Here is a 60,948-nt window from a genome sequence, read left to right as displayed (position 1 = left end):
GGCTCTTGCTAGGGTTCGTGTTTGCAACGTCATCAGGTTTGAGCCCCGTGAGCTCACCTACTAAAGTTAGGGTTACGCTGAAATAGCCACTAGGGCTATCAGCTTAGGCAGGAAAAAAAAAAAAAAAAAGCTGTATACTCATCTAAATTCCAAGGTAATATAATGAAGTCTTAAAATTACAAAACGTGGCAGTCACGTGTCAACATTGCATTGCCTAGGCTTCCGTAGGTTAAAAAAAAACAACACAATTTTAGTAAAAAGTTTTTATTCACAGCCTATATAATATATTTTTCTTTTTAAGTTGCAATGAAAATAAATACGTCCTTATTAAGTAATCGGTTTAAATAAGTGTGATTATAGCTAAATTGTTTTACATCCTATCCCTATGCGAACTTAAGGATAAATTTTGTTGGAGTTATCGACAGTGCGACGACCGCACGATAAGTCGGACACGAAGTTAGTAGCATTTAGATACGTCACGAGTTTATTGCTTTAATTAAACACGTTTTCAATCATTGACGCATAGAGTAAGATTATATATAACCTAACATTATATAACATAGCACCGCTTCGTAAATCGATATAAGTGTCGTGCCGAAGTATACTTTATGTTGATTTTATTTAAACCTACCCGCTCCGTGTAAATAAATATTAAGGATTTTTTAGTTCATCATATCGACAGGTGAAAGCTTGTATTGTTTAAGCGACATTTTTGCAACTTCAAAGGAACATTTAAAGTTTAAAATTTTGAAAATAATATCGTAGCAAAAAAGTTCTCCACGTATTTGAGTGGGGTAAACTTAATTGAAGTTCAATTATGAACGAATTGTTAATGCTAATCTATACATATAAATAAAATTGGAGTGTCTGTTTGTAATATTGAAATAACAGCTTTTTACTACATGCATATTATTATGAATATATTTATATATACCGTACATACACCAAAATAATTTTTTTTACAATTTTGGTCCGTCTGTTTGTTCCGGCTAATCTTTGGAACGGATGGACCGATTTTGACGAGATTTTCACTGATAGGTAGCTGATGATATAAGGAGTAACTTTTTTTAGACTGGCTTTGCCCCGTGGCGTCACCCGCGGTACGACAATAACCGCGGGTAACATCGCGGGACTCAGCTATCAGTAATAAAATTTAATGTTTCCGAAGCGAAGCGAGGGGGTCGCTAGTATATAAATAAAACTAATCTATAATTACAAAGATAAATGTCGCTTATTAAGCGAAATGTCGCTTAAACCAAATAGCTTTTCAGCTTATTTATTATCTATGTATTTATTAATAGTATTAAAAACTAAATAAATGCGAATAGAGGTTTCTGTGTACACAATGTCGTTGTCGAGCCTAGCTAACCGACAATCACTAGGTCTAGTCCGAATCAATCTTATACTATAGTGTAATCTTTTTAAAATCGTTATCGCTAGTAAGTTGCGCGCTGATCGTCAGTTTGTATTAAGCTAATCGTAACTACGGTGCATAGAGGGAAAATGTCACCAACTTTTTTATTTTTTATTTTTCTTATTTTTATTTTCTCGTGAATCTTAAGCATGAAATTAATATTACTTTTACACTAATTTACGTAAATGATCCGAAATGTCGAAAAATAAATACAATGACAAAAAAAAATACGAGATTAATCCTTACAAGTAGTTTTTAATTACCTATATTCTTTGATATTATCAAAGCCCGCTTTAAAAAGCTTGACAGTTGAAACACGTTATTATATATAAATAGATAAATTAAATGTTAAATCTATTTATTTGTGTGTTTATTGGCTACTTTTAGGATTAGTTACTGAAGCTCTTAAATACTTCAAAATGAATAATACCGCCCTTTTTGAGTCATTACGAAAATTCAATCATATTATATTATTATGTATTTATAGGTTGTCCTACCTATGATGTTCGGTAGACATAAGGATGATCGTAACCATCCGTGTGACAGGAAAAAATAGGTAGAAATAGCAAAGAAAGTTCCACTAGCAAGGACTTCAACACTAGCGAAATGTTACCAACATCCAAGTATTTTACACTTAGTCTCTTAATGTTCAATAACTATAAATAGATTAATATAAATACTACAGTCTTAAAATCTTTAAGTAAATCCATTAATTTTTGTTCAATTTCAATTAATTGGAGCCGTAATTTTGTCTTTTTAAATGTCTAGAATTACTATTACTATTAAGGTAGTATTCTCTTCTTTCTATGCTTTGGGGTGAATTAAAATTATTTGTTGGCAACACAAAGTTTTGTGGTGGCAACACTATCGTTGGCACCGGCCCTTCCACACCGGAGGGCACATCTAAATCTTTTTCGCTGTCAATTACATGGAATTGCGATAAATTCGGATTGTCAACCGAAGTTGCCATGTCACTTCCAATATCACTGTCAATATTACTTTCCTTTACTGTATATTTTGTGTTATTATTTTTCTTGATATGAGTATCAAAATGTTCAATGCTCCTATTTAACATGGATATACCTTTAATCAACTCTGAAGCGGCCAATTTGTGATCTACAAACGTTTTACTGTCATTAAAACTACCGCTACAATTAATTTTGAAATTATCTATTTTACTACTATTCGGTACGGACTCGAAATTACTGGCAACACTGTCGCTTACGTCATCAGTTCTCTTGACGAGGTTCTCGTAGACGTAGAGCGGGTCATCGAGCGGTATCCCGTCGGGGATGTCCTCGAAGCTGTACTCGTCGGTGATGAGGATCTCGCTCCCCGGAGACTTGGCCTTGGTGAACAGGTTGTCCGAATTGTGGTAGTCGTTCGTCTCCGGGGAGACCGGCGGCGGACAGTCTTCGGGTATTGTGAACATCTACAGAACGAACTTGGTTTAAAACGTGTTTTTGTTAAGTTAAATAAAGCAAAATATTATTCAAAATTTAGAGAGAGATAGATAGAAAGTGAGACACACACAAGAGAGAGGGAGAGACAGATATAGAGAGGCCACCGATCGGAGATCATCGCACCACCTTTTTTTTTATATTTATTCCTGAGGTGGCTGTACGAGCTCAAAGCCCATATGGTATTAAGTGGTTACTGGAGTCCATAGATATCCACAACGTAAATGCGCCACCCACCTTGAGATATAAGTTCTAAGGCCTCAAGTATAGTTACAACGGCTGCCCCACCCTTCAAGCAGAAACGCATTACTGCTTCACGGCAGAAACAGGCGGGGTGGTATACCTACCCGCGCGGACTCACAAGAGGTCCTACCACCAGTAATACAAGAGGTACCACCAGTTAGTTACCTGGGTGTCGTTGACGGCGGGCCGGTAGTAGTCCCGCAGGCGCGCGTGTCCGGGCCGGGTCCGGGCGGCGGGCCCCACCGCGTGCAGCCGGTAGCAGCGGCGCGGCGCCCCCCCGGCCCCCCACCCGCCCGCCGCGCCCAGGTACAGCGTCGCCCGCCCGCCGCCCGCAGACACCTCTATGCGGCGGAGTACTGGGGGAACACGCGAACTTACAAATGTGTCTGATCTAAACGTATTACAACTTGTATTTAGATATATATTTTATTGCGTAGATGAGGTCTATAGGCCTCATACCGTGAATGTCGAGACAAGTCGAAGTCGCAATCGTATAAAGGCTGGGTCACCCTCCTAACTGGAACAAAAGGCTGGTTCATGCTAGAAATAGAATCTGGTACTTTACACTATGTACCCACGATGGTTTATCATGTCACCACCAATGTGTGCCAGTTGGCGAATATACTGATATTACACTCACCAACACCAACACACACACTCACTCACACGCACGCACGCAAGCACGCACATGCGCACGCACAGCACTCTGCTGCTCGATCTTCTTGAAATCCTTTAGTCGCCTTCAAAGCCACCCACTGGAAAGGCATGGTAGTGCTATTTTAGACTGACACCAAACACCACAGCATCAAGTAACTTACACGTCTCAGACTTGTGAAGCTGCGAATACAGTCGTGCAGCGTCCGCTCCGAACCCTGAGGGTAGGCTGACCTCCAGCAGCGCCATCTCGGGGAAGTCACCGCTCCACAGCACACAGACCTGGAAAGAAGTAGTTTATGGTTTCCTAAGTCGGACAAACGGACACACGCTCCTGTATGGAGACCACGGGCCGTTAACCTAAGTGAAGACATTACAAGGACGAAATTCCGTGTGAATTAAAAGAATGGGTTTCGTATCTTTTAATTCTGTATTTAAAACAATTATCCTCTCGTATCGTCGTGGACCACTTGCGAGTCCGCACGAGTAGGTACCGCCACCCTGCCTATTCCTGCCGTGAAGCAGTAACGCGTTTCGGTTTGAAGGGTGAGGCAGCCGTTGTAACTATACTAAGACCTTAGGGCTCCAGTAACCACTTAACACTAGGTGGGCTGTGAGCTCGTCTACCCATCTAAGTAAACCTACCACCAGTAAAAAAATCTCATAGATGGCGCTGTATTAAACTGTCCCTATGGACTTATTTTTTCGTTTCATCGAGTCTGAAATCACAACGTTTCTAAATTTCCATCAAATTCAATAGGCGACCTCTACGACGGCGGCGCAGAAGCAGAAGGTGGTGTTGGCGTCGCAGTCGAAGGGTCCGTCGGTGCGCACGGACACCTGCACGAGCAGCCGCTTGTCGTGCAGCTCGTCCGACTGCAGCGTGCTGTGGGAGCGCGTCGCCTGCACCAGCGCGCACCCCGACCCTGTGTGCACGGAGCTTTACTTAACGCACTTACTTACTCAACGACTGGTACTTTAATACGCTTTATATTAGCTTCAGACGTATGTATGTTTGTAACTGACTCCTTTAGACGAGATTTTGACCCACTTTAAACGGTCAGATTTCATTCAGACCTTGTAGATTTATCGAGGACAGATGACAACTCAATATTAAAAAAAATATGAAAGAAAAAATGGAAAAATTTAAATTCAACTAAAAAATGAAAGAAAAATAATCATAGTTTAAAAAATAAACACGCTTTATATAACATTCAACTAAAAAATTGAAAATAAGTTTTAATAAAAGACAATGGCCATTTTCTTAGGGCGTTTGGGCCCTTAAAAAAGTTGTCGGGTCATGATGGTTTTAACTTAATTTGATAGACAAAGAAATATCGTTTCATATTAAGAAAACGATTTTTATATTCTCTCCCAGGTTTAAGAGAAATCTGTTTTTTCTGCAGATAAAATTAAGTTGTTAATTGTTTTCTTCGAAATCAATTATCGCTCTCATCATTATTTACAGTATTAAATAAGTTAATTGTGGTTAATGTTGAGAAATAAGCCCTTACGTACATTTTATTATTATTATATCCTCATAATAATAATAAAATGAAATGAAAATCCGGAAGCCGGCAACGATATTGTTGTTGTTGTTTTTAAATTCGCCAATAAGCAGGCAAAGAGCGTAGCCTATACAGACTAGTCTGTCGTATTTTTTTTTTTGTTTCAATTAAAAGCTGGTGTATCTATTTTTATTGCTTTTTGGGAGTTTTGACGTCAACTCGACACGCTCACTCAATAGCACATTGAGTGAGCGTGAATTTCCGCAGAACTTTTATCTTGAAAAAAAAAACAGTCACTGCTATGTTAGCTTTATTCTAATGCCTCAATAATCGTGAACAACGATTTTATAAACTTATATATTTTTTTTTATATTTTATAAAATTTTATAAGTTTTAACTTTATATATAGCCCCCATGAAAAAGCTTGTTTATTTAAATATTTTTTTTCAGTTTTACCCCCCAAAATTTCATTTTACCCCATTTGGGGTAATCTACCCCGGTTCCCCGACCGCTGCATTATATGTATATATGCGAGACTCAACATATCTGACCTTCAACGATAACGCTGAGCTTGTCGGCCGGACCCAGCTTCATGAGGTCTGGTACCCTGGAGCCAGGCGTCAGCCTCGTGCTCGCACTCATCTTGTTGGTTTGTGCCACTATCGTCAAGTTTGTTTGCGTCTTCGGCAAGAGAGAGGACCAGGCTATCAGAGCTTCCAGCGCCACTAAAGTGTCCTGCAAGATCAATTAGGGGCTGAATTGTAACAAGATTTTCACTAGTAAGCTTGAAGTCCTAGCGGCCTAAAGGATAAGACGCCCTGTGCACTCGTATGGAGTGGTGCGACCGTGCCAGGGTTCGAATCCCACAGACAGGTACCAATTTTTCGGATGAAATATGAAAACACACATCCACAAATGATTTCAACGATGTAGGCATAGCATTGTGTAAATAAAATGGGGCCCGACAAATTATTTGGGAAATTTCTGAGGTTATGGCGTATTGTGAGCCTGGATGGGTAGGTGTTACTACCCTGTCATACTTGGGTGAGAAACGATCTGTAGATCCCAGTTTCAAGAGTGGAATGATGAATAAAGAGCCTGGGACAGATTACACTCTGTCATCTGGTTCCAAGCTAGAAGTCCCTAGAAGATCCCAATTTTTTTATTGCTTAGATGGATGGACGATCTCATCGCCTGGTGTTAAATGGTTATCGGAGCCCATAGACATCTACAACAGTAATGCCGCCACCTCAAAGTGGGTGCCGCATTTACGTTGTGGATGTCTATGGGCTCCAGTAGCCACTTAACATCAGGTGGGCTGTGAGCTCGTCCACACATCTAGGCAATAAAAAAAAAACCCACCTTGAGATATGAGTTCTAAGGTCTCAGTATATACATAGTTACAACGGCTGCCTCACCCTTCAAACCGAAATGCATTACTGCTTCACGGCAGAAATAGGCGGGGCGGTGGTACCTACCCGTGCGGACTCACAAGAGGTCCTACCACCAGTAATCTTATCTTCGGTACAAAATATAAAATCTGTACTTTTCCCTCTTCCAATACCGTCTTTACCATAAGGGCACACGGGGCCCGTGCCCAGGGCCCCCATTCTCAGGGGGCCCCCAAGGACCGACAATTTCTCTCACACATTTATTCGGTTTCCGTTACCGTGATCGTAACCAAAAAACCAGCAGCATTCTAATATCATTAATGACATATTATATCATACCGTATTTGATTACCTATAATAAATGGTCATACTCAGTAAAAAAATGTTATTATAATTAGCTTTTTTTACTTTCCAAAAGGGCCTCAAATTCTTGTGTGCCCAAGGGCCCCAGCCTAATTTAAGACGTCCCTGCCCTCCTACCTCCTTTTCTAGCACCTGGAGGATCATCCGACATGTACAGTAGGCACGCGAGTTCATGTCCATCCTAAGGAATGCGGTAGTGCTGTGACCTCGTTAAGTATGGTAATGTCGATAATAACTACCGATTTAGTCAACAGCTGTCAATTTGGTTTAATGTAATTTAAGGTATTTTTGCTACACATGAAATAAAATAAATGTGATGAGTAATTACTTGTTTATTTCGAATAGAGAAAAATATTTTTTAAATTCCAATTCAATCACTATCAAATGAAAAGACAACCGACAGATCAGTATGTATCTTTTTTCAGTAGTTTTTTTTCTATCTGAACTTGTTGGAAGAGGAGTAGTCATGGTTAGATAACACAATAGCGTTAGCGTAAATTTTCGATATCGATAAGCGCGCGTCACAACCGTCAAGGACAACATTCGACGTCAGACAAATGCGGGGCGGTGGGCGAAGGCGGGGCGAGCTGTCCCCCGCGCGTCGCCTCTGGCCCCGATGGACATGAACTCGCGCGCATACAGTATACATGCACGTCATAGTCAAATAGTAGCCCACCGAGTTTCTCGCCGGATCTTCTCAGTGGGTCCCGTTTCCGATCCGGTGGTAGATTGTGCGAAGCACGTCTCTTGCTAGGGTGTTCATGTTAGCAACGTCGTCAGGTTTGAGCCCGGTGAGCTCACCTACTAGTTAAGGTTACGCTGATATAGCCTCTCAAGGCTCTTAGCTTAGGTAGAAAAAGAAAAAAAGTAGGTCAAATAGTCAAAAGCAGTCTGACCTGCGTGGAGACGAATCCCCCGGTGGTGGAGCGCTGCGCGGCGAGCCAGGCCAGCGCGGGGCGGCCCCGCTCCCGCACCGCCGGCGGACTGTCCCGCAGCGCCAGCAGCGCGTACCCCGTCGCCTCCACCGTGCTGGACAGGCTGGCTGCGGACACACCGCGCACTCAGACCCTCCCCCCCAACCCCCCTTACACGTGGGGCTGGAGATCCAATCGAATCTCATGGTTACCTTGCGGCAGAAATATGCAAGACGGTAGGGCACATGCCCGTATGGTATCACAACGAAAACAAAATCTTATTGAAGTTGCAATTTATACCGAACATTTTCTCTAGTTCTATGGATGCATTTCAAAAGAGAGAGAGAGAGAGAGAGAGAGGGAGTTGAAATTTATAGCGAACATAAGTTTCTCTCGTTCAGTGGATGCATTAATAATCCAAGAGAAAAAGAGAGAGAGGGAGAGTTGAACAAAATTTAATATAAAATATATGAATATTAATAATAACAGGAGATTGTTCTCCCATATTTTGAGATCAATTAAAAGAACCAGTGACTGTCCTAGATATCTTCAAGTCTACCGATTTCTAAGTCCATTGCAAACAATAACATTGCTAGCATTAATCACGACAGTACAGAGACCGTCAGCAATACTTACTGGTCTCCCACCACATAAACTCTCCACTTCTCTTGGCCATCTTCAATAACTCCAACACCTCCCTCAACTCTTCATCTTCCATCAGCCCCTCAGCTTTCCTTCCATCCCAAGTCCACGCCTCATTGGTTTGCCTCAAGTCCTCTTCATATCGCTTCAGCCTCATATAGGCGTAGGACAGCAAAGCGTGGGCATATATCTTGTTGGGGCTCTTGGATTTGTGCGGGGGGAGAGCTCGGAGACAGGAGAGGGAGTTTCGGAGGAGTTTGAAGGAGAGAGGGGAATTGATTTCCACTAGAGACGTGACGACATAAGCCGTTAACGCTATGTTGGCTATTTCTCCTTCTACGTTCAGACCTCCCTGGAGTCAAAAACATTTGGGTCTTACATTTTTGGTCTACAGTACTTGAGGATTCATCATCCGGAGTAGTGTTCCTTGAATAGTATACTAACATACTGGGATTACGGTCCATACCAGATTTGATTGACAGTAAAGAGCATTGTGAGCCCGCACGGACCGGTACCACCGCCCTGCACATTGGCTCGTGATGCCATTTACTAACGTAACTATACTGAGACGTTAGAACTCATATCTCAAGATGGGTGGCGGCATTTACGTTGTAGATGTCTATGGGCTTCGATAACCACTTAACACCAGGTGGGCTGTGAGCTCGACAATATATCTATGCAATATACATAAAAAACTTTTTTTTATTAGTGGTAGAACCTCTTGTGAGTCCGCACGGGTAGGTACCACAGCCCTGCCTGTTTCTGCAGTAAAGCAGTAATGCGTTTCGGTTTGAAGGGTGTGGCAGCCGTTGTAACTATACTTGAGACCTTAGAACTTATATCTCAAGGTGGGTGACGCATTTACGTTGTGGATGTCTATGGGCTCCAGTAACCACTTAACACCACCCATCTGGTGGGCTGCGAGCTCATCCACCCATCTAAGAAATAAAATAAAAAAAACTTCTGGTCGTAAATAGAGCTGGTGTATTTTTAGTTTACCTTGAGTTCCCTGTGGAAGACCTGACCTTCGTTCCGGAAGCAGCCGTTCTCCATCTGCTGGTGAGTGAGCCACTGCTCGGCTCGGTCCAGCGCGGGGGGAGGCGGCAGGTTCGGCCACAGCACCTACGAGTGGGATTAGGCGGTCATTTCATTAATTAAATAAATTAATGGCCCAACGAAATCCTGACAACTTGGAAAAATTAATAGTTGTAGGTCACGTGGAAGGAAAGGGAAGTCGAGGAAGATTGTCAACCAGGTGGACGGACATTATCAAGGAGGCCACAAACACCAGCGTCCCGGGCGCCATTAAGCAGGCCGAATGCAGGCAACATTGGAGGAAGCTGGTGCAAAAAGTAGACCAAGGTGGTCACGACCCTCAGTAATGAGGAAGCGACGAAGAAGAAGACTGATGCTCTAGACGGGCTAATTTTTAGGGTCGCTATTTTAAAATTCATTCATCCACAATATCATTTATAACAGAAAAATACTGAAGGATTGGTAATAGACTGCTGATACCATGGCCAAAATGAGGCGTGCGAGAGAGACATCTAGATATTACTATCGCACTCTTACATGTTTGAAATATTATTAGATGTCTCGTCATAATTTCAGAAAAGAACTTAAGCCTCAAGAGATATTGAAAAAGAAAACAGACGGAAGATTAGGCGATGAAGAAATTTCATATATAGGTATAAAGGTGTAGGTATAAAAACGTCAACTTAAGACTGCTTAAGATAAATCTAGATAGGTAGGTCTATTGTTAGTACACAAATCAAATCTTCTTCGAACGAGGCTTGTGGAGAGTATTGAGCGGTAGGCAGGGGCTGGGCTCTGCCCCTGGCATTGCTGAAGTCCATGGGTGACGGTACCCACTCACCATCAGGTGGGCTGTATGCTCGTCTGCCTACAAGGGCATTAAAAAAATGTATGTTGAATAGACTGAGTTGTGCAGAGTGTACAAGATTACCAACTGACTTTGTGAGCTTTCTTCATGTATCTCAAGGCGAAGGCCGTGAGCCACGTCGAAGACGTTGAATCAGAAGCTCCGAAAGCACTAAACCCTCCACTGGGATGGATATACTGCAGTTGGCGATTGAATCCTGAAAAGTTTTTGGTGAATCACGGCCCTCCACGGACCCCACCCCCCCGTCCCATGCGGCAGACCGTTGATGGAACACACATCACAACGTGAACACTGCTGCATATCTTGGGACGTGGGTCTACTGAGCTGGGTACTCACCTAGCCGTGTAGCACGTAACGTAACAGATACAGTATCCAGTGAGTACGTAGGCACGAGCCCGCTGCGAGCCGCTCGCGGAAGGAGCGCAGCAAGCTCGCAGTGACCCGCTGAGTGGCGGTATCACTGCGAACACAAAGGCGGTTCGCAGTGTGCTCGTGGCAGCTCGTAGCTAGATACGCTGTGGACCGTGGACAAGTCGTACCCACTTGCAGGTTGATACAGTATCTGTTTCATTACGTGCTACACAGCTAGATGAGTACCCAGCTCTGGAGGTGGGGCGCGATGTGGGCATGCCATACCCATGCAGCATTAAGCCTCCTCGAGCCATCGGCCGCGGAGTAGTTATTCTTCAAAGGTGGAACAGAAGTTATAGTATAGAATTAACACTTCGATCTCGAGGTGGGTGGCGACGTTCATACTGTGGTGGGCTTCGACACGCAACACTAGGTGCTGGATTCATTCTCCAGGAGTCTGAAGGGATCATTGCACAGACGTGAATATCGAAAACATTAGATCACCTCTGAGGACGTGTTCCCGGGCTGCCGTGGCCGCCCCGGACCTGGGGTCCAGCTGCTCCAGAGCCAGAAGGTTAGTGGCCAGTCTGGCCATGTTCTGCTCTCCACATCCCCGGGGTAGCTGCACTAATGCATCAGCATCCTGAATCCGACAGTAACAAGGGTTAGTGCGTTTTGTTGGCCTGCAGGGAGTCAGTACATATATAATGCGTTGTGAGCTTTTACGATTCGATACGAAAAGCTTTTTAATGTCCTTGTAGGCAGACGAGCTTATGGGCCACCTGATGGTGAGTGGTTACCGTCGCCCATGGACTTCAGCAATGCTAGGAGCAGAGCCAAGCCGCGGCCTTTTACTTAACACTCTCCACAAGCTGCGTTTGAAGAAGGTTATGTCAAAGCGCTCAGCAAACACCGTAAAGGGGAGCTCATTCCAAAGCCGGATGGTACGTTCTTTATTGGTGGTAGGACCTCTTGTGAGTCCGCGCGGGTAGGTACCATCACCCTGCCTATTTCTGCCGTGAAGCAGTAACGCGTTTCGGTTTGAAGGGTGCGGCAGCCGTTGTAACTCTACTGAGACCTTAGAACTTAACACCAGGTGGGTTGTTAGTTCGTCGACACATCTAAAAAAAAAAGTGGAAAAAATGATCTCTGGAAACGCACTGTGGATGAACGCAGTGGCTCCAGGTAGTATGGATGAACACTACTCCGGTGGCGGGCGGTGCGATGGTAAAAGCGAAATGATACATTCTGAATACTGTTTCAAAATCGTGACTTACAGCCAATAAAGGTCCGGTGGGATCAGCAGTCGCCCACACTGTCACCTGTTCGGTTCCGGGCACGGCACGCACTTTGGGCCACAGCCACGTGATTAACGGCTTTCCTGAATCTCGGCTGTCTGTTTTAACATAAATGACATCAACATGGAACAAGGACGTTCTATGTGAGGTTCTATGAACCGGTTCGACATGTTAAATTGTTTGTAAATGTCTATATTACATTCATTACTAGCCAAACCAGACGTTTCCCATTCAGGTCCCACTGTAAGTGTTTAATGGCCACTGGTGTCCATAGACATCACAACATGGCTACTTACTCCGGGACATGAGTCTAAGTTTCAATTTATTGCTTAGATGGCTCGACGAGCTCACGGCCCACCTGAAGTTCAGTGGTTACCGGAGTCCATAGACATCTATAACTTCAATGCCACCACCCACCTTGAGAGATGAGTTGTAAGGTCTTTACAGTACAACGGCTGCCCCACCTTTTAAACCGAAACGTACTACTGCTTCACGGCAGAAATAGGCAGGGTGGTGGCACCAACAAGGGCGGACTCACAAGACGTCCTATCAACAGTAATGTTAGTCAGTTGTTACATACTTCCAACCGGAGCGCATGATTGCGTCGCGACAGATATGGACAGGACGGCGGGGTCCACCTGTGCGGGCGACGCCATTTCATTTAAGATGCATTGTGGGCCTACTCCCAGTCACTGGGCTTGGTGCAACATGTTTTATTCTTCCATACTCCTCTATCATATACCATTTCTTTATACACTTCCCTCTTACACACATCGTCTTTCACGCAATCCATCCATTTCTTCTTAGGTCTACAAATCAAATCAAATCAAATCAAATCCGGCCCACCGACACTACAGTGGAAATAGTAATAATGATCAAGATATTCACCGCTCCCGCAGAGCAGGGCCGACTTGTAGTCCTGCACGGGCGCCCCCTCGGGGTCCACCGATATCTGTATCTGCACCGCGTCGCTGTAACGAGACGTGTCACACATTCATCAATGTTCACATTCAACACCGTCGACGTCAGAGCTGTCTACCGGAGCAATGAGAAACTAATCGAAGAGAAGCCGTCTAGTGCCGTTAAAATTTTAGTTGAGTGCTTGAGTTACTCATCTATAACCAATTTATGTGTATTATCTATGCTCAGGAAGTCCCGACGGGCACGCACGACTTTTTGGCGAGAGCGCGAGGAGTGAAGTTGTGTGATTTGTTTTATTTTGTCTATTTAGTATTTCTTCAGGTTTAATTGTGTAATAACGGTGATTTATTAACTGTTTAGTATCTGTGAAAGTGCACAAATGTGGGGAAATCAAACAAATCCACTGGAAAAGTGTCAGTAAAAGACCACAATTTTACTGAGATTCATAAATTGCATTTCACTTCATATTTATTCATAAAATTAAGAGTATAAATTATAATAAGACTTGACCTAAAGGTCTTAGTTACCAGGTCATAAAATCCTTTAAAAAAAAGCGGGCACGTACCTGGCGGTGACGGCGGCGCGCCCGCAGTTCGGGTCGGGTCGCACGTTGGCGCGCACTTGCAGGCGCGAGGTCCCCGCGAGGCGAGCTTTAAGCTCCGCCCTCCCGGCGAACGACGAGCGTGCCGCGACGCAGGCCGTCTCCGTTTTCGGAGACACCTCGATATTGAGGTCTGCTGTTATGGCTATTTCAATCTGTTTGGGGTCAATATGTGGTCGGTTCAATGCACGATAACTGTGCCAGTAGTTTATGGTCCATCGGCAGTGGACTTCAAAAGACCGCTGGTTATTGCGATAAAAAAAGTTATAAAATATATCAATACAATATTAAATAAACCCATTGAGAATTGGTTCAAAATTAACCTATATGTTTTATTTCTTTGCCTGTTTCTGCGCATCCTATACTAACCTATAGTCATATTAATTAGTATTTCAATGAACTCGAGTCCAATTTGTTCTTGTCAATCGATTATTTTTGATTTTTTCTTCATGAACACCAAAGAAAAATGATATACTATATGTCATTCAATTTTAACAAATCTAATGACACCTCATAACATGAGTCATATTATGGCTCACTTCATTATGATGAATCCTTCATTAAATTTTAGATTGTAGACCGACTCAAAGAATTAGACATACGAACGGTTCAAAAACATTAGTTTTCTTTACTAATACATAATATATACTATACATATTATTATTATTTATTTTTTTTACTTCATACATGCAGTGGGGAATTTAAAACGCATTCTCAGTGGTTGTTAAGAAAATATCGTAGCAGCAGTGCTCGTGGATAAACGCAGAACAAGTCTGTTCGTTAAACCTCGACCTCATCTCTCATGTTGTCAGAATTTGGTGTTGATGATTATGATCCTCTGGTATCTGCCTTTGAAGCCGCCTACTCAATTATTTAATCACCTTCTTCTGGCTCTGCCGTCAACCGACCGACAAACGGCCGTCTGGTGTAGTGGTAAGTGACATGGCCACTACACAAGGGGGTCGCGGGTTCGAATCCCGCCAAGGGAAGATATTTGTGTATAATAAATATAAAATGTCTTTTCCAGGGTTATGGATGTATATTAAATATATTATGTATGTGTATAATAAAAACTCTTACATTTATTTCCGTTATCTGGTACCTGTAACACAAGTTCCTTACGAACTTAGCTCGGGACCAGTTAACGTGGCGTGATTGTTAGTAAATATTTATTTATTTACTCCACCACCAAATCCTGGGCTGATTTCAGTCTGGAGCGTTTGTCATAGACCCGAACATGAATAGTACTGGTGGGTTCTAAGTTAGTAGTACTTACACTGATTTGTTCGTACAAGTAGTTGAATATCCGGTATCTCATGAAGGTGACGTCACCGCGCCGCAGCCGCCGCGGGCAGTCCGCGTGGATGAACAGCTCTCGGAACACCTGGCGACGGCGCGACCGGCCGGGTCAGAACGTTCTAGAAGGGGCGACGTGTTCGCGACCAACGCTTGGCTCGTTTTTGGATGAAGACATAATGTCCAAGTTTTTTTTATAGCTTAGATGGGTGGATCCACGTCTAACTAACGTGAAACTAACATAGAGATAGGTGTTTAACCTCTTCAGGGACATCGGCACATACGTGTATGCTTTTTTTTAATAATTAAAATTTAAGTATTTAATTCTGCGCTAAATGGTCACATTTTTTAAAATGAATACTATTGCTATGTTCGTTAATAATCTATTTTCCTATTTAATTATTTTAAATATAAAATGAACAACTCGCTTTTTTATTTTATTGCTTAGATGGGTGGACGAGCTCAAAACTCACTTGGTGTTAAGTGGTTACTGGAGCCGATAGACATTTACAACGTAAATGCGCCACCCACCTTGAGATATAAGTTCTAAGATCTCAGTACAGTTACAACGGCTGTCCCAACCTTCAAACCGAAACGCATTACTGCTTCGCGGTAGAAATAGGCAGGGTGGTGGTACCTACCCGCGCGGACTCACAAGAGGTCCTACCACCAGTAAACCAAGTCTTAAATATCTATTCTTGCCTGGTTTTTTTCCCTACATAAGCTGGTAGCTTTGAGAGGCTATGCCAGCGTTACCTAACGAGTAGTTGAACTCTCGGGACTCTAACCTGGAGACGTTGCTAACACTGGCCCTAGCAAGAGCAGTGCTTCGCAGAATCTACCACCGGATCTGAACCGCGACCCACTGAGAAGATCCGGCGAGAAACTCAACAGGCTGTGTCTATGGGTTAGGTCCAAGCTTTTGTCTATCTATTTCGCATCGGAACTCGTGGTCGTCATCCGGTACTTAATACATCCTACAATCGGCTTACGATCGGGGTTTGCTGATTCACGAACCAAAGAAGACTGATGTCTGTTCTTTGGTAAGTCTCTGAGTTGCCCCTCCAATACTCAAGGGAAGAGCAATCGATGTATCAAAATATGACTTCCTAATTAAATGTGTTTATTTATGCCCAAAGTACAATAGCGGGACTTAATGCCTAAGGCGTTCTTTACCAGTCAACCAAAGGTAGTGTAGAGATTCGTTTGGTGGGTGTATTCCTTTTTGAGAAACTAAATGTTTATAGAAAACAAGTTAGTAATTACACATTTCATTGTTGAAATCTAATATTTTATTAAGCAGCTTGGTTTTTCTTCTTCGACGACCCCTCATGGAACTAGTCCATAGGAAATAATATAAACAGATATATTATATTTTAGAGAAAGCCTACTAATATTTTGTGTCTGCTGATTAAATATTTACGCAAAAACACCGAATCTAGAGCAAAAAGAATGAATAATGGAACTTAAAAACAATAGTATTTTATAATAATACGGACGATTCTCACCTGCAACACGGCGGGCGGAGATATGGCGACTCCAGTTTTGGAGACGCAGAACGCGCTGGCTTCGAACCTGGTAATGGAGTCTGGTGCTCGGGCGTTCGCTGTCGCTGTGCCGTTGGGACCGACCGACAATAGACGCCACAGCCAAGCCTGAAGATTTCAAAATGTCCCCAACGCTACCTCACTGGATCCCCGACTACTCCTTACGAGCCACGGTACTACCCAAAGAACAACTAGTCACATATGACGTGTATGCCCTGATGTTGGTGATTGGAATCCACGTCTAACTAGGCAGCGGCTTGGCTCTGCCCCTGGCATTGCTGAAGTCCATGGGCAACGGTAACCACTCACCATCAGGTGGGCCGTGTGCTCGTCTACCTACAAGGGCTACCTAAAGTAATAAATGTGAACTATATTCTATGTCGTGCTTTACGAAGGCAATAAGCAATACCTCGATCAAAAAAAAATTGCACCCTGTATGTAATTATTAAGGCCGTATAAAGCTCGTTTTGGTCTTTGTAATTTGAAAGACGAACATTAGCGTCGTATGACGACAGAGCCAAGCCGCTGCCTACCGCTTAATAATCTCCACAAGCCTTTTTTGAAGAAGGACATGTTAATACAGCTAAAGTTACTTCAGAGAAGTCGCTTCTGAGTTTGGTCCCGTCGTCCATGTTGGTGAGGGGCAGGGGGGCGGGCGCGCAGTGGCGGGTCGCGGGGAGGGCGCCCCCCACCACCCTCACCCCGGCCCCCGCCAGCCACGCGGCCGCCAGCTCCGCGCTGGAGGTCGGGAGGTCGGGTGTGTCCACGTCTTGGAGTTACAAAAGGAATTGATTAATTTAGAAATTTTGAGAATTGCACAAATTGGCATACGATTGTGTTCATAATTCAACTTCACTGAGCGGTGGTATTCACGTTGTGATGTTCATGGGCTCTAGTTACTTGTTCACTTATTTATGACAGCAAAAACTAGTGCATCTGATATTAGAATTTCTCTTAAATAATAAATACACATATATATCACTTTACGGTATTCCTATTAAAGGCTTATTGGTTTTAAGTTATTAAATTGATAATTACGAAGCGAAGTAAATTGTCCCTTCGTAATAAGGTCACACCCTACAATACTTGCATACGCCCCGTCATGACGTATGCAAGTGTAGTGTTCGCTCACGCGGCCCGCACTAACTTGAAACACCATCAAGTCATTCAATCTCGTTTTTGCAGGATAGCCATCGGAGCACCATGGTTCCTAAGGAACGTAGAACTCCATGAGCTTGATTCAGTCAGTAAGTATCTACAGTCGGCATCATTGCGCCACTTTGAGCGGCACGACATGAAAACCTTCTTGTCGTGGCCGCCAATAATTACACACCCGATCCTGTGGACCGAATGATAAATAGCTCGGGTCAACACCAAATTTGACTTTGGTTGCAAAGCATAAAATTTCGATATTTTAGATCGTAATTAGACGAAAAAAAAATACATGGCATGAAACAGTTTGCTTTTGAACTTTAATAAATTGACCACATATGAAACAAAATGTATCAGCATCGTATTTACACTTTCGTGACATTTTAAGTTTTTCTGGGCTTGTACAAAACACCTGATCGTTGTTTATGATTCGAGTGCCATCTAGTGGCACTGTGTAAACGTAAATACCCCACTCTCATAGCGCGGTTTTTTAGAAAGTATTAAAATTAATAAAAATTTATAAAAAAATTGAAAAATGAGTATTATTACTACTATAACTATCACAAAAGCAAACTTTATACCAAAAAAGGTATTTTATTTTCATTTTTGTGAATAATTAACCGAAAAAACCTAGTATAAACGTTAGGACAAAGAACGATTTTTTTTTTGTAGAGTTGTGTAGTCGACGTCGCCCTAAACACGTCATTACGGACCCTCCCGGTCCATTAACGGTGCTTTTAGGCACCACAAGCACCGGTCACTGTCCTCGCCGAACCCGTCCCTTGCAACGAAGGGCTCTACGAGTAAATAAGCCCATAGACACAGCCCACTGAGTTTCTCGCTGGATATTCTCAGTGGGTCGCGTTTCCGATTCGGTGGTAGATTCTGCGAAGCACTGCTCTTGCTAGGGCCAGTGTTAGCAACACTCCCTGTTCAGGCCCCGCGAGCCCAACTACTAGTTCGATGAATCTAGAATAATCCCTCGAGGTTACTAGAATAGGTAGAAAAAACAAAAGACAAATTTTTTTTTGCTTAGATGGGTGTACGAGCTCATAGCCCACCTGGTGCTACATGGTTACTGGAGCCCATAGACATCTACAACGTAAATGCGCCACCCACCTTAAGATATAAGTTCTAAGGTCTCAAGTATAGTAACAACGGCGGCCCCACCCTTCAAACCGAAACGCATTACTGCTTCACGGCAGAAATAAGCAGGGCGGTGGTACCTCCCGCGCGGACTCATAAGAGGTCCTACTACCAGCGTTCATTTCGTCCATTCGAACTATAAAGTTAATACTTACTTAAAAAGCAGTCTCCGGACGCGTCGTACTCCGTCAGGTTCCGATGGCCGTTGATTAGTGTGGTCAGCTCCGAGACGAGAACGTCCCTCACGGAGGGCGCGGGTGTGGGGCCCTTGGCGGCCGCGTCGAGGACCGAGAGGGCGCAGAGAGCCGGGCCGGGCGTTTCCACCCGCAGCGACGCAGTGGAGCCGGGCAAGACTTGCCGCGTCAACCACGTTGCTTCGGCCTGGCCCAAATCAAACAATGTATTTTTTTCAAGAATTTATTGTCCTTTTAGGTAGACTAGCCCACCTGATGGCGAGTGGTTACGTCGCCCATGTACGTCAGTAACGCCAGGGGCATCGCGGGAACGCTAGTAGACGTGAAACATTGATATTATTAAAGTGAAACTTCTTTAGAATCGTTGTGATTTCAAACTCGATGAAACGAAAAAATAAGTCCGTAGTGTTTTTTTAATACAGCGCCATCTATGAGATTTTTTAATACTAACGTGTATATGAAACCTCTTGTAGTGAATTTTAATTTAGGATTATACGTGAAGTTAAAATATCAATTCACAGAGGGCGTTACCTCTCATACTATAAAAGATGATTTACAATTATTTACTAATTTTAAAACGAACAACAAAATTTTACTTAGACATTTAGGATAATTGTATTTTAATTTTTGAAGGTTTCACTTCTACCACGTGTGAATTGCACACATGTACTTTTTTGTACAGGTATAGATGCTTAAAATAATTTACGACAGGAAATACATGTGGCGTAATGAAAAAGTAAAATATTCATATTTTTACGCCGGTAAGAGCAACGCCATCGGTCGTTGAATAGCAGAAACGAGTATCAAAAGAACCAGTGAAATCTAGAACGCTCGAGTGGTACAACGCCATCTATTATCAAATGGCGGAAACGCATATCGAAAATACTCGACAAGTGAGGAATGTTCTCAGTATTTCTAGGGATGTCGTATCGACTATAAAAGCATTGCAGGAATTTCACGAAGGCAGAAACAGCGAACAGATCACCTGAAGCGAAGCGGAAGAAGCGATTTACGAATTGTAAAGTGTTCTGTGAGTGTTATAAGTGTTTAATACAGCATCAATCTGTACTTCGGTAGAAATTTATCCCGACCCCCAGCGCGTAACAATATTAAGAAACAGTTGCGCATGCGCATGGCGACGCGTCGCCACACCATACACACTACTACATGTAGACTGTAAATATTCGTTTATACTATCATACAGCGCGGGGACGCGTCGCCACGGCAGCAACCGATTTTACCTGAAGCTATATAAATAAAAGATGTTTCTTATGTAAAAAAAAAAACGGGATATTCAACAATAGAATTAGTTTTAATCATGTATGCGGTTCGCGGATTGCGAAGATAATCCCAACCCGAGACGATTATATACATACATACATCATCAGCCTATAGCAGTCCACTGCTGGACATATGTCTGTCCAATTGCTCGCCACTGGGCACGACCCTCGGCTTCTCTCATCCAGTTCCCGCCAGCCACCCTGCACAGATCATCACTCCAGCGAGCCTGAAGGCGTCCTGCACTGCGTTTTCCAATTCGCGCTCTCCATCCAAGAATGCGTTTACCCCAACGGTTATCGGTTGTCCGGCTAATATGGCCAGCCCATTGCCACTTCAGCTTACTAATTCGCTGTGCCAAGTCTATAGCTTTGGTTCTCTGTCGGATCACCTCGTTCCGGATTCGATCTTTCAGAGAAACTCCAAGCATAGCTTTCTCCATAGACGATTATCTAGAACAAATGAGTGACTCAAAGAAGTAGCCATATGACTTTCGCTTACTTTGTTCCCGAAGCACTCCTCCATCTCGAAGTGCTTGCTGGCGCTGACCAGCTCCCCGTTGTAGTAGAAGTAAGCTACCAGATGGCTGTCCGGGCACATTTGGTGACTTATTTTGATCGGAAGCATGATCCTGAGCAGGTGTCGATCCAGGAGCGCGTCCGACACGTCCTGAGTTAGTGAGTCATTACGAGTTGACGCGCTACGTTGAGGACTGAATGAGTTACTTTGAGTGCTTTGTGAGTTACTTTGAGTGCTGTGTGAGTTACGTTGAGAACTGAATTGGGTGTTTAGAGTGTTGTATAAGTTACGAAGTGTGCGACTGTAATTCTCTCGAGTTAGATAGTTAGGGCATTGTGTGTTTCTGGAAGCGGTTTGTATTTGATCTATCGAGTTCGATACGGGACATTGGGTGGTGGCGCCCCATCGGTATATTATCCCTCCTCTTGTGATTACCTGGAACAGATAAGTTTGTGATGAACGCAGAGAGTGCTGAGTTCAAAATCACCCATCAATGGCACTTATGTTTAAGATATCCGTCCTACTTAAGTCCAGTAAGCTCACGAGGACGGCACAGCCACGATGCTATATGTTTTTTTTTTATTGCTTAGATGGGTGGACGAGCTGACAGCCCACCTGGTGGTTAAGTGGTTACTGGAGCCCATAGACATTTACAACGCAAATGCGCCACCCACCTTGAGATATAAGTTTTAAGGTCTCAGTATAGTTACAACGGCTGCCCCACCCTTCAAACCGAAATGCTTCACTGCAGAAATAGGCAGGGCGGTGGTACCTACCCGCGCGGACTCACAAGAGGTCCTACCACCAGTAAACTTATAAATCACTTATAAATCTTTCCACTCAAACACAAGGTTTCGTGAAAATCAGTCAAACCAATGTCAATAACAGAAATGCTGCGTCCGTTAAGTTATTCTCTACCAGTATAACATTAATACATATAAATAAAATTTGAGTGTCTGTTTGTAATATTGAAATAGCCTCTTTTTACTACATGCATATGAATATATATATATATATATATATATATATATATATATATATATATATATATATATATATATATATATATATATATATATATATATATACGGTACATACACCGAAATAGCATTTTTTACAATTTTTGTCTTGTTCCGGCTAATCTCTGACTTTCACTGATAGGTAGCTGATAATATCTTGTATCTGATGAGTAACTTAGGCTACTTTTTTTTAGACTAGATTTGTCCCGCGGTTTCACCCGCGGTACGACAATAGACGCGGGTAACAATGCGGGACTCAGCTATCAATAATAAAATTTAATGTTCCGAAGCGAAGCGAGGGCGGGTCGCTAGTTTAATTAAAAATCGGTTTAATCTGGTTTTACTCACGACAAAGTGCACAGTGATGGCGTAGTTAACGGAGGGCAGGTGGAGGTAGAGCGGCACGAACGTCCTGCTGGACGCGGGCTCGGCTCGCAGCGGGCCCAGCTCCGCCTGGGGCAGCGCGGCCGCCCGCACCGGCAGCACCAGCGGCTCGGCCGTCACGTTCGGGTCCCGCGACAGTGAGGCCTGGGGAGTCGCACCGCATAACCTTATACAGGGTGTTCAGTTTCTAAAAACCGAAGGCTTAAAGTAGCCTGATGTAAGTAACTGTCTATAGCTGTAATGAAAGTAAGAGCGCGGCCGCCCGCACCGGCAGCACCAGCGGCTTGGCCGTTATGTTCGGGTCCCGCGACAGTGACGCTGGGGAGTCGCAACGCATAGTCTTATACAGGGTGTTCAGTTTTAATTCTAAAGACCGAAGGCTCACAAGTAAGCTGGTGTAAGTAACTGTCTATAGCTGTAATGAAATTAGCTTGCATTAAGTTACACAGTTGCGCGTAAATACCCTCGTGTATCTAATTCACACATTGATCTTTAGTACTGTAGTAGGGACTGAGAGCGCTCACCTCGAACCTGTAGTAGGGGCTGGGGTCTCCGGCGGGGAACATGAGGCTGGCCACGCCGGAGTCGTCGGTGAGCGCGCTGACGCAGCTGGGCGCGGCGCCGGGCCCGCGGCACGCCGACACCCGCTCGCCGCGCGCCGGTTTGTCGTCCCACTGCACGGCCCTCACCTGCACAGCGACATCACTGACATCATGACCCATTTTACGAAAAACATTCACTAATAAACCCTAATAAAGTTAATCGATAGCTATTCAATGAAAATAATAGAATAATAGTTTGATGTAGGATTGATAAGAAAGGAACGTATGAAAAGTGACCTACATGACAGTCAACGTGTTAAATTACCATAGCCACGTTTTTAGAATATTGGCTTGGCTTAATGTTTGGGGCTATTTTACTTTTCATTTAGGCAAAGGGAACGGTTCTAATTTACATATTATTATTAAACTATTTCACTTAATGCATACACTGGGGGACATAAAGGCATTCTCGGTGGTGATTAAGAAAAGACCAAAGGATTCAGTAACCACTGGGTATCAGGCGACCGTCTGGGATTTGCCTTAAAATCACCCTCGTCCTATACAACCACCCAATTCTGGATCGTTAGCTGTGTGGAACGGAGAGTTAATATGTGTCTGAGAAAAATCGGTAAGAAAGACAAAAAAGGACGTCAGAAAAAAGTAGATGGCAAAGAGGATTAAATGAGCAAGGCGTAAAAAATATGTGCCACGATCTTAATTCTACATTGATGAGCAGATTAATTTGGACTTTTTTTATAAATTATACGTGAGAACGAACTTCTTGCCCACCCGGTATTAGGTTACCGGAGTCCATAGACATCTACAAGGTAGACCGCCATCAACCTTGAGAGATGAGTTCTAGAGTCTCAGTTCTATGGTACAACGGCTGACCCCCTCCTCAGAAATAGGTAGGCGTGTGAGCACAAGATGCCCTACCCTCAAGACCACGCGACAAAGAGCCACGTCTTACTGACGTCATTTAATACAACTCCTCACCTTCAACTTGTAAGGGAGACCGGGCGATATGACAGCGCGGTGCTTCGTCAAGAACTCCAGAGATATTGGCTTGTCCACGACTTGAGAGACCACGGTGGTGTTCTGCCAAACTCTAGTACCTTCTTCCTGTGAAATGTACATAATATATTTACTATTTATTTAAGTGAAAGCGATTTTTTTAAGGTATTTTGTGACCTGGTAACTAAGACCTTTAGGTCAAGTCTTATTTTAATTTATATTCTTAATTTTATGAAAAATGATAATATGGAGTGAAATGAAATGAAGAGGATTAATTTGAGACATTAATCAACTGAGATGAAATTAAATGAAATGAGATGAGATGATCTGGGATGAAATATAATCTCAGTAAAATGGTGGTCATTCACTGAGACTATTTCAGTGGACTTTTTGGAGGATCCCGAGAAGTTACGTTCAGCGGCTTTGTTTCATTTTCCCACATTTGTGCACTAGATACTAAACAGCTAATAAACCACCGTTATTACACATTTAAACCTGAAGGAACACTAAATAGACAAAATAAAACAAATCACACAACTTCACTCCTCGAGTTCCCGTTAAAAAGTCCCAGTGAAAGCGGTGCAGGAGAAATAGCAGCTTACTTGGAAGGAGAAGTCAGCTACAAGCACGTCGGGGGAATGTTCCCCGCCGAGCCCGACCCTCTTGGCGGCGGCGGCGTGGCGGTGGCACGCGCGCGGGGCTCGCAGCCTCACCGCCGTTCTGATCCCGGGACTGCTCTCAGCGTTACCGGCTCCTCGCAAGCGGATCACCAGCATGCCTTCCACAGCTTCAGACCACGGGTACCTAGGTCGGACAATTTAAAGACTTCTAGCCATTGCATGCTTTTTATAGCTTCAGACGTATGTATTTTTGTAACGGAATCTTTGAACACGATTTTGACCCCCTTCAAAACGCCGGATTAACTCGAAATTTGGTATACTTATTAAGGACCGCTGACAATCCAATATAAAAAAAAATTGATAAAAAATAATTAAAAAAATTGAAATTCAACTAAAAAATGAAAAATAAATAATAGTTTAAAAATACTAACAAAATACGCTTTTATAGAAAATCCAACTAAAAAAAATAGAAAATAAATTTTAATAAATTTGAATTAAAAATAGGGTAAGAAAAAACGATTTTATTGTAAAAAAAAACCGTTGCGTAATGTTAAATATTTAAGCATACATAGGGATATAGGGATAGAGAAAGCGACTTTGTTTTATACTATGTAGTGAAGCGTCAAGACTTCTATATGGTGTTACCTCACGCAAACGACCCAGACAAGGCGCTCGCTGGTACGCAAGACTCGAGGTGCGTGGCGAACCGTCAGCTGGAATGGGGGCAGGTCGTAATGGCCGACCCAAAATGTAGTTGAACCCTGCAACCAATGTACTGGTCATTTACGAAGCGTTGTGTTCGTATGTTCTAATTGATTTACTTCGGGAGACGAACTCAAACCAGCTGTCGAGATCATGTTTGAGACGTGTATTGAAATGGACAGTTTGGCGGTACCTATCCATTTTGTCATTTAATTGCTGTTATAAAATTAGTATAATATAATAAAATTAATTGCTGTTCGTCAGTCTCGCTAAAACTCGAGAACGGCTGGACCGATTTGGCTAATTTTGGTCTTGAATTATTTGTGGAAGTCCAGAGAAGGTTAAATAAAAATAACAATTTTGTTGTTCCTTTGATGTGTCCCCCGCCGAACGGATTCCTTTTGTTTGTTTTAAGTTTATTTTATACAAAAGTTTAGGTCTTCTATTTATCGGTTGATGCAATACGAAGTCTGCCGGGTCAGCTAGTTATAGATAAATACCTGATAGACCCACCTGTGACCCATCAGCGAGTCTAGCTCTGATGGTGTACGTCCCGGTCGGCGCCAGTTCATCCAGAGAATGCTGCAGTTGAGTAAGTCCTAGCCTAGTTCGAACCCGCGTCCACTGCGCCACGCGGGTACCTTCCCAGACACCACGAGGTCCTTCGATCCACGCTTCGTCAATCTGCAAGATTTGTATGTAAACCGGTGGATTTTCGTCACCTTGTCAAAAAAATAACGACAAATTATGGGCTTGAAGGCAAACCATTGTCAACATTCCAATGTCTCTTTATTGTATTAATTCCGTTTGGTTCTTCTTTGGCAATTGTAGGTTCGTCTGTCGGAATTTAAACGCGATCTAGTTTAAGTAAAATTCATTTTCGTCTTTTACGTTGTCGAGAATCACATAAAGAAATACACAAGCAACATACTATAAACGTAACAGTTGGGTTTGTATGCGAATGTTTCCGCGCAAAAGGTCACAGACGCACCCAAATTTTCTGAACGGGAAAATTGTTGATTGCACGTGTCAAAAGATATCTCTTAACCTGGCTTGTATAGTATTTCAACTTTTTCAATTTTTTTTTAAATATTGAATTATCGTCGGTCCTTAATAAGTATACCAAATTTCGAGTTAATCCGACGTTTTGAAGGGGGTCAAAATCATGTTCAAAGATTCCGTTACAAACATACATACGTCTGAAGCTAATAAAAGCGTATTAAAAAGGGAACCGACTACATCAAAATTAAATGAGTATACGTCAATCGATTTCGACCAAGTCGATTAAATATGCGTTACCGAGAAGAACTGAATGCATATTGGTCATTAGATCTTGATAAACTTTAAATAGGTCTATATGAGAAGCATCAGTTCTTAAATAAGTTAATAAAAAATCATTAGATTTGGAGAAATCATCGGTTCACTTAGTTTTTTCTCTTTATTTCCTACCTATTCTAGTAACCTAGAGGGGTCATTCTAGATTCGCCGAACTACTAGGTGAGCTCACGGGGCTCAAACCTGACGACGTTGCTAACACGAACCCTAGCAAGAGCCGTGCTTCGCAGAATCTACCACCGGATCGGAAACGCGACCCTCTGAGAAGATCCGGCGAGAAACTCAGTGGGCTGTCTGTGTCTGTGGGTTAATTTACTCGCCGAGCCCTTCGTCGCAAGCGACGGGTTCGACGAGAACGATGACCGGGGGATTCACTTAGAAAAACATATTATAATACTATAACATATAACACACATAACATATAATAATCAATAGAACCACTACTTTTTTTAAGTCTGTTAAAAAAATTAAAATACTCGGTGTACTTGTATCGAAAGGTGCGACTATCATCATCATCATCATCAGCCCAAAGTCGTCCACTGCGGGTCATACGCCTCTCCCAATCCACAATTCAAATCTCGCAAATATGTAGTACATTTTTTTCTAATGAAACACATAGTTATAATATTAATAAAAAAAATAACCCACAAAATCGAATAATGGTAGGGTATATTGTAAATGCATACGATGGCAATAACGAAATCTATCCCACGGTAGCCACAACCGAGATACAGGTACCAACCGGTGCAAACTACCACCAGTACCGTCTGGATGTGCGGATGAGTATAGCCCCTCCATCCAGTGTAGCGCTAACACTGACTCCGCCAGGATTTGAAGCCACGTCCTTCATCATTCTCCATCATCATCGGGCTGGCGAGGAACTAATTAAGAGCTTAGTAGACTTAGTAAACGTGAAAACGCTAAACCACTCCGCACAATAAACCACCGTTTGTATTATCTCGGGCGCATACTGTCCGAAAATTGTGACCGGTAAATATCTGTCGCATACCAGAAAGTACTGCGCATGTATCTAGAGTAATAGTAGAGTTTTGTAAGTTGGTTGAATTTTGACGACTCGAAATTCATATTGTCGTCTGGTTTATTTCTTCCACGAAGTAGCCATGCTTTCCGGTTTCGAAGGAGGTACTACCATCATCATCCTCCTGTCCTCCCAGTCACCTGGGGTCGGCGCAACATTGTTTCTCCTACCATACTTCTCTATCACATACCATTTCTTCGCTCACTCCCCGCTTACACATATCGTCTTTCACATAATCCATTTATTTCTTCTTCGGTCTACCTCTTCCTCTAAAGCCTTCCACATTCATAATTAAAACTCTCTTGCCAACCTCATTAAAAGGCGGTACAACCGTTGTCTATTAAAACTGGTACTTCGAAATCCAGTCTCGAGGTGGGTTAGCGTTATGTTTCTTCAGTTCCGGAAGCTATTAACTTGACCGATAAAAAATACTCGACCGATTTGGAGAAACGTGCCGGACAGGCAAAAAACGCGTAATGTGCGCTCGGGCTTAGTCAGTGAAAACGTAACCCAATGACCTTATGACAGTGGCGATTTTTAAACACGAATGAATAACTGTTCGAAGCGCGCCCATCGCGCTTGGTCGCTCGAGAATATAACAGTTTTATAAATCACTAGCGGCCCACTCCGGCTCCGCTCGAGTCGACAACAATTTCAATCATATTTGATGTTGATTAATTTTTTAAATAAAAGAACACTTATTGCGGCATAACTATAATAGTTAGACATATGCTGTCACGACACTTTTTGTAAATAATAATGTGTTCTACAAAGTCGTAGTACATTATTTTATTCTATCATCAATAGTTTTCGCAGGGCACGAGATGTAAAGAATATTTTAGGTATTTTTTTTATACCTTGGGTTATATTATTGGAGTTTTAGTAAGGATGCCTATTTTTTTTTTCAAAAAAGATCATAGATAGCCTGTGTCGCTCCGGAATAGTGTAGATTCCAAACTTTAAAAAAAAATCAAATCGGTTCTGTAGTTTCAGAGCGTATTCAATACAAACAAACAAACAAATCTTTTTTCTTTATAATATTAGTATAGATTACAACAAAAATGTAGTTGATTTGTAATTTGTAACTGTACTTATTTACACTTGATTAAGGTATGTATGTTTGTGCGGTGTCGGTATAGAACAGCACCACTACATCTCTTGCCGTGGACTTGGATAGGATGGGATTGGATGAGATCTAAGGGATGCACAGGAGATTGAGTATCAGCGTATCAGGGAGTATTACACTAGCGTTAAAAACAAACAAAAAAGACACGTTTAAATAGTAACAAATTAACTTTATCATTCTTTTTTTGTGTGGTTGATACCGGTACAGGATAACAGAGCAATTTTTTTTATTGCATTGTCAAAACTTAATGTAAGTATGATGTTTTAAAGTAAAACTGCTGCTCCACCCTTCAAACCGAAACGCATTACTGTTTCACGGCAAAAATAGGCAGGACGGCGGTGCGGACTCACTAACCATCCTATCACCAGTGGCTAGTAGCTGTAGTCGATAAACCTATAAAATAGATATATATCTAAGAACGGACCCGACAGAGGTTGTCCTGTGCATACACAAAAATTCATTCAAGTCGATTCAGCTGCTTAGTTGCAGTATAGATAAATAATCTAGATACCGACTGCAGCGCCATCTGCCGGGCTGATTTGTGAGTCTAAGCCATCTAGGGTGCCACCCAAACGCATACAAAAAAATCTGTTGTCTGTAAAGTCGGTTTACTGACGATAGTTGAACGTGACAACGTCATAAGAAAATACTGATGGAATGGTTTCATTTTTCAATTATCGCAATGGTTGCTATAAACAATTGACACCACATTTACTTTTACTTGACGAAAACATGTAAATGTATTATTGTATAGCAGCTGTCCACGCGGATGCATCGCTCACTCAAGTAGGAGAGAGACAGATGTCGAACGCTGCCGACCGCGGAGGCCGATTGTGCCTCTTTGTCGCTCGTTGCGCGCTGTCGCTTGCACTTCAAGCCTTAAATGGAACGCCTCAGAGCGAGGTAACGCCGCATGAGTCATGTTTTTTCGTGCGTGCAGCCGGCTCCATCGAATTATAAGACGTCACGTCAAAAAATTATTAAAATCGCTCCAGCCGTTTAGGAGGAGTTCAGTGACAAACACACGCACGCACAGAAGAAATTATAAAGATTTGTGCAGACGCATCTCGTTTCGAATGTGTGTCAATGTTACACGCTTTTTGTTACAAGATTCCATTTGCGTGTTCAAGAACCGGTTTCAGCTTCCGCTGCACTCGGCGATATTATCTCTTAGTTATTGCAGTTTTAATTTGTAAAAGCGCTTCGTAATTAATAATTTAATCGTGTGCAACAAATGTGTGTACGTAGATAAATTATTTCACCTAATAAGTACCGGGTTTGTTGGAATTATGTTTGAAAGCATGTATTAGGGTCGTGATTGAGCGAAGTTGAGTTCTTTATATTGTGTTAATCAGAACTTTTTTTTTATTGTATACCTATATAAATAGCCAGAGGATCTCATGTAGTCAAAGCGGACTATTAGTAACAGACCACTGAGTTTCTCGCCGGATCTTCTCAGTGGGTCGCGTTTCCGATCCGGTGGTAGATTCTGCGAAGCACTGCTCTTGCTAGGGCCAGTGTTAGCAACACTCCGGTTTGAGCCCCGTGAGCTCAACTACTAGTTAAGGTTACGCTGAAATAGCCTCTCAAGGTATGAAAAAAAAAACAGACTGTAAGAAACATAACCACACAATAAAGTTGCCTCGGACCATTCGTTTATATCTTCCTTGAAGCCCACTTACGTTATCAGTGTTAGGAGTCAGATCAGTTTTGAATCCGAAAATCCTGAACTTCACGATGTCCCCGGGCCTGTATCTGGCTCGCTCGGCGTGTATCAGCAACACCCTTCCGCTGGATATCCTCAGTGTCACGTGACGTTCCCAGCTGCATTGCACTACGGGGTACCTGGAAAGAAGTTTGCTTGTAGCTTTGCACTCCGATGCTACCATCAACTACCATGGCATCTCAATCTCTTCTCCCAACTTGGGCCGATTTATTAGGTTTCTTTCCTCTTGTGATAAACAAGCGTACTTGATGTTTAGTGGTGGTAATCTCAGAGACATCAGCCTAGTTACAGTTGTATGGTAACAATTTAATGAATGTGTGTATAATAAAGAAACTTACTTTATTTTAACGTTGAGTTCGGCTTTGGTGTTCGGTAATAAAGGTACAGAGAAGTCTAAACAGCCTCCGTCACCTGAAAGAAAGTTATTATAGCGCTAAGCTGTTGTAAGTCAAGCATTATAAACAAGCCCTAAACGATCGTCCCGATCCATTAACGGTGCTTTTAGGTACCTCAAGCACCGGTCATCGTCCTCGCCGAACCCGTTGCTTACGACGAAGGGCTCGACGAGTAAATTAACCCATAGACATAGCTCAGTTTCTCGCCGGATCTTCTCAGTGGGTCGCGTTTCCAATCCGGTGGCAGATCCGGTGCTCTTGCTAGGGCTAGTGTTAGCAACACTCCCGGTTTGAGCCGCGTGAGCTCACCTACTCGTCAAGGAGAAGCCGAAATAGCTTCTCAAAACTTTCAGCATACGTAGGGAAATTTTATAATAAATGTTGATATTTATTTCATATAATAGGTCTCTTCACGGCGTACAAGACATGTTTCAGGCTTTGGCTTTGCGTTACCCCATCGCCCTGTGACTTAGTACCCATTTCTTAAAGTGGATAACGGCATTATTGCTGTGTAGATTACGGTAGCCATTTAACACCAAGTGGGCCACCAACTGTGCTAGCCATAGTTACAGTACACTCATTTGTCTATACTATCTATACTTAATATTATAAAGAGGAAAGATTTGTTTGTTTGTTTGTTTGTTTGTATTGAATAGGCTCCGAAACTACTGAACCGATTTGAAAAATTCTCTCACCGTTTGAAAGCTACACTATTCCGAAGTGACATAGGCTATAATCTTTTTCAAAAAATTAGGGATCCTTACTAAAATTCCAATAATGTAACCCAAGATGTCAAAAAAATACCTAAAATATTCTTTACATCGGGTGCCCTGCGAAAACGATTGATGGTAGAATAAAATAATGTACTACGACTTTGTAGAACACATTATTATTTACAAAAAGTGTTGCGACAGCATATGTCTAACTATTATAGTTATTCCGCAATAAGTGTTCTTTTATTTAAAAAAATAAAACAACGTCAAATATCGTTGAAATTTTTGTTAAAGACCCGAGCGGAGCCGGAGCGGGCCGCTAGTCTATCTATAAAGTAGTAAGAATCTACCCTTCACAACTTCACCAGTACGAGATAACAATAACAATGATTCAGCGAACCGACGTACCTATGTAGCAAAATGTAGGAATAAGAAAAAGATAAAATGTTTGAATAAAAAAAATATGTTGCAGCTACGTCTTGTGGCTATTTCTAGGCTTCTCTAGGTCATTGACGTCTCCTGCACGGGCGGTTTATAGGTGCAGAATATGTAGTTTGTGTAACGGTATTCGTAAATGTATAATATTTACAATGATTCAGTATTACTACGTAATATATCATATTCGCGTGTCGATTAAATTTAATACGTTTTTTTTATTGCTTAGATGGTTGTACGAGCTCACAGCCCACCTGATGTTAAGTGGTTACTGGAACCCATAGACATCCACAACGTAAATGCGCCACCCACCTTGAGATACAAGTTCTAAGGTCTCAAGTATAGTAACGACGGCTGCCCCACCCTTCAAACCGAAACGCATTACTGCTTCACGGCAGAAATAGGCAGGGTGGTGGTACCCACCCACAAGAGGTCCTACCACCAGTAAGTAATTATGCAAATTATAATTTTGCGGGTTTCATTTTTATTACACGATGTTATTCCTTCACCGTGGAAGTCAATCGTGAACATTTGTTGAGTACGTATTTCATTTGAAAAATTGGTACCCGCGTGCGGGATTCGAACACCGGTGCATCGCTCAACACGAATGCACCGGACGTCTTATCCGTTAGGCCACGACGACTACATGTTTGTGTTCAATATTGTAAATTTTTTTTCCTACCTATGCTGATAGCCTTGAGAGGCTATTTCAGCTTCACCCTAACGTTTGTAGGTGAGCTCGCGGGGCTCAACCGGAGAGTTGCTAACACTGACCCTAGCAAGAGCAGTGCTTCGCAGAATCTACCACCGGATCGGAAAAGCGACCCACTGAGAAGATCCGGCGAGAAACTCAGTGGGCTGTGTCTATGGGTTTTATTTTTGTTTTGCGTTAATCAATTTTTTTTCGATTCTAGCGGGCCTTTATGGAAGTTTCTGAATTTAAAAAACGATTCCTGAACTACAGCGTGATGTTTTAAGGACTTGCACTTATATTTATACTAACTGTTACCTGCAGCTTCGTCTGATAAGAAAAGAAAGGGTCAGTGTAATTTAGTGCGGGAATGAGGTATTTTTTGGGAATGAATGGTAGTCTATGTTACATTCTTGACCTAATTCTATTTTAAAATCATGTTAAGCCTTATATAACCTTCATCTCAAAGCTAAAGAAGAACGCACAAAAACAAGCAAATACACTTTCACTATAATAATATTAGTATAAGTTATAAGTAAATAAGCAATAAGTATAGATGTCATTTGAAATACTATAATAATCTCGTTTGAGTTAGATATCGATATTTGTATATTTAACGAAGATACAGTTCACCTGGCGGTAATTCCCTTGATGCTGTAGTGGTCTCGTCGTTTTCACGTCTAAGAGTTAGGAGCAACGTCGCTGGGCCTTCAGGGAAGAACCTGGAGATGCAGGCTCTGTTCGTACCACCAGCCGTCAAGACTCCTGGCGCCAGGAATAAATGGTTTTTGTCCGTGCATGGGTATGTACTGAAATAATGTATAAACACAGACTCAGATATTAGACGAGCACTCTGATTAACAATTTTTTTTATAAAGGAAGGATCACTCTTGGACCGAAGGTCTTTCCAGTTTCACCAGGACAGATGGGCGAACACTGGCCCAGCCAGGAGGGGTGGGATTTGCTAACTGCTGCCCGACCGTCTCCGAAGGAGACCTAACAGCTGAAGGGTCATCGTGGTCTAAAGGATGAAGACGTCCGGTGCATTCGTGTTGAGCGATGCATCAGTGTTCCAATCCCAGGCGGGTACCAATTTTTCTAATGAAATACGTACTCACCAAATGTTCACGATTGACTTCCACGGTGAAGGAATAACATCGTGTAATAAAAATGAAACCCGCAAAATTATAATTTGCGTAATTAGTGGTGGTAGGACCTCTTGTGAGTCCGCGCGGGTAGGTACCACCACCCTGCCTATTTCTGCCGTGAAGCAGTAATGCGTTTCGGTTTGAAGGGTGGGGCAGCCCTTATAACTTTATACTTGAGACCTTAGAACTTATATCTCAAGGTGGGTGGCGTATTTACGTCGTAGATGTAAAAAAAGGGCAGCTGCTTCGTGAATACATCCAGTACCGGATCAGACTCGCGCACCGCTGACAAGATCCGGCTAGAAGCACAGCGGGCTGATGTATAGATTAGGAATTGACTATTAAGGTGATATATTCAGAATAAGTCAAAAGAAGAGCCGCTTAGAGAATTTACTAATTACTAACATAATCCGTATTATGATCGAAATTCGACCGTTATCACTGACGCCTCGAGATTTAGTTTAATTTTATGTATTCCTCTGGACCAATAACGGTTTGTCTGTCTGAATAAACAGTTTATTTACTTATTAGATTATATATTATTAGAAAAAACAAAAAAAAAACTATTTATTGTTTATTGATATTATAAACTAGTCATTGGCTAGTAAACATGGTATTATGGTAGGCAGCGACTTAGCTCTGCCCCTGGAATTGCTGGCGTCCTTGAGCGATGGTAACCACTTAGCATGTAATTCACTGCAAGTTTTCCTTTTAGAATTTTCTTCACAGCCTCTGTCTATTTCAGTATTATTCAATTTTAATTGATCCGTGAAAGAGCTCCAAATCAAACAACGGCTTTCGTCGATTGTGCAATTGCGAATCCTTTATATGTTTGGGAATATCATCCGTAATGAAAGCTCGTTGGAACGATTAATGGTTCAAGGAAGGGTAGACAAAAGGAGGACAGACCTGATTAAGTCATCTACTAAGTGTTCCCTTACTGAATGTACACATACCGCCATAAATAGAGAGAGATTGAGAAGTCTCTCAAAAGCCGCAACCGAGCAACAAGACATACATAACCACGGCCATTAAGCTAGGAGTGTACAACTGAGAAGAATTGGTTCGTACATAATTAGTATGCGAGGCCATCGATGATGTTAATCATTAAAAAAAACATAATAATAATGAAATTACGAACTTACGTAACACACACAATAGTTTGTGTAAGAACAATTATGAAGAACAATCTTTAATTACAGTACAACGGAATAAATACGTGTATTCAATTATTAAGTGCTTCCTAGTAATCATTGATGTTGTGTTCTCGTGGCACGGAGGAATGAAAAAAGCGGAGTAATAAACATAGGATCATAGGTTCGAACCAAGGCTGCGGTAGACTTCGGTAGAGGGAAAATGCGGTGGTACTTTAGAGATTATCAGGGGTTGCTAGAGCCGATAGACAAAATAAATATATTATACTCGACTAGACATGAGGTGAAAGATGCGTGATCAAACCGTGGGAGCTCATAGCAAGCCTAGCCATCGAAAAGATATCCGGGATGTTCTCCTCTGATATTTCTCTTCACGAGTAGCTTAGCTTACGGTCCAGCTAGCATTGAGTGGTTATTGGAGGCGGTCATTACAATGAGAAAATTTGGCCCCCACCCTAATTTTAGGGGCTCGGAATATCAATGAAACTGTACTTTGTTGTATTAGTTTATTTATTTAAAGTGTGTTTCTCGCCGGATCTTCTCAGGGGGTCGCAATTCCGGTAGTAGATTCAGCGAAACACTGCACTTGCTAGGGCTAGTGTTAACAATTCTCTCAAGTTGAGAACGTGAGCTCACCTACCCGTCTGCGCGTAGTTAGAATAGGCTCTTAGGCTTAGGGGAAAAAGAGGACACTCTGCCCGGACCCCACATGTTGTGGGACGAAGAAGTCGGTGACGACATCGGTCCAGTGATGATGAACGAAAATTAATAGATTGGGACTGGTTATATGTTAGGATTTTTTTTTAATCCTACCTAAGCTCATGTACAATAATTATTGCAGTGGTAGACCGAAGGTTGTTAAGGACGAGGACATTCAGGTCGCGTCTAGTTAAGTTATTATAGCCTTGAGAGGCTATTTCAACGTAACATTAACTAGTAGGTGAGCTCACGGGGCTCAACTGGAGTGATGCTAACACTGACCCTAGCAAGAGCAGTGCTTCGCAGAATCTACCACCGGATCGGAAACGCGACCCACTGAGAAGATCCGGCGAGAAACTCAGTGGGCTGTGTCTATGGGTTAATTCGCTCGTCAAGTCTTTCGTCGCAAGCGACGGGTTCGACAAGGACGGTGACCGGTGCTTGTGGTACATAAAAGCACCGTTAATGGATTTGGAGGATCCGTAATGACGTATTTTGGGCGATGTCGACTGTTTACCGTTCGGTCTACAGGATCGGGTATGAGTGTTGGGAGTTGTTGCATATTTTAACTAGGGACATTTTGCTCAATTTTTATTACCGAGAGGGCTTACGACTTACCCGATGTTACGGGAACCATTGAAACCATCGACAAAGCTTAATTTAAAACATACTATCGAAGTTTTACCTGCGCTGGTACGAGCTCACGCTCCAACGATTTGAAGTTACCGAAGCCCGTAATACCTTGAGACATGAGGCTTAAGTTTCAATTGTATAGTTTAACGAGTATAGTGTGCCAGTCTTCGAACCGGAATTCATTACCGCGGCAGAAATAGTTTATGGTATCTACCCGGGTGTACTCCCAGTTCGTTTTTATACAGTAATAAAAATACAGTAATTACACAAAGTATGATGATTTTATGCAGTTTAATTAGGGAGTAAGATGTTGATGCTCCTATTGGCATGGAGTAATCGATTGATCCGGAACAGATAAACTTCCAGCTGAGCTTCTAAGCTCGTCCACCCGCCATGGTGAAGCTTGAGTTACTTATGCAAAAACTTCCGAAAATCAGAGTATTTTCGATAAAAATCCTGCTGTATTGTTTTTTGACGCGAGTGTTCACGTTGAAACATTTGATATTACGATCTTGTATCCGATTCACATAAATTGGGCCATTTGCCGGTTTACTTCAATATAAAATGACAGAAAAGTTATGTACTTAAATACCTTAAATTCTTATTTGTATTGTTCTCATACAATTCCGTCCGAACTGACGCAATGATAAACGAATAAAAAAAACACAACTTTAACATATTTACGCTGGAATGTCTCATCTTATTGTGATTACGGTTTTTATCACTGAATTGAACATCACTAGCTAAATTAATAAAACAGAACACTCTCTGAGAAATTGTTAGCATAAATTGTTTTTCAATAATAAGTTACAATGATAAACAATTTTAAATTACGAGAAGTTTTATTTACAAATTAAAACAAATCAAATAGTTGAAAAGTCAAATTAGAGTTATCGCTATTGACCTTTCTATATTTGTATCAAAAAACTTTCTTTTATCATTTATTAAAGGGACGCGGAAACAAAAATGGCGACGTGCCAAAGGGATGCGCGCGCGCAGACTAACCGCCTGCCTGACCGTATTGTGGAAAGGTCGCTCATCAAGTATTATGTATAAAAACAGAAGTGAACAATTTTTTTGTTTGTAGTTTTATAATTTCTGAGAATCGAACATTGTCTTTTTGTGGTTGGCTGTATGTGGTTAGTTCGTTATGCTATTTTATAATCACCGATCGTTATTTTTTTACAGCTGACAACACTTCTGCATCACTATTTACTGAATGTTATAATTTTATCAGTTCACGCACTAAATACGCTACTTAGAGAATAAACATTCCCGATCCTGCGGACAGAATGGAAAGCAGTCGACGTCGCCCAAAACACGTCATCTTGGATCCTCCCGATCCACTAACGGTGCTTTTAGGTACTTCAAGCACCGGTCACCATTCTGGTCGAACCCGTCGCTTGCGACGAAAGGGTCGACGAGTAAATTAACTCTCAGACACAGCCCACTGAGTTTCTTGCCGGATCTTCTCAGTGGGTCGCGTTTCCGATCCGGTGGTAGATTCTGCGAAGCACGGCTCTTGCTAGGGTTCGTGTTAGCAACGTCATCAGGTTTGAGCCCCGTGAGCTCACCTACAAACGTTAGGGTTACGCTGGAATAGCCTCTCAAGGCTACCAGCTTAGGTAGGTAAAAAAAAAAAAAGAGAATAAATTACTTCACTTTACGTTAGAGCACAGGTTCCCAAACTGAATAGTCAGGATAAGATGGGCAATTTTTTTTAATTGTTATGAAGGCATGAATATATGTATTTGTTTAGTGATTAACAAAACTTCCCATTAAAATAAAGGAAATAATGAAAATAATCATTCAAGCAATTTCATCCATCGCAAGATAAATGAGTACCTATATTTTTTTTTCCTATTTTTGTTTTCTCCAGACCGCTTTAATGTCGAAAAATAATACTTCACCGATAAGGATGCGGTGAAATATTTTTTCACCGATAAAATTGACGTGACGGATAAAGTTTGAGAGTCTGTGATTTAAATAATTTATGTTTTAATTTTTATACATAGTTTGCTTTATAAATTTAGATAGTTTTCTTCGAGCAATAGAAAATTAAAAGTGTTTTAATCATGTCTACACTAAAGTGAAAGCATTGACTTCTAAGTCGGTACATTAATGAGAATTAGTTGTGGAAATAATTTTTTGTATTTAATTGATCGAACAATCCTTGCGATGACTTAGTTTTCACAAAGTAATATTATTCACAAATATAGCTCATAAACGACACGAAACATTAAATTAAGTTTTATAATTTCATGTAGCTTAGACCAGCGTTAGAGAACTTGGACAAAGTGATTGTGACGGGCAAAGTAGAAGGAAAGAGACCCCGCGGCCGATTACCTAGCCGTTGGTGTGATCAAGTAACCGCTCTAACTGGGTTGCCAGTCGCAACCGCCATTCGAGCAGCTGAGGACCGGACGAGATGGAAACAGCTCACGAGACAGGCAACGGTCAAGTTTCAGGGACACGACCTTCAGCAATGAAGAAAGCGACGAAGAAGAAGAAGACCGGCGAATCTCAAAGTTTTTTACACAGCGATCCATTAGCATACTCTTTACAAATTCGCGACCCCTTATATACCTAAATCCAAAATTTTTAGTAGTTGAGGTTAAGGTCGGTATACGTACATTTATTAAATAATACATCGATCATCTATTGAACGTAATTATACAGTTAACATCTAGTACCTATAGATGTAAATCGCTTGGGTCGCCACAGATAAAAAATATGTCTTAATTGTAAATCTCGGTGGTTGAGAGCCGCCGGATTTTTTTTCCACAGACCTGACAATCGCTGGATCCCCATCCGCGCGGCGGGTGGGGTATGTGGGAGTTGAACCTCACTAAAAACTCCTGCCCCTTACAGCCGGTGCCCTACCCCGGACCGCGTCGGACTCGGAACCCAGTCGGAGTTATGAAAATGGTGGTCATTTATTGAGACTTTTTCAGTGGACTTTTTGGAGGATCCCGAGAAGTTACGTTCAGTGGCTTTGTTTGATTTTCCCACATTTGTGCACTTTCACAAATACTGCACAGTTAATAAACCACCGTTATTACACATTTAATCTTGAAGAAACACTAAATAGACAAAATAAAACAAATCACACAACTTTACTCCTCGCGTACCCGCCAAAAAGTTTCTTATCCTTTAGGCCACAACAAACCATAGATAATACACATGAATTAGTTACAACAAACTTTTTTCTAATTATTTCCAAATATTGAATTCCAATAACAGTCGTTGTAGAACTATTATTACGAATTATTAAATTATTAAAGTAACAGTGAAATTTAATAACTCGTTTATCGCAATCTCTAACGTCGAGCGCCGTGTGAACATCAAACATAGAAACGGACAGCGATTATTCAATAAAGAGTTTACGTTAAATTAATTTTTACATCGTCTCGTGTAATTCGACAATAAAATGGTGAAATTATTATTTCGTAGTAATAATCGTTTTAAGGTTCCGTAAGTTAAACGAGAACGTACTGAACCCTATTAGTAGTAGAACAATATAAAAAGTAGATATCGAGGGGTCTTTCAAAAATACACGCAAAAATATGCACCAACTCCCAACACATACTCGATCCTGTAGACCGAATGACAAACCCTCGACGTCACCCAAAATACGTTATTTCAGATCCTCTCGATCCACTAACGGTGCTTTTAGGTACCTCAAGCACCTGTCATCGTTCTCGTCAAACCCGTCGCTTGCGACGAAGGGCTCGGGGTGTAAATTAACCCCCAGACACAGCCCGCTGAGTTTCTTGCCGGATCTTCCCAGTGGGTCACGATTCCGATCCGGTGATAGATTCTGCGAAGCACTGCTTTTGCTAGGGTTAGTGTTAGCAACGACGTCAGGTTTGAGTCCTGTGAGTTCACCTACTAGTTAAGGTTACGCTAAAATGGTCTCTTAAGGCCATCAGATCATCAGATTAGGTAGGAAAAAAAGTCTTCAAATAACCAAAATTACCATTAATTGAAGCTACTGGCAGATAGGTAGGCTACAAAACAAAGTTGACTATTCTCCAATGAATCTCATAATGGCTTTCAGAGACACTCGCGAGAAGGGCCAGTGGTGGGCAAACATTTTTAATGGCGGGCCACAAAGTTTAAGAAAATCTTTTTTTTTTCTTTTCTTTTTTTTATGATTGAAGAATTACTGGTGGCCCGGAGGCCTTTCCAGTTTCACCAGGACAGGTGGGCGAGCAAAGGCTCAGCCAGGAGGGGTGGGATTTGCTAACAGCTACCCGAGTGCCTCCGAAGGAGACCTAACAGCTCAAGAGCAGCTGCTTCGCGAATGAATCTACTACCGGATCGGAACCGCGACCCGCTGAGAAGATCCGGCGAGAAACTCAGCGAGCTGATTCATGGGTTAGGTTGCACGGCGAACTCTTTGTCGAGTTCGACGAGTACGGTTACCGGGGTCCCTAAGCCTTCTCCTAGTGTTAGAGCTGAAGGCGTCTAATGCAAAGGTTATTGGATCTGATGGATCCGTAAGGACTTAAGAAATTCTAGAGGAGGGCCAGAATTATAGAAAAAATGCATTTTGTATTAAAGCTTTTTAATAAACAAAATACCTTTTACGTTTACGTCTTGTTAGGCGTGTAAGACATATGGAATTGTTTTTTACGAGGCTAGTTTAGCTTCTTTTTTTTTTTTTTTTTTTTTTTTTTTTTTTTTTTTTTTTTTTTTTTTTTTTTTTTTTTTTTTTTTTTTTTTTTTTTTTTTTTTTTTTTTTTTTACCTATGCTGATAGCCTTGAGAGGCTATTTCAGCTTCACCCTAACGTTTGTAGGTGAGCTCGCGGGGCTCAACCGGAGAGTTGCTAACACTGACCCTAGCAAGAGCAGTGCTTCGCAGAATCTACCACCGGATCGGAAACGCGACCCACTGAGAAGATCCGGCGAGAAACTCAGTGGGCTGTGTCTATGGGTTAGTTCGCTCGTCGAGCCCTTCGTCGCAAGCGACGGGTTCGACGAGGACGGTGACCGGTGCTTGTGGTGCCTAAGAGCACCGTTAATGGATCAGGAGGATCCGTAATGACGTGCTTTGGGCGACGTCGACGGTTTACCATTCGGTCTACTGGGTCGGGTATGTAATTTCCAGCGGCTACGATGAGAGGGTTCTCATGTCGTGCCGCCTTCTCAAAATGGCGCAGCGATGCCGACTGTAGATACTTACTGACAGAGTCAAGCTCCAGGTCATCGTGGAGATCCACGTTCCTCAGGAACCATGGTGCTCCGACGGCTATCCTGCAGAATCGGGATTGAATAACCTGAAGGGGCTTCAAGTTGGTGCGGGCTGCGTGAGCGAACACTACGCTTGCATACGTCATAACGGGGCGTATGCAAGTTTTGTAGAGAGTTACCTTATTACGGAGGGACAGTTTGCTTCGCTTGCAAAGCATAGGGTAGAGACGTCCTAATATGAAGGCGGCACGGTCGCGTATCGTTTTAATATGGGGACGGAATGTCATCCCGCTGTCGAGGGTGACGCCTAGGTATTTGACCTGCGAGGCCCACGGTATGGGCTGGCCAAAGAGAGTGACGGGGCTAACGGCGGAGGTGTTTGCGCGCCTATTAGGGAGTGGGATGCTCGAAGTGGTATTCGGAGGGCGACCCCTTTTGAAGAGCACCGCTGTGCTTTTCGTGGGGTTGATGTCAATGCGCCACTTCCGGAACCACTGTCCCATGGTGGCTACTGCGATCTGGAGTCGCCGATGAAGCAGCGACATCTTCCTACACGAGTAGTAGATAGCCGTGTCATCGGCGAAGAGCGCTAGATGGGTCTCCGGAGACCGGGGTATATCATTGATATACAAACTAAATAATAACGGGGAGAGCGCGGAGCCTTGCGGGACTCCGGCAGTCAGTTGACGGGGACGAGAACGAGTTCCCTCTACTCGATATCGAAACGAACGGTTCGACAAGAAGTCTCGTATGATGAGCACAAGTCTGTCTGGCACTCCCATGTTGTACAGTTTGTAAATTAAACCGTTGTGCCAAACTTTGTCGAACGCCTTCGCGATGTCGAAGAAGAGGGCGCCGGTCGGGATTTGTTTACGCCTATTTAGTCCTATCAGGATGTGCTCCGTGAGGCGGTGCACTTGTTGTACGCACGAGTGTTTAGAGCGGAATCCGAACTGTTCGTCTATGAGAATTTTGTTCGCGGTAACAAAATCCCAGAGGCGTTTCCTAAGGAGCCGTTCGTAAATTTTTCCTATCGTCGGGAGGAGACTAATCGGACGGTAACTAGAAGTTTCGTTTGTCGGTTTGCCCGGCTTATGTATACCGATAACGTCCGCTTCTTTCCACACCGCGGGAAAGATGCAGTGCGTCATAGCGGCATTTAAAATTGTAGCCAACATTGCTATCAGTTGGACTGGCAAGAGTTTTAGCGCGCGGTTGCGGATGCCGTCGGAGCCGGGTGCCTTCCTAGGTTGGAGGTTGTGGATAGCGTCTCTAACTTCGTCAGTGGTAATGGGGGGTAACGCGTCCGAGGGCGGCAGGGAAGCTCTGCGCTCGACCTCCCTGTCGACTAACTCGGTGTGTTCGGGGTCCGCGTGCTGAGTGCTGGTGGTGCACTGCTCTTGCAGTGCATCGGCCAGCAGCTCAGCCTTGTCATCGTCATCGAATGCCGGTGGTTGGCCTGAAGGGCGTACGAGGGGAGGCATAGTAGCGGTAGTTTCGGATTTGAGAGTCCTAGCTAGTCGCCAGTATGCTTGGTGGGAGGGCGCGAGTTGTTCTAAATAACTATGCCAATTATTGTTACGCGCGTCACTTAGGCGGGAGTGGACTTCGCGTTGTAGACGACGCATCCGAATCCGGTTTGAATGCGTGGGAAGACGATCGTAGGCCCGGATTGCCGCGTTCCTAACTCTTAAGAGATTCCTAAGTTCGGAGGACAGTCTGATGCGGTGGAAGCTGTCCTCCACATCGACTTCTTTTGAAGATCTAATGATCGCGGAAGAGATGTGATCGGTAATGATGTTTATGGATTCGACGGTGTCCTCGGGGGATAGATTCGAATCCGGGCCGTAAGGGAGGATTGGCGGAGCGGCTTCGGCTAGGCACGTGCCCAGCTTATTCCAATCCACCATGGTCCTCGTAACAGTGGCTGGGTTGTGAGGGCGACCGAGCTGCATAAGGACAGGTCGGTGGTCTGAGTCGAGCTCTGACAGTGCTTCGATGGAACGTAAGCGCAGAGTTACGTTCCTAAGCAATGCCAGGTCTATAGTGCTCGGACGGAGCGCGATGTTATACGGATAACATGTTGGAGTTGGGGGACCGACTACTTCAAAAGTGAGGTCGTCTATAAACGCGTCGAGACGCCTACCGTTAACGTTCGTACGATGGCAGTTCCACCTAGTGTGGTGGCAATTTAAATCGCCTGCCAGGATGACGGAGTCTCCCATGCCAAACAGTGACTCGATGTCACTGCTCAGGAGGGGCTTGTCCGGGGGGAGATAAACGGATGCGATGACGATCGGCTGGTGTCCCGTCAGCGAGATACGGCACACTGACGCCTCGATATGTAAGAGCGAGGGAGTATCGAGAGGAACAACGTGCAGAGCCCGCCTATAGTAAATGGCAGTCCCGCCTTTGGAGGCGGTGAGTCTGTCATTCCTAACCATGACGTAATTCGCGACTTTCGGGTCACGACGCGAGGGCTTCAGACAGGTCTCCTGCACTAACAAAATATCTACAAGATTATCGCGGAGGAATTCGAAAATTTGATCGCGTTGCCGCGCGAGTCCGTTAGCATTGTAGAATGCTAACGTAAGGGAATACGGTTTTTCTCTACCTTTTTGCGCCATTGATTACCGGTAAAGAATTTTTATAACGTGCGAGACACGGACTCGTAGACGTCCATGTGATCGAAAGCAGCCGCGAGCCGCTGTTCGGGGGTTACCGACCTACGGATAGCATCTGCGAACGATCGCAGACGGTCAAAGTTTACCGCGGTGACGAAGTCGCGCACGAGCGCGAAGTCGTTGACGACTGAGGGTTGCGGGGGGCGGTACGCGGGCGCGGGGCGAGGTGCGAGCAGGGGCTGAGGCGCGTAACGTGTCGCAGGCGGGAGCTGGGGTACGTTTTGCGTTCCCTCCTTCGTATACGGCAGCGGTTTTTTCCACGCCGAGACGGTGGGAACCGCAGCCGGTACGAAGGCTGGTTTCGGCACTGAAGGCGCCGAAGTCTTTGGGTCGACGGTTCGGGGGGCTGGGTGGTTCAGGCGTTTACGCGGAGCCCTAGGACATCCGCGGTAGTTTGCCGGGTGCCCTTGCTTAAGGCATAGGACACAGCTTGGGGGTTCCGTCGCGGTTTCCCTAACACGCGAACATTCTGTGGTTGCGTGATCGCCGAGGCATTTCACGCAGCGGGGGCGCGCGTGGCAATTACGCGCTGAGTGGCCATAGAGCTGGCACCTGTGGCACTGCCCGGGAGTACCACGTTTATGGGGGGCTTCGATGGTGACCCCGGAGAGGCCGCATATCGTTTTGAGACATGAGATTCTTTTCTTTGCCTCCGGGGTTGATTCTAGCGCGACGAGAACCATATTGTACGGCTGTCTGCCGCGTCCGCTGTGCATCCGGTGCACACTAATTATTGGGAGGGACTGACCGATCAGATCCTCCTTTACGTAGTCTATGTCGAGTTCCTTGGGGACTCCACGTATCACTACGCGGAGTTCGCGGTCCTCCTGAAGAGCATAGGTGTGATAACCTATGTTCTCCTTTCGGAGGTAAGCAGAGAGGGCCCTATGGTCGCCCGGCGTTGCGACCTTAATCTGAATCCCATGCGCGACGTTACGCGCATGGGTATAATTAATTTTGTTGGCCTGAAGGGCCTGGGATACGCGATTCCACGCTGACTTCTCCTGGAGTATCAGCGGGGGCGGGACAACTGTTTTAGGCGCGGGCGCGGTTTTTGGGCGCGGCGGTGGGATTACGCGGCGGGCGGAGTCCGACTCCGGCGTTACGACTACCTGCGGTCGGGAGGCGGTCGCGGACTTGGTTTGCTTCGTCATGGAGCTCCGGGACTCCACGACGCGAGTACGCTTTTTACCGCGCGTTACAGTTTGGAACCCATCCGAGGTTCCGGGTTGAGGGCTAGTCGCGGACTCGAAGTCCATCTCCGATTCGGTATCGGAGCCTGAACTAGACGCTATTGAGGTCGCGACGGACGAAACTGACGTGATTGACGCGGGCGCGGGGGTAGCGGGGGCGGGGGCGTTAGACGCTACGGCGGCGGCGTGCGTACGTGCGCTTGAACACGGACCGGCGGCGGGGCACGCGAGGCATGCCTGCGAGGCATGTTTGGCGACGGCGGCGAGAGATGCGGGGGGAGAATAATTACCAAATGAGGCCCTATAGGCTTCGAATTCGGGCGCGATTGACGGATATTTTTCCCGAATGAAGTCTATAGTTTAGCTTCACCGATAGATAGGTGAAAAGGTTTTTTTTTCCAATAAATAAACTAATACCTGTGACAGACTGCCGAGATAATTGTAATGATGGCAAGTTAATTATGAGATAACGAAAACTCAAAACACCCCTGACGAATTGGAGCTGATCCGTTTACACTTTTATATTCTAAGCTACAACCATAATTAAACTAATCTACTCTAAGTGATTATGGTCCAATGGTCCTCATAGACATCAGACAACGTAAATGCGCCACCCACCTTGAGATATAAGTTCTAAGGTCTCATGTATAGTTGCAGCGGCTGCCCGCCTTTCAAATCGAAACGCATTACTGCTTCACGGCTGAAATAGGCAGGGTGATGGTACCTAGCCGTGCGGTCTCACAAGAGGTCCTACCACCAATAACTTACATATTTAGAATATCTGAAGGATGAATTGGAATCTATTTTCAGTTAAAGTGAATTTTATAGGGATACGTGTATTTTTCAGTAGAGATTTATATATTATTAAGTTCTTTTAATATATTAAAATAGGTTATTTATAAGGTGAAATCAAAATTTCGTTAACTTTTTTAATGAAAAAGAAATGCGTGGCCTGAAGAGCTTACCAACTTCAAGACGAGTTGTACTACTTTTGACTTTTTGCTTCAAAATCTTCAACACATTTTTTTTAAATTACAAGAAACATTCATTGAATTTGTTCTTTATTGCAGTGTGTTCATTTAATATTGAAAACGATATTTATAAAAAGAAACAGTTATGTCCACTTATGTGGCCATTTAGCGTAGAGTTATTTAAACAAATAATTTAAACAAAAAACGTACTCATAATAATATGTGCTATTATCCCTGAAAAGGTTTTATGTCGGAAATATGAGTTGAAGAAATAATTCTACTCATCCAACAATAGGTCGTATTTTGTATAAAAGATTAAAATTCGTTTTAGCGCGATGTTGAGGATCTCTGTGCGGGTTAATAGGTCGATCGTCGACCGCTAAGTAATTGTTGTTGTGTTATTATTACACTTTAAATAAAGGACCTGTGCGCTTCCCCGCTCCATAATATGTAACTGGAAATCAATAACAGAATCTACATGGTATATTTAAATTAAGACGATTATTAAAATCTTTTTGTCGTGAAATGTTTTATATTTGATAATAATAAATCAGGCCGGAAAATTATAATACAATGTTTATAATCTAATGTTTTTTTTAGGGTTTTAATCTATCGAAAACTCTTCGTGTATGTCCAATTCAACATGACGTCATTCCGAATGAAATTGTTATTTAAAAAAAAATCAAAACATACATAGAATGAATACAGTGACATCTATAGCGCACAATGTATATTATTATAAATGTGCTACGAGAGCATTTGACATAGTTCATAAATTCACACATAGAGGGCAGTAAAGCTAAAATTGAAAAGTGGAAAGATTTGAAACAAGAATTCGAAGTAATAATAACAAAATCATTCAGTTAGTGATTACTATGAACCAATACTTTTGATTAATGACTATGCTATCTTTTAAGAATATTTCATAAAATAGGTCAACATTATTTTAGTACATTCTAAGCCGTAGCTAGAAACAAAAATATTGGCCTGATTACAATAATAATTCTATTGTATGCTAGACATATTATTTTTTGACCATGAATAAAATATTTTAAAATATAGGTTTTTATATTATTATGTCAATGTACTATTTTCGAACTGTCGCGGATAGATGTCGCTACATGTGCGTTAGTTTTACTGAGATGATTTTGTGTTCCTGAACTTTTCGCAGATTGCCAATTAATTTTCCTATTCACGTAAGATAATATTCTGTGCGGCTATTGATCGGAATACACGGAAGTACTATCCCCATCTCGACCTGTTCATACAAATACTAAATCAGTTTTCCGTTTTCTTAATTGATTCTCTCACACATCTCCGCTACCTACTACTAAATGAAACGTTGGTGACGGGTTGTTGTTTTCACGCCTTGCTATTTTTCGGTTTGAAGACTAGGTAAACCGTCTTTCAAAAGAAGTTAAGACGAAGCAGTTAAGATCTAAAGATTCAAGGGGAACTTTTTTTTCTGGCAGGGGGCCGAACCTCTTACGAGGTATCCGCGGCTATATAGGAGACACGTGAGGTATGTGGGACTTGACGATCTGCGGATGTTGGGAGCAGACCGCAGGCCCACGGATATTGCATTGCCGCATTGTATGATTGTATGAAAATTGGATGGTGAGTTTCAAAGTATTGAATTGCACTCAAATTTGAAATTTCATCTTTAGTGCGTGTTATAATAAGATCGATGTTTATAAAGAAGTGTTTCCTCAATAGGCCGTGCTGACTGCCACCTTAATTGAATGCAACCTGCATTTTTTCTATTACATTCTCTCATTTGCTCGTTAATGATGTCTTAAAGGTGAACAGTTTGTTTCCAATTTTATTGTTACGCGCTGGAGTTCGGTATAAATAAAAATTCTACCGAATTACAAGTTTTTTATTCATCATTTAGAACACTTAAAACACTTCACAAGCACTTTAAAATCCTCAATTCGCTTCTTCCGCTTCGGTTCAGGTGATCCGTTCGCTGTTTCGCTTCGAGTAGTTCCGATTACTGACTGATATGCGCGCCATCTCCGCAATGATTTTATAGCCGATACCACATCCCTAGAATTATCGAGAATATTCCACACATTTCGAGCGTTGTGTTACTGCTATCTGACAATAGATGGCGTTGTACTTCTCGAGCGTTCTAGATGCTACTAGATCCTTCGATATTCTTTCGATTATTCGGCGATATATGGCGTTACTCTTAACGGCCTAACATTATTTATTTATATACGGCACGTCAATATCTACTAAACAAATAAAGTTTGCATAATGGAGGATAAAAGGTAAAATTGTTAACTATTTATAATTAAAATATGTTTTCAGTAAAATGTGTATCTGAGTTTAATCTCAATTAGGTTTTCTTTAAAAGTCATATTTATAGTTAAGACAATAGCTGGAGGCGTAACGCTTTATCATTATGTGACGGTTTCTATCAGACTGCCATAAGCCGTTTTAAGGAAATCCGTTCTAAAAGTTAAAGAATCGGTAATATTTATTACTTCCTTCTCGTTCTCCTTGCGAAGCGACGGCTTTCCTCAATTCTTAGGGTCGTGACTCTCCCGTTGCATAGTTCTCTCATGTACAATATCCCTCCATCTGCTGCGATCCTTGGCTCCGTGGAATTTGATGTTCGGGTAAGATCGGATTTGTTCCGAGCATCTCGTAGGACTGCGTCCTCTGGGACGTTTGTTCTCTATCTAGCTTTGTTTATTATTATTATTAAGCTATTGCATAGCTTTTATCGCGGGGCTTGAGCGCGGCGACTGAATCATGAAATTTCGTAACGAAAAAAACCTAACACCCCTCACTCCGCCTACCATTAGCTCGCGTTCAACACATTCACACCTTGCGTTTGTGTAGTGTTTGTGAATAAGCGCGTGGCGTGACGTCACACTGCATGCGCATCATGAAAAGTCTGCCCATCTCTCTCTCGCGGGGTCTAGCTTATGAGTGTGAAGGGGACAGTTAAGGTTTTGCTTTTATTAATGTTTAATATAGCGTGGTCTTGTTTTATTATTGTTTTAATATTAAATTATCATTGTCTAATTATAATTGCATAAGTTGATAATAAATGCTATGCAATAGCTTTACCGCGGCAGTCCCCGAGTGCCACACGTTTGTTTTTATTATAGAAAATTTCATACGATTACAGCTGGTCTGGTTTTGTGTTCGAAAAAAAAAACTCGTAACGAGCAGCAATGCCGCGCGAAATACGTACACGCCAGCAATTCCGATTCATTAATTACCAGAACAATGTTTATTTCATGTGATCGCTATCGAATGAAACCCAATAACAATGAGACCGATTCAATTTGCATCATGAAAAGGTACGTTAAAAATAAATAGGTAGATGTGTAATCGAGAGCTTCCTTTTTTTTGTAGACTTTTTTTATTTTTTCAGTCTAACCGATTTAAAGTTTAACGGGGAGATTAAATATATCCTTAACATCTGCAGACTTCAAGTTCCCAGACATCCCTTAGACGCAGATACCTTATAGAAGATGGGGCCCTTGCCCCAAAAAAAAAAAAAGTGCGTGCGGACAAAGTACACATGTCAAAAGTGAAACTTTTTTGGCGAACTAATTTATAAGTCTTGCTTATATTTATACAAATCTAAAACTTTAGATTTCCGAGACTTAGAGAAAGGGAAAAGGAAGATATGTTCCCGCCAAAAGTCTGTCAAATGTCAGTCTCAAACCTCAGTGTTGACAGTCACATTATGTTTAGATTTCTAAATTGTAAATGACTAATATTTTGCCAATTGAATTGACTAATTTAATTTAATGCTATTTGATTAATGTTCCAAATTCTTTTCATCTCATTTCAGTTCCTATTAATATTTTTCACAAAAAAAATATTAAAATATTAGGCTGTATGGTATCCCGAGGGACCTGGGCGGGCCCCCCGGCGCGCACTCTGCGTGGCCGGGGGCTCCGTCTGTGGGGGAGTTTTGCTGGACTTCCACCGGGCGCGTCCGTAGGTGGCGGATAACGGGATCCTCTGGGAACAGTCCCACTCCCAGAGGTATCGTCCGGTCTTTTTCGTTGCAAGGATTCCTAGGTGTTAGGTAGGTAGGTTAGGTGTAGGGGTAGGGTAGCCTAGTTAGGCTTTGCAACGAAAGAGATCGGACGACGCGGACCAAAACCAGCAGGGGGAGTTGCGGGCTCTCCACCCCCTTCACTCGCTGAAGGGTGCTCCTCCTGGAGACGCTCGGGCTCCCTCTCTTGTCCCCTTTCTTCCCCCTTTTTGTTTTTCGGGTCACGTCCGACCCGTTTCGGACGTAGCCCACGGGTGGTGGTGGGCCACTTTTGGCCTGCCCTTCGATGGAGAAGTGAGCCGGCGTTGCTTACGCATCTTCCGGCCGCTGGTCGCCATGTCCCCGGCTTCGGCTACAGGGGCACGCCCTCCAGAGGGGGGTACCGGTATACCGGCGTGGCTTCGTGGTTGTTGCTCTTTTGAGCGTCGGGCGGTGGTCTGTCGTGTTGCTCGTTGCACTCGGCAGGCCGCCGGCCAACCCGTAATCCTCACCGCGTGGGGGACGGGGGCCGCTGCCGCGAGGCACGGGGCCGCGAGGACGTAAACCTCTTTAAAAAATGCCCCAATCCTAAGCTCTGGTGCCCGGCGATGGGATGAATGGCTGGAGGGAGTCCAGTCCCAAGGGTACCAACCAGACCCCAGGGGACCGACCCCTGGTTAATAAAAAAGGACAAATGGAATAATGGCAACAGTTAAAAAATTATTACCCCAGGAGGGTACCTCCCGTTCTGCGGGGGGAGAATCCCTCCGTGCGGTCGAGCGATCGGCCGCACGCTGCCCCACCGTTTCTGGGGGGGGCAAACTTTGTCAAGACGAAGGGGGCGACGGCACGGGTCGCGTAAGGGACAGAGTTCCCACCGTGCTACTGGAGCGCTGCGACAGCCTGATTTCCCTGCACTCGGCGCGAAGCTCCGCGAGGGGCGACGCGTCAAGTGGAAGGGAGACTCCGGCGCTGTTCGCCGATAGTGTTCGGCAACGGACTCGGCGGAAGCGGAAGTCGGCTCGACGGCCGGCGTCCTCCGCTCCGTCTGACTCCTCGGAGGGTGAGCCTGCCAGCGCCAAATATATGGCGTTGGCGGAAGGGCCGGCGACTGCTGCGGCGTCGCCCGCCACAGGATTTGACTTTAACAAGCCATCGTCTTGCGGACTGGACGCTGCCTCTTCGGCGCAGTCTAGGGCCGCCTGCCGTGAGGCAAAAAATAATAGAAAGCTAGAAGAGATCGAGCGGCTACAGCGATCCCTAACGCTGGTGGGTCCCTCTGACCCCCTCCGATCATGTAAAATAGCCGGAAAAATTGTTGAGACCATTGCGGCCAAGTCGACTGCAGGCCTCAAGGGCTCAGAAGTGTCGGCCATGAAATCTGCGGCCGCCACACTTGAGGAAAGGCTGCAGGACGTCGTGGACCGCACCACGACGACGGAGACGGCGGGCTTGCGGCAGGAAGTGGCTCTGCTGCACACCCGCCTCGAACAAGTATCGGCCGAGAATGGCCTGCTTCGGGCGGAGAACGGTCAGCTCCGCGTCGACATGGCCGAGCTGCGAACAATGGTTGCCGATCTCATCGAGCGGCAACGCGGCTCCGCCCCTGTCCCTCCTCCGCCCGAAGCAGAAGGCCTCACTGAGGTCGAGGAGCTGAGGCGGCAGCTCCTTATACAGGAGGCGCGCAGCTCCAAAGTGGAGCGGGCGAGACCGCCCCTCGCCCATGAGGTGAAAGGCAGCGCGCCTGTGCCCGCACCTCGTAGAACAGTGGCCGCTAAAACTTATAGCGGCCCCAAACAGACAGCCACACCTGCGAGGATTCCCGCCGCGACTGTCTCGCGGTCAGCAGCTTCGGGGGCAACAAGATCTGCCCCCCCAAAGAAACCGGCATCCGCTCCTGCTCCGCTCCAGCCTGCGAAGGCAGGGCCCGGCAGGAGCCGGACAAAGAAGAAGGGAGGCGTCAACGCCGCCAAACCGGCACCGACTCCCCAGCCCCGCCCGCTGCCCCCGGCCCCGGCCAATATGGAAGAGGCCTGGACAACGGTGGTGCGGCGCGGGCCCAAGAAGGTGGCGGCGCCTGCTGCGCCGCGCCCCAAGCCCGTCCCTGCGGCCGCTGCTCCCCGCCAAGAGGGTCGAGCGGAGCCGAGGGGCCAAAAAAGAAGAGGAGGAGCACGCAGAAAGCCGCGCGCCCCGCGGTCGGCTGCAGTGGTCGTGGAGCTGCTGCCGGCCGCCAAAGAACGGGGCATCACGTATCACGACGTGATGACCCAGGCGCGCGGCGGCGTAAATGTGGACGCCCTCGGCGTGGAGGGTGGCCTGAAGGTCCGGCAGACAGCCAACGGGGCCCGCCTGGTAGAATGCCCCGGCGCAAATTCCAGCGCCGCGGCAGAAAAACTGGCGGTCCGTCTGCGGGAAATCCTGCCGGACCCCGAGGTAGTGCGCATCGCGCGGCCCGTGAAGATGGGAGAAATCAAAATCACGGGCCTCGACGAGTGCGCAACTAAGGAGGAGGTCGCCGCGGCCATCGCGTCGCAGGGCAACTGCGCCCTCGCCGACGTCAAAGTTGGAGAGCTCCGGGTGACATATTCCGGAACCCGGACGGCGTGGGCGCGTTGCCCGATTGCAACGGCGACCCTCCTGGCCACCCCTCCACAGGGGCGGCCTTCCGACAGCCCAGGAAGGCTGCGCGTGGGCTGGGTAGTGGCCCACGTGCAGCTGCAGGATGCCAGGCCGTGGCGCTGTCTTCGGTGCTTCGGCACCGGCCACGGCCTCGCCAAGTGCCCCTCGACCGTGGACCGCAGCGATCTGTGTTTCCGCTGCGGCCAACCGGGGCACAAGGCAGCCTCCTGCACCACAGCCGCGCCGCACTGCGTCTTGTGCGACGCGGCTAAAAGGAAGGCCGACCACCGGGCCGGGGGCCCGGCGTGTAAGTCCGCCCCCTCCTCTACCAAAACGAGGAGGGGCGGCAAGAAAAATAAAAAGAAGGAGAGGCCGGCTGCAATAAGGGCAGCCGGCGAGTCAGTTCCCGCCGCGGCACCAGACGAGCCGCAGGGCGGGACAGACGAGGGAGCGATGGACGTAGCCCCGTAATGGGTTGCGTCCACCGCTTCCTCCAGTGCAATTTGAACCACTCCGCCAGGGCACAGGATCTCCTCGTCCACACCATGGCGGAGTGGTCAATCGACGTCGCTGTCGCTGCGGAGCCGTACTTCGTCCCCACCGACCAGGACTGCTGGATGGGGGACGTCGACGGCTCCGTGGCCATCGTACTAAGACAGTCCGCGGCGTTACCCCCCTTGGAAATGGTGGCCAGGGGACCCGGGTACGTCGCGGCTAGGATCGACGGGACCGTCGTGATCGGGGCGTACTTCTCTCCGAACAGGAGCCTCGCTGAATTCGAACGGTTTCTGGGCGGGCTCGAGGCGCTTTTACACCGCCTCGGGTCCCACCCGGTCATCGTCGCGGGGGACCTCAATGCCAAGTGTACGGCTTGGGGCTCCCCCCGCACGGATTCGCGAGGCGAGGCCCTTTCGGAGTGGGCGATCGCGACCGGCCTCTGTCTCCTAAACAGAGGCACGGTCGCGACTTGCGTGCGGTGGAACGGGCAATCTCACGTGGACGTGACGTTCGCGTCCCCGTCCGCCGTGCGCCGCACCCGCGGCTGGCGCGTACTCGAGGGGGCGGAGACGCTCTCGGACCACAGATACGTCCGATTCGAGCTCTCCGTCTCCTCCTTGTCGTCGTCGTCAGCCGCGGGCGCCCGCGGTGAGGAGGAGCTCCCGCAAGGTGCGCCCCGTTCGTTCCCCAGGTGGGCCTTGAAACGAATGAACAAGGAGTTGCTGATGGAGGCGGCCGCTGTTGCTGCGTGGGCGCCAAAACCCGCGCGGCTCGCGGACGTGGATGCGGAGGTCGACTGGTTCCGGGGCACCATGGCAAACATTTGTGATGCCGCCATGCCCCGGGTCGGCCCCCGAGCACCACGTGGGGGTGCGTTCTGGTGGTCGCCCGAGATCGCAAGACTCCGCGAGGAGTGCGTGAGGGCGCGCCGCCGGAGCGCACGCCACCGCCGCCGCCGTCGTCGCGATGATACGTTCGCGGAGACGGCGGCCCGGCTGCACGCTGACTGTCGTCAAAAGCAGACGGCGCTGCAGCTGGCCATCGGCGAGGCCAAGAAGCAGAGCATGAAGACTCTCCTGGAGTCGCTCGACGAAGATCCCTGGGGGCGCCCATACAAGATGGTTCGCAGGAAACTGCAGCCGTGGGCGCTCCCGGTGACCGAGCGGCTCCAGCCTCGGCAGCTGCGGGAAATAGTTTCCGCGCTTTTCCCGCCGGCAGCGGGGGGGGACTTTGAGCCCCCCCAGATGGACGCCACGTGGGGCACGCCTCCGCGTCGCCCCAGCGTTCCCGCTGCCGAGGAGCCCCCTCCCCCTATCACGGGGGCGGAGATCCATGCGGCCGTGTCCAGAATGAGAGCGAAGGACGCGGCCCCCGGCCCTGACGGCGTTCACGGCCGGGTCTGGAGCTTGGCCTTCGAGGCCCTAGGGGACCGGCTCGGGGGGCTTTTCGAAGCGTGCCTCGAGTCGGGACGGTTCCCGTCGAAATGGAAGACGGGCAGACTGGTCCTTCTGCGGAAGGACGGGCGCCCCGCGGACTCACCCGCGGGCTATCGCCCCATCGTGTTGCTGGACGAAGCGGGCAAGATGCTCGAGAGGATCGTCGCGGCCCGCATCGTCCGGCACCTGACCGAGACGGGTCCCGATCTTTCGGCGGAACAATACGGCTTCAGAGAGGGCCGCTCGACGATAGACGCAATTCAGCGCGTGCGTGCCCTCTCCGACGAAGCCGTATCCCGGGGCGGGGTGGCGATGGCGTTATCCTTAGATGTAAGGAACGCCTTCAACACCCTGCCCTGGTCGGTGATCGCGGGGGCGCTGGAGTATCACGGCGTCCCCGCATACCTCCGCCGACTGATCGGCTCCTATCTCGAGGGCAGGTCGATCCAGTGCATCGGACACGGTGGGGCGATGTACCGCTTCCCCGTCGAGCGCGGTGTTCCGCAGGGGTCTGTCCTGGGCCCCCTGCTGTGGAACATCGGCTACGACTGGGTCCTGCGGGGCGTCGTACGGGGTCCCCTCCCCGGGCTGAGCGTAATTTGTTACGCCGACGACACGTTGGTCGTGGCTCCGGGGAGGGACTACCGGGAGTCTGCCCGTCTGGCGTGCGCAGGCGTGGCACACGTCGTCACAAGGATCCGACGGCTGGGACTCGAGGTGGCGCTCGACAAAACCCAGGCCCTGTTGTTTCACGGGCCGGGACGAGCGCCGCCTCTGGGTGCCCACCTCGTGATCGGAGGCGTCCGCGTCGGGGTCGGGGTGACCGGTCTTCGGTACCTCGGCCTTGAACTGGATGGTCGGTGGAACTTCCGCGCTCACTTCGCGAAGTTGGGCCCTCGACTGATGGCGACGGCCGGCTCTTTGAGCCGGCTGCTTCCAAACGTCGGGGGTCCCGATCAGGTGGCGCGCCGCCTCTACATGGGGGTGGTGCGGTCGATGGCACTATACGGCGCGCCCGTATGGTGCCACGCCCTGACCCGCCAGAACGTCGCCGCGCTGCGACGTCCGCAGCGCGCGATCGCGGTCAGGGCGATCCGAGGATACCGCACCGTCTCCTTCGAGGCGGCGTGCTTGCTCGCTGGGGCGCCACCCTGGGACCTGGAGGCGGAGGCGCTCGCTGCCGATTACCGGTGGCGTAGCGACCTCCGCTCTAGGGGGGAAGGGCGCCCCGGCGAAGGAGTAGTTCGAGCGCGGAGGCTCCAATCTCGGCGGTCCGTGCTGGAGGCGTGGTCTCGCCGCTTGGCGGACCCGTCGGCCGGCCTCCGTACCGTCGAGGCGGTCCGCCCGGTTCTCGCGGACTGGGTGGGCCGCGACCGCGGATGCCTCACCTTCCGGCTGACGCAAATGTTGACCGGCCATGGTTGTTTTGGCCGGTACTTGCACAAGATAGCCGGAAGGGAACCGACGGCGCAGTGCCATCACTGCGCGGACCGCGACGAGGATGACACAGCGGAACACACGCTGGCGCGTTGCTCTGGATTCGACGAGCAGCGCGCCGCCCTCGTCGCGGTCATTGGAGAGGACCTCTCGCTGCCGCGCGTCGTGGCTACGATGCTCGGCAGCGATGCGTCCTGGAAGGCGATGCTCGACTTCTGCGAGTCCACCATCTCGCAGAAGGAGGCGGCGGAGCGAGAGAGGGAGAGCTCTTCCCTTTCCGCACCGATCCGTCGCCGTCGAGCCGGGGGCCGGAGGCGGGAATACGCCCGTACGTCCCGGCCCCTGTAGGTGGCGGTCTCCCCCCGGTGAAGGTCAAGGGGCGACCTGAGGGGGTGAGGCCGCGCGGCGCGCTACCAGCACTCTAGCGCGCTGCCGTGGAGTGAATAGAGCGACCGGTCGACGGTGTATCGCGTCCCGACCCGGCAGGCTGGTTCTGGTCCAGCGGGGTATTCCGGGACACCAGCGGCACCGTCTGGGCGGCCCGACGGGCTGCCGTACCGAGACGGCCGACGTTTCAGAGCCTTCGATTCGCCTCGAAGGCTCCGTCGGCTGGGCGTCCTTGGGGTGAGCCGCGCCGTCTGGTTGTAGTGTTGACCGCGGTAGCCCCCCTACCTCATCCGGGTTCTGACCTCGGAGGGGATCGGACGTCGGGTGTAAGAGTGCAGAGGAGTCGTTTAGTGGGTGGGCTCTAAAATCCTTGGGCCCGCGGTCTGCTCACAACACCATGCAGATCGTTGAGTCTCACATACCCCGCGCGCCCCTTTTGCGCGGGGACCTCGTAGGAGGTTCGGCCCTCTACCCGAAAAAAAAAAAAAAAAAAAAAAAAAAAAAAAAGGCTGTATGGTATGATACATTTGCCTTTCCAGTTGGAAAAATACAAGAACTACTACTACTGACATTTGACAAGTACTTAATTTCAATAGTAGTTTGATGTCACTTCCGTTGCATACCTGCGTGACGTTCTGTAAAAATTTTACCCCCATGCGCATAAAGAAGTTTCACTTTAAAAAAAAAAATTTTGGATATCACACGTTATTATACACCATATATTATGGGCAACAACCGGCCTTCTGTAAGAAATGATCCGGCCCGCGAGACATAGCGGTAGGCAGCGGCTTGGCTCTGCCCCTGGCATTGCTGAAGTCCATGGGCAACGGTAACCACTCACCATCAGGCGGGCCGTATGCTCGTCTGCCTACAAGGGCAATAAAAAAAAAACATTTTGAAAATACCCAATTACAAAAATATTATATTCGGGCGGGCCCACCGGCGCGCACTCTGCGTGGCTGGGCGCTCCGTCTGTGGGGGAGTTTTGCTAGATTTCCACCGGGCGCGTCCGCAGGTGGCGGACAACGGGCCTCTGGGAGCAGTCACACTCCCAGGGGTATCGCTCCTTCTCTCAAGCTGTGTTACGGCGGGAGAGATTACCACGCGATACCTACTACAACGCGAGGCTCACTACAACGCGAAGCCTACCACAACGCGAGACCTACTACAACGCGAGGCCTACTTCAACGCGAGGCCTGCTTCAACGCAAGACCCCCTACAATGCGAGGCCTAATACAACGCGAGGCCTACTACAACGCGAGACCTACTACAATGCGAGACCTAGGTACTACAACGCAAGACCCACTACAACGCGATACCTACTACAACGCGAGACCTACTACAACGCGAGGCCCACTACAACGCAAGACCTACTACAACGCGAGACCTACTACTATACTACAACGCGAGTCCTACTAAAACGCGAGACATATTACAATGCGAGACCTACTACAACGTGAGACCCACTACAACGCTAGACCTACTACAACGCGAGAACAACTACAAAATATTACTTATTACCTTGCCTTGTAAAGACGAATAAGTTTTGAAATACAAGGCTACATAGATATATTATTATGTTAAAAAATGTCTCTTTGAATAAATTTAAATTCCGTTTAATCTATATTTGTGCCTTTTGGTTGACAAGGTTGTCGACCGTTGACCTGGCGCATTAAAGGCTTACTAATCTGAGAATTACTGAGTCTTGTCGATACGTTTTGCAAGTAGCATCGGTTCGGAGATATCCGTAAACCTGTTTACAGGGTCGAATTTAGTTAATTCAAAATTTACTACAGCATACTATTTATTAGTTTTTCGGATTGCGTTTTTCGCAGCTCCGCTTTAACGAATTCATTCATTCAGACATAATTTAATATTTTAAACTATTGCATAGCTTTTATCGCGGGTTTTGAGCGCGGCGACCGAATCAAGAAATTCCGTAACGAAAATAAAACCTAACACCCCCACTCCGCCTACCATGTACCTCCCGTTCAACACATTCACACTTCATTGCGCTTGTGTAGTGTTTGTGAATAAGCGCGCGGCGTGACGTCGCATTGCATACGCATCATGAAAACTCTGCCCATCTCTCTCTCGCGCGGTCTAGTTTATGAGTGTGAAAGGGACAGTAAATGTTTTGCGTTTGTTAATATTTATAAATACAGCGCGGTCTTATTTTATTATTGTATTAATATCAAATTATTATTGCCTAATTATAGATAAAAAAATGCTATGCAATAGCTTTACCGCGGCAGTCCCCGAGTGCCATACGTGTTTTTTTATTTTAATTTATTGAAGCCTCATTTCGTGCCTGTAGTATCGGTGTCAGTCGCCATTTCCCGGCTGAGTAGTCGTAGGAAATTGTTTCAGCGCTGCCTGCGCAAGGTGCATTTTGTGCTCGCTAAGCGTCTCCCAACCAGGAAATGAATCGAGCCGTGTCGAAGGAACTGAACCTGTTAATGACAGGGCCTTTGACGAGCCGCCACTACGGCTTTTAAGCAGATTTAAACAAAGAAGTATATTTTAAGTTTACCCGAGGACATAAGACGTGAGCCTATACTTGCTAAATTTAAAAGCTTATTAAAAAAACATTTGTTAAATACGTTATAACCATTTACGTAAATTAATTGTGTTATTATAGTATAAGCTAGTTGAATGGTTTATACGCTATGTTTGTATAAAGCTAGTTACCTGCAGTCAAACTGCATAAGCAGTTTTGCGGGGCATGTTTGGAATGTAAGTGTAACTTCTTATGAATAAATATATTACATACATACATACATTTCTTAACTAATCCATTAAACGCTATTGGGTTAATCTAAAATTGTAATTCATCATTTTGCAAGGAAAACTTTATTGATGGTACTACTTACTAACTTGGAAAGATTTCGTAGGTTGAAATGATTGAGTCAAATTAGCAAATGCGGCAAAATTAATATTTCAATTTTGCTCCAGGAGCAATGTTTTCCGGTTAACTTTGTGAATAGAGATAATATTACGTACCTACAGTAGGATGGTAGTTATCCAAGTAGTTTTAAAATTATCTAAGAACTTAGACTGCTTAAATACTTACAAATATTTTTTACTGGTGGTAGGACCTCTTGTGAGTCTGCACGGGTAGGTACCAACACCCCGCCTATTTCTGTCGTGAAGCAGTAATGCGTTTCGGTTTGAAAGGCGGGGCAGCCGTTGTGACTATACTGAGACCTTAGAACTATATCTCAAGGTGTGTGGCGCATTTACGTTGTACATGTATATGGGCTCCAGTAACCACTTAACACCAGGTGGGCTGTGAGCTCGTCCACACAGCCAAGCAATAAAAAAAAACATACTTACAAAATTACGTATTTACAGCAAACGTGACGAATTGCAAGCACCCTTATGTCAGAGCTGTAGCTTCCAAAGGTAGATAGGAATGAAACGCTCAGAAGAATCGTAAAAATAGCAAAACGACATTCAATATTCGAATATGTCAGTTGCATCATTTGATATGTATTGGGAAAACAAATCAATATGTACTACTATCTTTAGCGTTTGACGAAGTTGTACGCTTTTTTTCTTTTTTTTTTTCTTACCTAAGCTTATGGTCTAGAGAGGCCATGTCGTCGTCGCCGGGCTAGTAGGTGAGCTCGCGGGGCTCAAACCTGACACGAACCCTAGCAAGAGCCGTGCTTCGCCAGATCAAAATCGAGATCGTTCGATCCAGATCGATCGAACAGAAAAAAACATTAAACCCATTTCCATGTACACACAATAATATACACACCATACATACCTAGTCAGGTCATAAATTCTGTCACATGTTTAATGTAAAATAATTGAAACAAGCTTATTTATTATGTAACCATTGATATACCAAAATGAACTTAACAAAACATAGATTCTTATGACACTAAAGTTTATTCAAAATGACCTCCGTGATTTTGAATACAGGCCTTCAATCTGCGCGGCCAGTCGTCTATCGCAGCACGAACGAGGTCCATGTCAATATCGGCGGCTACCTTAATCAAGGATGTCTTGAGTGACTCCAAATTGGGATGAGGCTTTGAGCACGCCTTTTCCTCCAAGTGTTGCCATATCTTGTAATCTAATGGATTCAAATCTGGACTGGAGGAGGGCCAGTCTTCGTGCCGGATGAAGTCGATTTCACGCGCCGCCAGCCAGTCTTGTGTGCTCTTCGCTCTATGAGCTGGCGCCGAATCTTGTTGGAATACCCAGTGCCTGTTATTGAACATGGTATGAGAAACAGGTTCCACAAGGTTCGTCAGGACTGTATTTTGATACACAACTGCATTCGTTTTTACACCTTTCTCACAAAAATGTACCTCTGTTAAGCCCCAATAAGAA

The 60,948-nt window shown here is 45.3% G+C and overlaps 1 protein-coding gene across 3 annotated transcripts; it reads right to left on the bottom strand.

The window, feature by feature from the left end:
- Window positions 1–248: 248 nt before the first annotated feature.
- LOC101740966 (pregnancy zone protein) lies at window positions 249–37,183 on the bottom strand. 3 transcript variants are annotated; one of them, XM_038017695.2, is made up of 29 exons: window positions 37,075–37,183; window positions 36,763–36,913; window positions 33,170–33,345; window positions 30,641–30,713; window positions 30,259–30,421; window positions 25,590–25,760; window positions 25,020–25,135; window positions 24,357–24,558; window positions 23,737–23,862; window positions 22,723–22,887; window positions 22,163–22,342; window positions 20,778–21,230; window positions 18,960–19,185; window positions 17,100–17,275; window positions 16,468–16,614; window positions 14,940–15,047; window positions 13,628–13,818; window positions 13,030–13,112; window positions 12,121–12,239; window positions 11,348–11,486; window positions 10,564–10,688; window positions 9,589–9,711; window positions 8,584–8,941; window positions 7,930–8,075; window positions 5,831–6,014; window positions 4,537–4,697; window positions 3,936–4,053; window positions 3,283–3,473; window positions 249–2,846 (listed from the first exon to the last, which is right to left on the bottom strand). In XM_038017695.2, the coding sequence occupies exons 2-29, from the start codon at window positions 36,867–36,869 to the stop codon at window positions 2,145–2,147; spliced, it is 5,229 nt and encodes a 1,742-aa protein (XP_037873623.1). In that variant the 5' UTR covers window positions 36,870–36,913; window positions 37,075–37,183; the 3' UTR covers window positions 249–2,144. The 3 variants fall into 3 exon arrangements, with proteins under 3 accessions (XP_037873623.1, XP_062529849.1, XP_037873622.1); XM_062673865.1 differs by having other exon boundaries at window positions 36,763–36,938; window positions 37,075–37,144; XM_038017694.2 differs by having other exon boundaries at window positions 36,763–37,177.
- Window positions 37,184–60,948: the final 23,765 nt, after the last annotated feature.

Source organism: Bombyx mori, chromosome 19, assembly GCF_030269925.1.
Source record: "Bombyx mori chromosome 19, ASM3026992v2".
NCBI lineage: Eukaryota > Metazoa > Arthropoda > Insecta > Lepidoptera > Bombycidae > Bombyx > Bombyx mori.
The sequence above is the reverse complement of the archived record's forward strand: the minus strand, read 5'-3'. Positions and strand labels throughout refer to the sequence as shown.

What these genes read in the sequence shown, in the direction of transcription:
- LOC101740966 (XM_038017694.2), bottom strand. Translation starts at nt 36,956, where the DNA reads ATGCTAACAATTTCTCAGAGAGTGTTCTGTTTTATTAATTTAGCTAGT. An exon ending in GACTCGCTGATGGGTCACAG is followed by an intron (nt 25,136 to 25,589) that starts GTGGGTCTATCA and finishes CATTGGTTGCAG; the next exon opens with GGTTCAACTACATTTTGGGT. An exon ending in ACATGAAGAAAGCTCACAAA is followed by an intron (nt 9,712 to 10,563) that starts GTCAGTTGGTAA and finishes TCCCACTCGTAG; the next exon opens with GTGCTGTGGCCGAACCTGCC.